A 64,607-nucleotide genomic window follows, 5' to 3' on the forward strand; every position below is an offset into this window, starting at 1 on the left:
GAACTACTTCTTATAATGTCATGATATCAGGACGTTGAACTATTGTGACCCACAATGTGATCAAGCTTGGAAGAAGGCCAATTTCTATTTTGTTTTTTATTTACACTTTGAAATTATTTCCTGTGTTATGCAAGACTTATAAACTGACCTTGTTGGTGATTTAATCCTGACATAAGCCAAAAGATTTAAGTGATTTAGCCCGAGTAAGTCCTGTGCATGAAAAAAAGGACAGATCCAACATGGCCAACTACTGCCCCATTTAGTCTACTTTCAATCATCAGCAAAACAATGCAAAGGCAAAGTGAAGGTGCTGTTATCAATGTTATCAAACTAAACTTACTAAATAATAGCCTGCTCACTGATGTTCAATTTGTGTTTCACTAGGTACAGTCAACTCCTGACCTCATTTCAGTTTTGGCCCATACATAGATAAAAGAACAGATCTCCACAGGGGAGGTGAGATTAACTACACTTGTCAATAGGGCAGACCTAGTTTGATATTATGAAGTCATAGCAAAATTCAAGTGAATCAGAATCAGGGTAAACTCTGTCCCTTGGAATCATATTGAGTCCAAAGGAAGACTGTGGTGGCTCTTGGATGTCAATCATCCCAGACCCACAACATTATTATGGGAGTTCCTCAGGAAAGTGTCCTAAACCCAACCATCTCCTTTAGTTTTGTCAATAACCTCCCGTTCTTCAAAACATCAGAACTGGTTTGGGCTGATAAGTGGCAAGTTACCTTCATGCTATACAAGTGTCAGGCAACGATCAACTCCAGCATGGGAGAATCTAACCATTAATTCATGACATTCAATGCCATTACCATAGTTGAATCTCTCACTACCAACATCATGGGATTACCAATGACCAGAAACTAAACTGGACCAGCCCTAAAAATATTACATCGATAAGAACAGACCAGAAGCTAGAAATGATGCTCTGAGTAATTCACCTTCACTCCCCAGTGCCTGTTCAATGGGAGCGTTCTGCGAATGGCAAACTGTAAATAACTGAGTGCCATCGGGATCATTGCTGGGACAAATTATTTACAATATATATCAATTACTTGGATGAGAAAAATGAATGTACTATCACTAAGTTTGCAGGTGACACAAAAATAGGTGAAGAAACAAATGGTGAGAATGACACAATGAAGGGTATGGCCAGGTTAAGTAATTGGGAAAAAATCTTGGCAGATGGAATATAATGTGTAAAATGTGAGGACATGCTCTTTAGTAGGAAAAACAGAGGACCTGCATTTTACCAAAGAAGAGGAATACTGCATAAATCTGCATTAGAGGGTTTAGGAATCCTTATGCAATAATCATAAAAACCTAGCATGCAAGTTCTGCAGGTAATAGGGAAAGCAAATGAGATGTCAGCCTTTATTTCAAAGAGAATGAAATGTAAAAATAGGGAAGTCTTGCTAAAACTAAATGATCCATAAGTGAAACAACATAGAATGCTATGAACAGATTTGGTCTCCTTATCTGAGTAAAGATATACTATCAATGGAGGCAGGAGAAAGTGAGGTCTGCAGATGCTTAAGATAAGAGTTGAGATTGTGTTGTTGGAAAAGCACAGCAGGTCAGAATCTGACTCCTGATGAAAGGCTCTGGCCTGAAACGTCGATTCTCCTGCTCCTCGGAGGCTACCTGACCTGCTATGCTATTCCAGCACCACACTCTCGACTGTCAATGGAGGCGGTCCAAAGAAAGTTCACTCGGTGTCGAGGAACTGTCTTATGAGATGGGCAGGAGTAGATTGGGCTGTATTCATTGGAGTTTAGAAGAGAGAGAGGTGCCTTTATTGAAGCATCCAAAATTCTTAGGGGGCTTGAATGAGTAGTTGTAAAAATGTTGTTTCCCGTTGTGGGAGACTCTAGCACAAGAGGGCATACAAGTGTAAGGGCTCACCCATTTAAAAAAAGAAATTAGGAGGGATTTCTTCTTTTGGAGGGTCAGTGAATCTGGGGGAATTCTTTCCCGCAGAGACCTGTTTATTTCTGGATCCCTAAGTATCCTTCAAGGCTGAGCTAGACAGATTGTTCATCAGTGTGTGATCATTTGCTTACAACATAGAATCACTGTAGAATACACCCTTTAACACAATAAAATTGCATTCACTGAACTACGCTAAATCTACAATAGTCTGACATTCCAGCACTTGGCCTATAACCTTGAAAGGGCTCATGCAAGTGCTTTTTAAAGGCTGTGAAGTTTCTTGCCTCAACTACCCTCCTGGGCAAGACATTCCAGATACCCATCACCCTGTGGGTGCAAATGTCTTTCCCTAAAACTGCTCAAAATCTCTTGGCTTTCGTTTCAAATTATGCCCTTTTTTAAAATTAACCCTTCAACTAAGGATAACAGCTGTTTTTTATACAACTCCAGCATAATCCCCCTCCTTTTATAATCTATACCACAACTGGTGAAGTTGTGTCAAGTATGCCATCTGAACTAGACTGTTGGACTATCCTGCCACCTTCAGGGATCTGTGGGCAAAACATCCCAGAGCTCGGTTTTTCTGAGCATCCTAATACCCTGCCATTCATAGAATGCTCAATTGTCTTATTACTTCTTCCAAAGTGCATCAACTCATACATTTTAGGGTTAAAATATTTGGACTTTGTATTATTAAAGCATATTTATTGTGAAGAGTAGAATAGAAGGAAAAAGCATTTTAGTGCCAGGTTGTTTAAGAAGGACATTCTATTTTCATTTAAATCGCGAAGGTTACTTTACTTCCGCTTTAATAAATGACTTCATGTAACTTCAATTTTATGGTGACCCATTATTTCCATTGTAATTCATGGGTTGACTGTAATGATATAAGAATTGGATAGAAAGACTCACATATATTAGGATATTTAATGTTTGGGAGGGTTTGAAAAAAATAATAAGAAAACAACATGTCAGATATAATTCCCCTCGCCCTCATGATTCCTTATTCCCTATGGGATTGCTACAAAGAATATCATAAAATTAATGGAATGTATGGTACCAAGTCTAGATTTCTCAAGTGAGCCACTGATCTGTGTTATTCTTGTCAATATGCATTACGTGAAGCTGTGATTCTCCATCAGTTCAACTATTGGCTCTGTTGGTCTGGTTTCAGAAGAAGGTCTGTCAATGCAGTTGTATTGTGTCTCTCCATGAGTGACCCTGTAGAACATATCTTTGACAGCAGATGCTTCTCCAGAATGGAGGTTTTCCAATGCAGCTGAGGTTTAGGCATGCTGCACAATCTGAAGAATTCTCCCACCTCTTCACCTTAGAAATTCAATATCTGTTCACTCTTTCCTGTTAAGATTCTCATGTCTCTGTCACCCACTTCATCATGTATATCTACCCTAGTCCTGTACCCATTTTCTCCATGGGTACAGGATGGTCAATTTGGACACTCCACCTCCTGTGCTACCCCCTTAATGAGGGTTATGTGCTCTCTTCTCCTGCAAGGACAAAAGAGAGACAGAGGGCAAGAAACTGTTAACTTCTCTGCCCCATACCAGTGGGCTATTTGCATACGAAGCAAAGAAGGCCATTCAAACTCTTACAGCCATGTACCTATGCCCTCGAAGCAGTATTCTGGCTGCTGGCATATTGTAACACCTCCAGATTAATTTACTTTACCTTGCAGGGTGACCTTCCACTGAAACATCCTCTGGAAACAAGACAAGCCATTTCCCTACCACTTTAGCAGAATCGTCAGGCTCACATTAGAACCATGGGTCAATCCCATCGCAGTTTCCAGATCTCTGTCTCTACTTTTGCTGAGCTTAGGCTTGTGTAACAGTACAAAATTATTGTTGTCATACCTTGAAGTCAAGTCCTGCCTCTATAGGTGTTTCCTCCTATTTTTAACATTGCTAATTATTTGAGGAAATCATTCTCAAACAAATTAGATGTCCGCTATGGGAAACGCTATAAACTACAGCTACTTCTGCTTGGGTGAAGTCAGGAAGGGAAAGAATGTAAAATCCTGCCTTTGTTTCTGTTGCTATCTATTTCTCTCCCTCCCTGGGACTAATTCCAATTTAGGAAAATCTTTATGTAAGTATATTCACCATGCTTACATTAAAAGATTTGCTCGAATTCCTCTAGAAATTCAAATCTGTTAGTCAAGCATGAATTGACCTTCACAGATCTGTGCTTATTCTCGGTTGAGCCCACGCCTCGCTTAACTGTTAACAAATTTCAACCTGGACTTATGGACTTTAGACCCTAGATTTTCACCAGGTGACCTAGTTAAATGCAAGATAGTATTGAGCCCATTGTAGTTTCCAAGATTTACCTACTTAGAATATTGTAATGGGCTCCAGGAATCAGAATGTTTCCTGATAGGAGTTTCTAAATTTGAAACAGGGGACAATAGGAAGTCTCAGGTTTTTAAACACATGCAGCAGTTTATAGGGCCTGTCAATATCAAGTGAATTCCAGTTGCAAACAAAGATGTTTATTCATGGAAAATGTGAGAAAAGGCTAATTGAATGGAATAGAGCTTCTATCTCAATGTAGGAGAGTGGGATCGGATTACTCGAAGAGGATGACAATAACAATTCCAATTTTCATTATTTCTAAATGTCAGTGAGTTCATGCACAAAGTTGATGCATGGCTTTTCCTCCTAGTCTTGCCAAAGCAGAAATAACCTTTAAAGTTGTCAAACATAAACTCAGCACTTTAAAGATATAATTATTAATAGGCTGAACACCAAAACCCCCATGTAGGTCAGCAATCTCCAGACTATCATTATTGATCTAAAAATAGGCAGGGCTAGGCAAAGATCCATCCAGTTAGCCTCGTTCCGCACAGAGCAAACACTGAGTGGAAACTCTCACTTGTTTACTTCAACTCTTCAGAAAGCCATGAAAACCTCAACATCAAAAGTTATAGTTATCGCCAGGTTACTTGGTACTCTGGGGGTTATTTTTTCTCTGTTGACTTTCTGCACCAATTGCTGGTTGCTTGCTACCGAGACTTGTACTCAGTCAGAAAATATCACAGGAGTGGATTTCAAACAGGTCAGTGAGTTGCAATTTCTCTGTGCTACTTTCACACTTTTTTTATATAAGAAAGAAGTGTTAAATGCAAAATGCCTTCTTTATTAAACATTCACATTCAGAATGTTCATTCTTATTTTACTCTGAACAAATCAAAACTCATACCAGGAAATCAATCATTAGTTTGTTGTTGTTTAGCTGTAAATCCTGTTCAAATTAAAGTAATTTTTTTTGCAGAAAGAGCTATTCAGTGCAAGTTTCCAATTGCGTCACTGTCTCCTAGAGACATGGCTAAGACACAGTTAATGTTGGGTGCTTCATTCTCAGATCAATGTGTTGTTTGTGCTGAGGCAGCTTTCCCAGTCATTAATTTTCTTCAGCTGTTGCATCATGTTCCCTGGTCTGTCCACTGTCCATCAACTCAAAAGAATGAGAAACTCTTAATGTTAAACAGTGGTTGCCGTGACATGTTTGTTAATGATTGAAAATAATTATCCTGCAGTTCCTGACCATCATCCCTGGCTCCAAACTCCTCCACAACAGACCTCATTCCCCGCCCCATCAAATGATGCTGGGAAACTGCTGGAAAGGGTCAGCAAATCATTAAGTATTTGTAGGAGGAACACACAATGTTCTACATCTTTCACAATGTTTCACAATGAACAAAACACAAAACTAAATAAATCAATTTGTAAAGTAGTCAATGGAGAGATAGGTGGTTAGAATGGTATTCATAACATGTTAGAAGACAAAAATGAGGGAAATTAAACAAACATCTCCATAAAACTTGGAAAATGCTGAAGAGAATTAAGCAAAGTGTAAATGGGAAAATAACTAATAAATGAGTTATTATTTAAGGAACAAGAAAAAAGCAGATTGATTCTGAGGATATAAATCGCCCCTGATAGCAGAGCATTTTGATAAATGGACATTATCCACTAGTTCCAAAACTTATGAAAGAAGAATCAGTGGACTATTTAAGAGAAGGATTTCTGATCCAAGTTGAATTGCTTATAATTTTGACGTCTTAGGTACAAAGGAGAATTTTTTGTATAATTTGTAAAGCAAAAAAAACCTAGAATGTACCATCCATGACAAATTGTACCATCTTTTGCAATAGCTGGAAAAATACACAAGTTAATGGATAACACTCAGATTATCAGTTGAGCAAGGTTAGTTTGTATTGAGGGTTGGTGAGTGGGAATTGGATTGTGTCAAGTCAGGGTGGGGGCAGAAATGTATGTTTGTTTAAGCATGGAGAAAAATGAAAGGTTCACTTTTCTGAGTAGGAAGGCTTGTTTTAATGCTATGGTGTTATCATTTCATAATTTGACTTATCCAGATCGAATCATCTTAGTTTCTTTGATTAACTGGTGAAATTTGCAAATCATTTCAAACAGAATGCAAAGTTTTGTAGAAAATCACTCCCCAAAATATTTTAAGCAGCCATGCCTGCTCAAGTGTCAATTTGCACGACTAAATAAGTTACAACAAGCTGCAGCCCACAATTTAAAGTATGACACTCACAGCAGTTTTAGAACTTTGCCGGGATGAGAACTATTCAATGTTGCTGCCCTACACTCTTGGGATTGGAAACTGTGATGATGGCCCTATGTTCTGAATAGATTCCAAATTAGATTACCTTCAGAACTGATTTGGTCAACAGTAAAGTTACCCATTTACCTATGCGTTCTTTTTTTAGGCCAACATTCTGAGTCTGACCTGACCAGAAAAGATCCATCAGAGGAAAGCAGTATGAAATCCACACAGCACAGGAAGTAGCACCACAAGCCAGGACACATTTTAAACACATTTGTTGCCATACTTCATCCGTTCAAAATCCAAAAGCTCTTTGATGGTATCTGAGGAGGCAGGGTGATAGGCAAGGGAGTGGTGTATCAGGCGGGTGAGATGGAAAGGGCGTCCTGTGGGTGAGGTTGCCAGGGTGCCAGGTGGTTGATGGGGTAGTGAGGCTCAGGTGTGGTATTGAGGCCAGTGGAGAGATATAAACGCTATGGCATTGTCCATGTAGGACTTGGGGGGACACCTATCCTGCTGCTGGTGGGAGGAGGTTTTATTGTTGGATGTTGTGAGTTTGGGTTGTGGAGGGAGGCTGCAACGTTGAGTTGAGCAAGGTTAGTTTGTATTGAGGGTTGGTGAGTGGGAATTGGATTGTGTCAAGTCAGGGTGGGGGCTGATGTCAACTCTGGGGGTGTCAGGGGTCAGGAGGTGTGTATTTGCGGTTCAGTGGTGATTCAGGATTCAATTTAATCATTACCTAGGAGTTAGAATAACGTTTTAACCGTCTAACTTATTCTGGACAACAATTAATCTTAACTGAATTAGAAATCTCAGAGGTCTTGACTAAAAGGGGTATTTCTTTATGGAGGATGACAGATACAGGGAAATTAAGCAAATTAAGATTCAATTTAGCAGGTACTTCCTACAAGAGTCAGCTTCATCAGGTGATTCTGTGGTCCCAATGCATAACCCCAATCCATGCTTCTCTAATGACTATCGGATGACGGAATATCTGAAGCTATATTTCAAAGAGTAGATTGTCTGATTAACAGGACTGATACATAGAACATTACAGCTCAGTACAGGCTCTTCGGCCCTTGATGTTGCTTTGACCTGTGAAACCAATCTGAAGCCCATTTAACCTACACTATTCCATTATCGTCCGTATGTTTATTCAATGACCATTTAAATGCCCTTAAATGCAAATCTACTACCGTTGCAGGCAGGCTGCTCCACGCCCCTAAAGAACCTACCTCTGACATCTGTCCTATATCTGTCACCCTTTGTGATAGTCATCACCATCCAGACAGTGATGTGAAATGAGAAAAAAAAGTGGCATAATGAGTCAAGTCAGCTATTTATAGGGTCCTAAGCAATCTTAGTCCTTCTGGGGATGATTTTGTAATATTTACTATTTGCTGAAATCCAGTTAGCACACTAACCAAATACATAGGAAATAATTTTGTGAGCCCACGGATATTATTGTACTGCACTTCTGAATTGCAAGGATGGGATGGGGTCTGGATTTTCACTCTGAAGATGAGTGCGCAGAGCTTTATGGGGGAAAGTGCACCAAAGTATTGGTTCTGAAGGATGGCTGTGTGGATCAAGATAGAGATGGATCTGCCAGACCCCAGTTGCAGATAGGAGGCAGCTACAGGGGTTCCAAAGCGCCTAAACACTCTGGGTCAAAGGTCCCATCTCAGTACTTTATCCCAGTTGATTTTTAAACATTAGACCCTTTCACCCTCCCTCCACCCAGTAAACATGCATATATGCAAACCTATGCCAATTTATAACCTACCATGCCCCACCAATCCCCCAGACCCAAGGTCCCTTACAGCACGTACCAAATTAGTGATAACTCTTGGAAACTTACTTCTCCTTTGCCCTTCCAGCCTCCATATCAACTCAACTCCTATCTTCCATGGGCAAGCCTCAGGGGGCCATTCTGAGATTGAATAAAGTTCTAAATATCTATTTTAGACTTCATTGTAGGAAACACCCTCATTCATAAATGTCTCCATGATATACTTAACTCTGCTCAAGTACATAATCTCTGTAAAAGTCAATCATATTATTACCCTTCATAGAGTCCCTACAGTGTGGAAGCAGGCCATTCAGCCCATCGAGTCTACACCCTATCCTTGTAATCCTGTATTTTTCATGGCAAACCCACTTAGCCTGCACATCCCGGAGACAATGGGCATGGCCAATCCACCTAACCTGCAAACCTTCGGTTGCTGGGAGAAAACCAGAGCACCCGTTGGAGAGACACAGAGAGAATGTGCAAAGTCCAGCAATCAGCAATCATTTCACTCGGTTTCCAGGACATGAACATTTTAGCATCACCATGAGTCATGAAACACTGACTATTGGACCTTCTAGGCTCTCTCAGCTCTATTTTAGGTCTTTTACTCTTGGATTGAGACTAAAGGAGGGATTATGTGAGATAAAAGTGGCTGGCACATCCAATAGTGCTGGTGGAGGTGGAGGAAAGCTTGTAAGGTGTCCCACATGAATGGGTAGCTGATCAGTATTGTGGGCAGATTGGGTGGGTGAGAGTGGCTGAGAGAAGAATTTGCATGTGACAGGGAAAATAGTTCAGCAAAGAGCCTTAATAGGAGGTGGGTGTGGGGATATAGTACATTAATGCTATCAGAGAGAAGGTTGTAGAACGTACCCTCATGGAGCAGGAATGTTTATTGACTTTCTTCCAGCATTCTTCCAGCTGGACCATGGAAACAGCACTGATCCAAACCAACCTTGAACCAGACTGTCACAGGCTGGTGGTGTGAATTGCTCTCTCTGTCCTGTCGGAAAGAGAATGGCCCTCCTCTACAATAGTCCCTTCGGATTCCTGTTGGCAAAGCTGGGTTCCAATTTTACTCTATTCACCATATTCTGGAAAATTTATATGAACCTTGCAGAGCAGCTTCAGAACAGCAACGTACATTTAAAATATTCACCAGCACAAGAATCCCGGGAGCTCCACGCAGTAGCAAGACCGTCTGCCTGTGATAAGAGGAGATGTATGTACAGTGAGGCACCGTACGGGCATGGTACATTGGTAATGGGATGAGTTTTGGAAATCACACTCGGCTTCACAAAGAGAAACCCTTCACGAAATTTTAAAAAAAGACACTTTGTCACTTTGTGGTAAAATTCAGTCCTTTGAGTCCTATGCTGTTGTCAACATTGTAGAAAATGGAATTACTTGTTCATTCTTCTTTACTTGAAACCTTAGGATAAAAAAGTGCATGCCTTCATGTAACTTGTTTTGCCAGTTATTGTGTGATGTGTATGGGTAAGGGACAAGAAATATTAGTTAAGACACAATGGAATTCAGACTGATAGCAACCTAATATTCCCTGTTTGGATTGCCTTGGTGGAACTGCATAAAATATAGTTATTCACAGACTGTGTCCAAACAGAGCAAAGCAATGACACGGTTAAATCTAAAACATCAAGTGAAAATGCCTATGTCTTGATAATTAGGTGACATGTTTACCTGTAAACCCCCAATAAATGTACTTGGAACATTGGGTACATGGAAAAAGTCCCAGTGAAAGACATCCTTTCTAATTGTTATTATGATGACTATTCCTCCTTTGGTCTTTGTAGTCTTTAGTATGGTGGTTCATCCATCTTCCTTTCCCATCAGCTGTAACCTGTCTTTCAAGAACTGCTCTGACTTTGTTCCATTCTTATATCTGACTGTAACTCAAGCATCTCAGACAATGCCATTTTGTCTTCAGCAGCCTCGCCTACGAGGCTGCTCTGAGGGTCACCCATGCCCAGCAGCATGCTGACACTATTCTGAGAATTGACTTCCAGCTTTGGAAGTTGCTACCATTCAGAAAAGAATAAAATCAGAGGGAACGTAGGTCTTCTTGAACTGCTCCAATCCATTTGGTGTAAGTACACCTACAATGCTGTTGGGAAGGATGTGCAAAAATGTTAATCTAGTGACACTGAAAGAATGGCTATATATTTCTAAATCAGAATTTGTTTGTCGTACAGAAGAACTTCCACTTCGGAAGGTTTTCACATTTAGTGACCAGGTCCTTCTAGTTGATGGAGGTTGAGGGCTTGGAAGGTACTGTCTAAAGAGCATTGATGAGTTGTTGCAGTGGAGGGAGTGAATGTTGGAGGTTCTCAATGAGCTGCCAGTCAAGCGGAGTGCTTTGACCTGGATGGTGTCAGGCTTCTTCAATGTTGTTGGAGCTGCACCAATCAAGGCAAGTTGAGAGTATTTAATACACTGCTGACTTTTGCCTCGCAGACAGTGAATAAATGGTAAGATAAGTTGGTCACCCTAGATTTCAAAGTCACTGATTTGCTCATAGAATTCCTACAAAGTGGAAACAGGCCATTCGGCCCAACAAGTCCAAACCGACCTTCCAAAGAGTAGTCCACCCACACTAATGGTAGTCCCCCTAACTAATGGACCTAACCCACATATCCCTGAATACTATGGGCAATGTAGCATGGCCAATTTACCTGATCTGCACATCTTTGGATTATGGGAGGAAACTGGAGCACCCAAAGAAAACCGATGCAGAGAATGTGCAAGGTCCATACAATCAGTCACCTGAGACTGGAATCGAGCACGGGTCCCTGACGCTGTGAGGCAGCAGTGCTAACCATTGAGCCATCGTGCCGCCCCTTTGCAGCAGACCACACAGTCATAGCACCTATATGCTGGTACAGTTCAGTTTCTAGTCAATGGTAATCACCAGGATATTGAAAGTGAGGGAATCAGCAATGGCAATGACATGAATGCCAAGGGATGATTGTTAGTTCTCTTTCACTGGAGATTGTCATTGTCTCGCACTAGTAAGGTGTGAATATTATTTATCACTTGACAACCCAAACTTGGATATTGTCTTGACATTACTGAATATGTTTGTGGATTGTTTTAGTTAGTGATGAGTTGTAAATAGTGCTGAACATTGTGTAATTATCAGGCAACATTCGTACGTTTGACCTTATGATGGATGGAAGATCATTGATAAAGCAGCTGAAGATGGTTGGGCCTAGGTCTAACCTGGAGTGAAGTCCTGAACTAAGCTGATTGACTTCTAAAAATGACAACCCTCTTCCTTTGCATAGGTGTGATTTGTCTCAGACACTTCGTCATACAGGCCCGCTCCTCCCAATTGTGGTCCATGACCCCATTACTGAACATCAAGTTGTTGTTTCCAGGCCTGTCACTGACCTTCCCTTTGCTAGATGTCACCCTTCCAAAACTTTCCATATCATATTTCCTCAGCTCCAAATAGTCTGCTTCCCCAAACCAATAAACATGATTGCCATGGCAGACATATTAGGTTGAAGCTTACTTTTCTTTAGCTGTATTGAGTTTTTTTTTGGAGGGATTCTTGCAATGAAGTCCAATGGGACTTCTCACTGTATCTTATTAACTACCGACCCTGCTCCTTTAGCATCACTGATGTCTATCGCTATCTCACCACACACCGTTCACAGAACAACTTACCACTCAGTAGATATTTGCAGAAAGACCAGTGACCCTTGCATCTGCATTATCTTTGAGAGGCTGCTGTGGCCCTTGACAAGTATTGATAATCCAGTGTTACTCCTTACCAGCAGTGTAATGTCATAGCAGGCACAAAACCACATTGCCTATACACAAAGGCACAACTAACCCCATTCTCTTACTCTAGTCGCTGTTAAATCACCAGGCTACACATTTTAATTGCCCTTAGATATATCACGTCTAAACACTCTGAGTCCCCAGTGGCCACCCATGTCTAGTCATTGTCTAATGGGGGAACATCACATACAGGCAAGCAGTCAACTAGTCCAAACATGAACTTTTGTAGTCAGCCAGAGAAAGGGAAGACAAAGGAAATGAACACAGGCTGCAGCTCACACCCACAGTGCCAGCCAAATGCTGGCACCAGATGATCTTCTGCACCTAGAGCCCATCTACCAGAACCAGGAGTCAGTCAGCCAATGAAATGGATTGTGAGCACTGTGCAAGGCATAAAGATGGGTCTTCCTCATCTTTAGTTAGTTCTGACTCAAAGAGGAGCCAGTTAATGTAGCAGGGGAACCAAGGGACCTAGGGATGAACAACAACAGTGAAGCTTCCAGAGAAAAGCCTGAAGGAGGCAAAGTGCAGATGGAAGTCAGCTGGACAAGTAGCTAAATCCTAACAGGAGCTCCACCAGAAATGGCTGACAGATGTGTATCAACACAAAGCAGAGAGCTGATTGCTAGGTAGTGGGTAGGGTTATTTTTGTTCACTTTGAAGCTGCATTAAGGGCAAATATGGGTACTTGCTCCCTTATAAAACAAAACTCATTCATTTTCTACTTAAATTGAGGGTCAGAGTACTTTTTTAATTAATGGTTTGGCAGAGGAGCTTAGTTGCATGTGGTGCACAACCTGCAGTAAGTGGGAAATCTTAGATGCTCCTGGCATTCTGGATGCCCATGGCAAGAGATGCCACTGGTTTGAGCACCGGAATTTCGAGGTTGAGCATTAGCTGGAGGTACAGCAGTGTCTGTGCAAGGCTGAGAGTCATGTGGGTAGCACTTTACTTGACATGAATATCCTGCTGCTTAAGCAAATGCAATCAGAGAGGGAATGGAAGAAGGGATGCAGGCAGGTAGTACAAAAAACACCAGCATTCACTCAAGAACAGCTTTTCTGTTTTGGAAAACAGCATGAGTGACAGTTCCTCTGGGGAGTGCAGTCAGAGCTTAGATGCATGACAGGAAGAATAGGCAGAGTGTAAGTTGGTAGGAGACGCGGCAGTGAAGGGCACAGACAGGCATTTCCACAGTAATTCCAGGATGGTGTGCTTCCTCTCTTGGGCCAGGGTCAAGGATGTCACTGAATGGTTGCAAGACATTCTGTAGTAGGAAGGTGCAAAGTAAGAGTTTGCGGTTATAATAACATCAACAATGTACAAAGTTAAAAATCACACAACACCAGGTTATAGTCCAACAGGTTTAATTGGAAGCACACTAGCTCACCTGATGAAGGAGCGTCGCTCCGAATGCTAGTGTGCTTCCAATTAAACCTGTTGGACTTTAACCTGGTGTTGTGTGATTTTTAACTTTGTACACCCCAGTCCAACACCGGCATCTCCAAATCATCAACAATGTAAGTAGAAAGAGGATGATGCCCTGTAACAAGAATTCAGGGAGCTAAGTAGCAGATTGAAAAACAGGCCCTCAAACATTAGAACCTGGAGCTACATGCTGTACTGACAGAGCAGAGCTCAGGGAGGTTGGATGGTATTTATTTTAATACAGGGAGTTTTGAAGTAAGGCCAACAAGCTGAGGATGCTGATTACCAGGGGGAAGTATGGCTTCACTACCATCATGAAGGCATTTTTTAAAAAAACTTGATATTTTTATTAAATTATGGAGACATGGTTAAGGGCAGCCGAGGGCCTGCAGCTCAATATTCTGGGGTATAGAAGCTTCAGGTAAGCCATGGAGAAGTGTAAAAAGGGAGGCAGTGTTGGAGTATTGATCAAATACAACAATAAAGAGGAATGTTATCATAAAAGGCTTCTAAGTTGAGGCCATATTGTCTGGATTTAAAATTAAAAAAGGAGCAATCACATTATTGAGATTGTGCTACAGGCCTCCAAATGGCCAGGAGGAGATAAAAGGCAGACATGTCAGCAAATTTCAGAAAAAGTATAAAAATAATAGTGTTATAATAGTCAACTTCTCCAATATTAACTGGAATAAACAAAGTATGAAAGGCTTAGAGGAGGTGTGGCTTGTAAAATGTATCCAGAAGACTTTTTAAAACTAGGATGCAGGAAAAATGTCCCACAAGAGATTGGGCAATGCTGGAGCTAATTTTAGGAGTGAAACCGGACAAGGTGTAAGAGTGTCAGTGGAATGTATTTCAGTGATTGTAACTGCAAACTCAGTGAAATTTAACCCAGTCATGGAAAAGGACAAAAGTGGAACAGGAATAAACCTATTCACTTAGGGCAAGGTTGATATTAATATGATAAGACATGATCTGACCAAAGTGAGAAAACCAAAAAGGAAAATCTACATTGGAGTATGGGGGATCTTTCAAAAAGGAAATAGTGAAATTGCAGGGCCAACATATTCCTGTGAAGGTAATTAGAGTCATAGTCATAGAGATGTACAGCACGGAAACAGACCTTTTGGTCCAACTCGTCCATGCCGAACAGACATCCCAGCCTAATCTAGTTCCATTTGCCAGCACTTCACCCATATTCCTCCAAACCTTTCCTATTCACATACCCAACAATAATTCCAGAGAACTTGAATATCAAGGAATGTACGGGATGGGATAACGAGCCCTGAATGTGTTTGCAAAATGCAGTGTTAGTGAAAAAAACAAGATTGGAATGTGAAGTGGCGGGCATAAATAAACGGTGGTGGAATAAAACATTGGGAAATCCAAAGGCTCCAAACCAATGACTGAATTTTCAGCTCCCTGACTATTGATATTTGACTACCTTGATGGCTGGTATGACCCTACAGGTCATACTGATGTCCATTCCCTTGGGAGCAGTGAGACAGATCCACTGACAATGAATGTCCCAAGTTGATGCCTGGCCGTAGCCAAGCCCCTAACTGATGGTTCCAGGAATCCCTCAGTGAAAGCAGCACCCTCCTTCAATTGGACAGAAGACTAGAAGCACCCTATTTCCAATATGACCATTTGGTTCAATACACGTGCAGTGTGTTTGCAGTAGGTGCAACACTGACATCTCAGCATGCAGTATATTAAGATGATTTCTCCCGTGCCTCCCAAATAAATCCCTACTGGTAAGCCTGAAAGAGTGCCAGTGCAGAAGAGCTCATCAACATGACAGGACTGTTACCCATTGGCTGTGGCTGTAGTGTGAACATGCCGATTGGCAAGGCATACTGTGAGCATCCAGATAAACACTGAATGAATGAGCACTCAGAAAGTAAGCCCTCAGATACACTGAAATATAACAGAAGAGTGTAGATCCTGGGAATCTGAAATGAAAAGCTCAGCAGATCTGGCAGCATCTGTGAAGAGGAAACAGAGTTAACATTTCAGGCCCAGTGACCCACCTGCAGCCTTGAGATGCTCCCCTGAGTCAGTCCATCAGCTGGGTGCCTGCCCCTGAACTTAAAGTGGCCTTGCAACACTAATGCAATGAAAGGTGCGGGTGCGTTCCAAAATGTAAATGGATTGAAGATGTGCCAGAATAATGTTGCGAGATGTTGGTAGATAGAGGATGCCAGTATTTGTGGATGTGGCGCACATATTATCTCTGCGCAGGGGTCATGCCCTGAGGTGCTGGTGTCAGGTGTAGATGATGGAGTGACAGAGGACCAAGTGGTGAGCTGCAGTTGCAAGGTACCTGCTCTGACTCTCAGCTCAGGAATTTGCAGCTTCTGGTGTGTATCAGGTGTGTGGGAAATGGGAGACTGCATATTAATGAGGTAAGATTAGGGAGTAATAAGGGTGCAAATGTGTGATGATCCAAGCAAATAGGCCTCTCACCACTCGTTCACCAGATTCTCAACTCAATGTACAGATCTTGGTTGAAAAGTATAACTTTTCATCTCAATGTTGAGAAGGGCTTCATTCTATGTCTGGCTCAGTGGTTATATATGCTACCTCACAACACTAGGAACCCAGGCTTGATTCCAACCTTGGGAGACTGTCTGTGTGGAGTTTGCACATTCTCCCCATGTATGATGGGTTTCCTCCCACTGTCCAAAGATGTGCAGGTTAGGTGGATTCGCTGTGCTAAATTGCCCATAGTGTACAGGAATATAAAGATTAGATGGATTAGGTGGATTAACTATAGGAAATGCAGGGATAGGGTCAAGGGATGGATATGGATGGGATGCCCTTCAAAGGGTTGGTGTGGGCCAAATAACCTGTTTCTACACTGTAAGGCTTCTATGATTCAATGTTTCTCCTGTGTTTCTTGCTATTGTTCAGAGGCTGGAATGATATTGCATTTAGATTCTCTTAGATTTCCATGAACTGAGATATAGTTTCTCTTCATAGATAGAAGAAGAATCTCTTTATTTTCTTGACCTTTTTAATGGTACTCCTTTCCTTGTCAATATAGAAAAGAGCACCTTAAGGATGTATATGTTCAGGACAAAGAGCGAGAGATTATAAATGTCAATGATTGAGGATGAAGAGTGTTAAGGAAGCTATATCTGATAAATTCACTTGTATAAATGATTGGGGTTCTGCTAGATCTGAAGATCCAAGTAAAACAGAAATTACCAAAAGAGTACATTGACTTCATTTTTTTAGGAAGCTCGTGTTGCCATCCTCACCAAGCAAGTTATGTCATACTTAAACACAAAATCTCATAAATTCTGGAGACCTTTTTTAACCATCAGTACATCAAGTCTATTCAATGGATTACCTCCCCAACTTTCTAGGGATTTGAGAACAACAACGCAACTTTGCAGTTATCTCAGATGCTGATCACAAAAATAATTTACTGATTCAGTTAATGCTAAACCATGGTGATACACTGAGTGTTTTTACTAACTCTGTTACTAATTTAAACACTCTCTATTAACTATTTGCTCAAATTGCCAATGATCTTAATTACAAGAATTATATCTATTGGCATAATCAATGTTTAAGCTTAATTTATACCTTTAGTCAACAAATCATTGTTACTGTATGACTTGTTATCTTGAAGGACGTGGGTAAGTTCATATCCAATTGAAACTGGATGACATAAGGCAGCTTGGTGAGTATGTATAGGCTTTGTTAATTCTTTGAATTCTGTTGTGTGTTAAATGAAAACATCCTGTAGTGAAGAGTTATAGCAGAGGGGGTGAAGCATTCAACTAAAAGCATTCATCTGAATCCTGGACATAATTTGTTGTAAGCGGGAGATGATGTGATTCAGGTATGATGCCAAATTCATATCCACCCCCTCTTTCAGTTTGCAGTAAAAGGTTCTGTGCCACCATTTAGAGATGACTGTGTGTGCAAGAATGGGAAGGGGAAGTGCATCTTAATATTCTGATCAATATTTATCTCTTGATCATCCTTGCCAAGCACTGCCCAAACATATGTCTTGTTACTGTATCTAGAATCCTGTTTAGTACAAAAGGGGCAATGTGTTTCTCTGGAACTCCATTGGTCCAGTTCATGGGATTTTGATTAGATTAGATTACTTACAGTAGTGGAAACAGGCCCTTCGGACCAACAAGCCCACATCGACCTGCAACCCACCCAGACCCGTTCCCCTACGTTTACCCCGCCCCGCCACCTAACACTACATGACCAATTCACCTAACCTGCATATTTTTGGACTGTGGGAGGAAACCCACTAGACACGGAGAGAATGTGCAAACTCCACACAGTCAGTTCCCAGAGCGGGAATTGAACCCGGGTCTCTGGCGCTGTGAGGCAGCAGTGCTAATCACTGTGCCACCGTGCTGCCCATGATGCAATATATCTTGCAAGGTGATATAATGATTACAAAAATGTTGATGATCAGACATTTCCTTTTTGATTAAGGGCTAAACTAGACCAGGATTGAAGAGTTGTATAACTGAGGGCAGAAATAAATTAGCTATAAAACCCAGACTCTCACATTTAATCTTTGCCACCACCAGGAGCTTCTGTTATCTCTTATTAAGTACTTCACTCAGTCAACTCAGAATATATCATCTACTTAGCCTTCTGGAATACCTAAGCCTTTGCTAGCATTTCCTGTTAATTTAGCAGATGACATAACAGAGTATGTCATACTCGATGGGATTTTCCCCTTCCAAGAATCTTTCCCCTTCCTGGAAGAGAAAGCTTTTGGGCAGATTGAGGCCAGTGGGACATCTACCCCCTTCCTGCCCTCTCAAGGATTAAGTTCTGGGCTAGAGGACCCATGACTGATCTGCCAACAATTAAGGCCCCTATGTGTCAATTAATGATCACTTTAGAGTCTCAATTCACCACTGGCTGAATAATTTTATTGCCAGCAAGGGAGAAAATAGTCTATCTTGCTGACAGATTTATTGAGTGGCCTGCTTGCTGAGTTGGTGAAGTGGCCTCAATTTACCCAATCTGGGTGTTTGGGGGCATGAATGCACATAGCAAATGGCTGCATTAGCCACTCCCCTACCCTTGCCTCCAATCCCCTTGTGGCTAATAAAAGCTTATGAAATTGAGTTTACTTGTCTGACATTGCATGTTTAGTGTTATACTGAAGTGTATGTGGGGGAGTTAATGTGTGGAAAAAGTGAGTAACAAGGAGAAATTGGCAATACCTGTGTTTTGCTTGGCATTGTTTGAGCCTTTCCATAGCCTATATCTATATTTTCTGGTTGAATAACATCCTGCAATATCTGTATATACTATTTGCAAGTCTGGGCTTCTCTGGTTAAGCTCTTCCATTGTCTGTTCTGAACACTTTTTACTGCAAACAGGAATATCTGTGACTAGTTGAATCTTGAAAAGTGCATCATACTATAGAGAAAAATGCAGCCATTTTGTATAACTTAATAGAGGGCGAAAGGGAGCTGGGTTTTGCGCTGTCTGTAAACGTCAATGTCCTGGATTGTTTGAGGGCCAAGACACAAATTAAAACAGTCTCCCCTGAGCTCTGAAGGAAGAGCATATTACTTCAGTCTAGTTGTGACAGGACAAGAAGAATGAATGAACACATTGAATATTTTGCTATCTATTTGGTATAATACAAAGCTGCTGGCCTTATTTTGACAGAAATGAATACGTCTTCTGGATGATAGACACTACATTAACTCTAGTCAGCTATCTATTATTAAGCAGCTAGATCTTGTAAACTTATATGAGGACAGGACAATGTATTTTTAAAGCTGAAAATGTGTTGCTGGAAAAGTGCAGCAGGTCAGGCAGCATCCAAGGAACAGGAAAATCGACGTTTCGGGCATGAGCCCTTCTTCAGGAATGAGGAAAGTGTGTCCAGCAGGCTAAGATAAAAGGTAGGGAGGAGGGACTTGGGGGAGGGGCGTTGGAATTGCGATAGGTGGAGGGAGGTCAAGGTGAGGGTGATAGGCCGGAGTGGGGTGGGGGCGGAGAGGTCAGGAAGAAGATTGCAAGTTAGGAAGGCGGTGCTGAGTTTGAGGGATTTGACTGAGACAAGGTGGGGGGAGGGGAAATGAGGAAACTGGAGAAATCTGAGTTCATCCCTTGTGGTTGGAGGGTTCCCAGGCAGAAGATGAGGCGCTCTTCCTCCAACCGTCGTGTTGCCATGGTCTGGCGATGCAGGAGTCCAAGGACCTGCATGTCCTTGGTGGAGTGGGAGGGGGAGTTAAAGTGTTGGGCTACGGGGTGGTTGGGTTGGTTGGTCCGGGTGTCCCAGAGGTGTTCTCTGAAACGTTCCGCAAGTAGGCGGCCTGTCTCACCAATATAGAGGAGGCCACATTGGGTGCAGCGGATGCAATAGATGATGTGTGTGGAGGTGCAGGTGAATTTGTGGTGGATATGGAAGTGTCCCTTGGGGCCTTGGAGGGAAGTAAGGGGTGAGGTGTGGGCGCAAGTTTTGCATTTCTTGCGGTTGCAGGGGAAGGTGCCGGGAGTGGAGGTTGGGTTGGTGGGGGGTGTGGACCTGATGAGGGAGTCAAGGAGGGAGCGGTCTTTTCGGAACGCTGATTGGGGAGGGGAGGGAAATATATCCCTGGTGGTGGGGTCCGTTTGGAGGTGGCGGAAATGATGGCGGATGATACGTTGTACATGGAGGTTGGTGGGGTGGTAGGTGAGGACCAGTGGGGTTCTGTCCTGGTGGCGGTTGGAGGGGCGGGGCTCAAGGGCGGAGGAGCGGGAAGTGGAAGAGATGCGGTGGAGGGCATCGTTGACTACGTCTGGCGGGAAATTGCGGTCCTTGAAGAAGGAGGCCATCTGGGTTGTACGGTTTTGGAACTGGTCCTCCTGGGAGCAGATGCGGCGGAGACGAAGGAATTGGGAATATGGGATGACATTTTTACAAAGGGCAGGGTGGGAGGAGGTGTAGTCTAGGTAGCTGTGGGATTCGGTCGGTTTATAGTAAATGTCCGTGTCGATTCGGTCACCCAAGATAGAAATGGAAAGGTCTAGGAAGAGGAGGGAGGAGTCTGAAGGACTAGGAGGGAGGTCCAGGTGAATTTGAGGTCGGGGTGGAAGGTGTTGGTAAAGTGGATGAGCTGTTCAACCTCCTCGTGGGAGCACGAGGCAGCGCTGATACAGTCATCGATGTAGTGGAGGAAAAGGTGGGGGGTGGTGCCAGTGTAGTTGCGGAAGATGGACTGTTCCACATATCCTACAAAGAGGCAGGCATAGCTGGTGCCCATGCGGGTGCCCATGGCTACTCCTTTGGTTTGGAGGAAGTGGGAGGATTGGAAAGAGAAGTTGTTCAGGGTGAGGACCAGTTCAGTCAGTCGAAGGAGGGTGTCAGTGGAAGGGTACTGGTTGGTACGGCGGGAAAGGAAGAAGCGGAGGGCTTTAAGTCCTTCGTGATGGAGGATGGAGGTGTACAGGGACTGGACTGGTGAAGTTAAGGCGTTGGGGACCGGGGAAGCGTAAATCATGGAGGAGGTGGAGGGCATGGGTGGTGTCCCGAACGTAGGTGGGGAGTTCTTGGACTAAGGGGGACAGGACCGTGTCGAGGTATGCAGAGATGAGTTCGGCGGGGCAGGAGCAGGCTGAGACAATGGGTCGGCCGGGGCAGTCAAGTTTGTGGATTTTGGGCAGGAGGTAGAATTGGGCGGTGCGGGGTTGTGGGACTATGAGGTTGGAGGCGGTGGATGGGAGATCCCCTGAGGTGATGAGGTTCTGGATGGTCTGGGAGATGATGGTTTGGTGGTGGGAGGTGGGATCATGGTCAAGGGGGCAGTAGGAGGAGGTGTCCGCAAGCTGGCGTTTAGCCTCAGCGGTGTAAAGGTCGGTGCGCCAAACTACTACTGCGCCTCCCTTGTCTGACCAAACTACTACCGCGCCATTTTTAAAATTTTTAAATGAATGATTTGGTTGACAGTCTGAGATTGTGGCATTTCAGCATCTAAACAAGAAGTTCTTTGCCCATGTATTTTGATAATATAGTATATTTAATGTTAAGCTTTCGAACAAACCACAATAGTATGGATTCATAGTATTCAAAATAGAGGAACAAGCTGCAGCCTAATGTTTATTTTGATTAAATATTGTGCCATTGTAATAAATTGCATGAATTACTTAATGACATTGTTGATTTTCACAATGGCTTTTTATTGTGTCGCAATCAATTTTAATCATTTTTTTTTCCAGAGAGTTCAAATTGCGCTCAAACAGAATCCAACTCCAATACTAAAACAAGTCAGTGATGTGCCGCATAATCGAAGTGAGCATGATGGACCACCTAAAGGACACATTCAAAGACGGAGCATTGCTGAAACTATGAAAAAAATCAAACATTTTCCTGGATCCTACAACTTATTCAACAAAGTAAGAACTAATTAGTACTGTAAAAAGTTGTTATATCCTAGTGTATTTTATTGTAAATGTGTTGCAAGTAACTAAAATGTACATAAGAACAATATTTCAGAAATATTTTCCCTCTACTTTATACAGTGATAAACATACCTGTGATACTAAAACACATTGTGGAGAAGCCGAAAACCCACACATCACTGTTTCTGGGAATACAAAATTAAAAATCATACAACACCAGATTATAGTCCAACAGGTTTCATTGGAAGCACTAGCTTTCAGAGCATCGCTCCTTCATCAGGTGGTTGTGGAGGACACAATTGTAAGACACAGAATTTATAACAAATTTCTGGAAGTAGTTACATTATAGGACTGGAGGTGATGAAATGCATGCATTTTTCTCAAGCACATCATTGTGCCAAAGTAAAAGCATTTTCTAAATATTGCGAAGAGTAACTTGAAATGGAATTCATAAAATGATAAAGCAAATTGTGGAAAAAAAACAGATCCTGAAGGTTTCAGCAGTGCATTCCTGCTATACACTAGATTATACAATGTGAGACCGTGAATAGAAGCCAAACAGCTAAAGGTAAGTAAAGTTAAGGTAAAGCCACCACCGTCCCAAAATGAAGGAAATTTGAATATGCAACAGTATTGGAGGAATATAGAATTTTTAGAAGGCAACAGAGCTGGAGGGAGACACAGAAATGTTGTAATGAGATGAAAAAAGGAATGAAAATAATTTGAGACATTGCTAGGACAAGTGCTATTGCAATTCAGAAAGCATAGAGATGTTGGGAGAATGATATGAGGTAGTATCTTGTGTTTGAAAGTGATTGTCGAACTGGCTTTACACCATATTTAAATAATATATACCTACTAGACATATGCAACTACTCAAAACAAAATTCAATTTTAATTATGTATTACCGTCACTGCAGACTTTCAATTGTAGAACTATAAATATGACTTAGTTTATTGAAATATGAGACCATACTCAAACTGGAATTGGGAAAAAAAATCTAAAATGGAAAAATTTAAATATCACCAAAAATGATAGTTGAACATTTTAGTAAAATCCTTATAATTATTACTGTTATAGCTTTCACACAGAGATTGGATAATTATCAGAAAAGAAAGTTGCATCTGGCAAAGGGCAAGTGAGTGGGACTAACTAAACTGTGCTTTTAGAGACTTGGTATTGATACTGTTGTACAGGGTGGTAAGAGTTTGAAAAGGGCAGAGATTAAGCACTGTGCAATATGATTATGTCATTTAAATTCTGAGGAACCAAGCCTAACATTAAATTTGCTCTCCAAGACTTACTAACAATGTTTATCATACCAATATAATTTATACCCAATTGCTGTCAAGCAATAAATGTCATGTAGTTTAAGGCAAGGGGCTCTTCTTTTTAGATACCACGTAGGTTTTCCCTATCACAATACACTAGTCAGTCATGTCCTTTAAATCCTGACCTAAAAGGAGAATGGTGACAGTAAAACTACCAGACGTATCTTTCACCAAGATGAGTGTGCTGAAGATAAGATCATGCAACATGGTGAGCAGCAGTATGAATTCCAGAAAGCTTTGAAGAAATCTCCAAGCATAGCCCGAAGAAGACAGCTTGTATGACAGACAACAGTTAAAAGAGCTGAACTCTGCAGAAGATAAACCTGTGCAAGTTTCTACAAGCAGAATCTACAGTTATTGTAAAAAGCATTTCAGTCCTTTTTTTTGAGCCCAGCTGATGAGTCAGTTTGCTCAATTGGCTGGGTGGCTAGTTTGTGATGCAAAGTGACAGTGTGGGTTAATTTCTGCGTGAATTGAGGTTACCATGAAGGTCTGTCCTTCTCAACCTCTCCACTTGCTTGAGGCTTAATGAGCCTCAGGTTATACACCACCAGTCATCTATCTCTCTCTAATGTGAGAGCAGTCTTATTGTCTGGTGGGTCTAGGATAACTTTATCCAGTACTGAACAAGTCAGATCCCAGAATGAAACCCAGGCTTGATAGGCCATATGTTTATCTTTTGCAGCTGGTTAATGTGAAGGTTAGTCACTGAAACATAGTCACATGAGACTGCAGATGTTCCTTCGTAATAAGACATCAGTTTATTACACAAAAGAAGGAAATAGCAAACAAAATTTTATACATATCGAAGACAATTAGAAAATTCTGAACACAAGCATCAATACAATATCTCAATCTATTTCCCTTTAAGTTTTTACTTACCAGTCCTTCTGTTATAATACGCATTTCAACGCAAATTTGTTGTAATGGAGTTGTCGAATTGTGGACTCTGTTTCTAAAGTATGAACTTTTAAAACGTGTGTTGGCTGTAACGTGATTACATCGCCAACACTTTAAGCACTGTTTCTTAAGCATGATTTTTCTATAATATGTGGCAACACAAGAATGCAACCATCACGTTATAGAAGAACTGACTGTAAGTGATACCTTCCAGTTTGTTCTCTTGGTATTGTGGAAAGAAGTTCACTATTCCTTTCCATGCTGGCTAGCATAAACCATTTTTCAATTTGGATAATCCAAATGTTCTCAGTTCTAGTTTTTAGGGTTTGGTTTTTAGGGTTGGGTTCAAGATGAAAGAGCTGAGGAGAAGGTAAAGTCAATGAGCTTGGACTTTTTGTGGAAAGTTATGACACTGTGTTCAAAGAACATTGTTACATTACTAAGAGACTGTCATCTAGGTTCTAATGATCTTCTATATTCAAATTATTTGACTAACTCTGCCCACAATGTGCAATTTACACCCTTTGGGAAGCAACTCCATGATATTATCATAGGGTTGCTCGAGGATCTTACAGAAAATTAACAACATGGAGACTTCCATGTAAATTTCCTGGCTGGGAAGCTCCACAAAACTAAAACCCTTTGGCTATGGTGAATGGTACCCCTGAGCTAAAACCATGATTCATCTGAACTGATGAATCCTTGAAAATTCTGTTTTGAAGTCAAGACTAATCCCAATGACCTTGTTATGTTTACTCTGACATAAACACAATAGTATTTTGTGTTATTCATTAACACTGGGGTTCACCCAGGCATTTGACTGCAATCACATGCGTTCTGTCAATTGATGCAACTGTGTCAGTACTCCAAAGGAGATTTGATCACTTTTTAAAAAAAAATCTTCACAGAGGGAGCTGCATCCATCTGCCTCTAGTCTAAAATCCAAATCACAACATATAATGTATGCTGTACACCTTTCCTCACACAAAGTAAGAGATATTTGGATGCAAATGTGAACTAGAAGTTCCAGGGATATGGAGCACTAGCCTCACTTGCCAGTTACAGACCACATCAGGTGGTGATAAACTGTAAGACCCATTCCAGGTTGAGGTTCTGCCAGGTATCAAATGGATGTTGACATCTCTGTGAGTAAAGTTGACATCTTTGATGGGCAAGGGAAGAAAGTTTAAAAAGTCACCACAGTTACTAGATGGATAAATAAGTGAAATACATATAGTTAGACTATTGCACATGTGCTTCACAATCAAGAATTCTCACTCCTGTGCGTGCATGTGTGATTTGATCTCAACTTTTTCAAACAGCTGTAGGAATTAAACAATTTAATATCAAGGAACAACTGGTCCAGGAACAGTCAGTTATCCTGTAGCCATTCAACATCATGCCAAAACTGGATATGGCCCCAGTCATGGAGAACAGATCAAAGAAATTTTGGTTAAGGGATAACCAGGAGAAGATTTCCAAAGAAATGTCCTACTAGTCCTGAAACATTAACTCTGTTTCTCTCTTCATGATTGCTGCCGGACCTGCTGAGTTTCTCCAGAACTCTGTGCTTTTATTTCAGATTTCCAGTATCTGCAATATTTTGCTTTTATTTGAAGATTTCATTGAGCTTTCTCTAGACTCTGTCAGAACCCAAACAGGAGACAATATCCACTGAAATTTGCTATGAGAGTGGAAGAGGATTATTTCATGCTGACAACAAAATGCAACCCTTTTACTGGACAGGGTTAATAGAAATATTTTCCACTCTTATGAGACTGAAAACGGCTCAGAAGGCAAGAGTCAACACAGCTTACAAGAGCTAACAACTGAATGTTCCAATTGATATAATTCAGAGTGCACTACAACTTAGTGAAGAGATCATTGTGACTGATTTAAGTTTGAAGATAGATGCTGAGAAGACGTAAGTTCAAACAGAACACTTCCATTTCTTTATCTCCCGAGGAAGAACCAGCAATGCCAGTAATGGAGGTCATGACAAGGAAAAAACAATGCTCAAGTAGTATGAGTAAAAGAGTGAATATTCTGGTTGTACCAATGATACAATCACAAAGGTAAAATGAAAATCTCCAACAGAATTAACAGTTTAAATAGTCTACATAGTTCAGCACCAATTTTCTGGCAAAATGAGAATGAAAATCTGCTTTTTAGATTGACGTTACGGTGCATATCACTATATGGAGTCCACAACTGAGATGGGGTGACCAAGGTCCACAGATTCAGGGTACAGTCAAAAACAAATTCAGAAAGTGCTGGAGAAACACAATAGCAAATGGAGAGAGAAAACAGAAATTACATTTCAAGTCCAGTGACCTTTCTTCAGGAAAAAGCCTTCCATTCTGATCAAGGATCACTGGACATGTAACATTAGTTCTGTTTTCTCTTTAAAGGTGCTGCCAGAGCTGTTGTGTCTCTCCAGCACTCTCTAGTTTTGTTTCAAATTTCCAGCATCCACAGTTCTTTATATTTATGTCTAAAACAAATTGCATGGTCCAGGTATTCAGAGTTTTGTAGAAAGAAAAACATTTGTTCCAACAGGACAGCCAACTTCTGCAACAGAAATGATTGAGATTAATAGTCTTCCAGATGTTACAATGGAGTCATTCCCTGTTTTAGAAGGTATTACATCCTCAGTGAAGTCATCCTCAGGACATCCAAGAAATAAAATGCCATTCAGATTAAAGGGATTAACAGCCCTCACACTATCAAGAAAATAGTCAAAGTCAACAACCTTCAACTCAAAAACCTATCAATCTTTCTACACCAAAGGCAGCACATTCTGGTAGTAAAGTCTTCAAATCATCTGATTTTGTGGAGTCAACAATTAAGAGGGAGGTGGAGCGGTGATAAATGCAATTATCTGCACAAACACATAAATATTGATAATGAGAAAAAAACTTGGAGAGAGATTTTATAAAAGAGTTTGAAAGGGTTAATATACTGAGTTATGTATTATCTCAAAATAATGATATTATATTGACTGAGGTGGGTGGAGAGATTTTGATCTTGAAGGAGTCACACCTAACATCAACATAATAATGGTAAAAACAAGGACTGCAGATGCTGGAAACCAGAGTCTAGATTAGAGTGGTGCTGGAAAAGCACAGCAGGTCAGGCAGCATCCGAGGAGCAGGAGGCTCGGATGCTGCCTGACCTGCTGTGCTTTTCCAGCACCACTCTAATCTAGACTCAATATAATAATGTCTATCATAGCAATTAAATGCATACATGATTGCTTTCATGCAATAAGCCACATCTTGTTTCAAACAAGAATTACTTCTCATCAAAATATCAAGCAGATTTCTGTAACCACATTAAACCACACCTATCAATCCCTTTCGACCGCAACCTAAAAGGAGAACAGAAACAGCAAATCTACTGGCTGTATCTTTCCCCAACATGACTGCGGTAAGGATTCGATAAAGTGTGGCCCTGGAAAAGGCACAGCAGATCCTGACAAAGGGTTATTCTCGAAATGTTGACAGTCTTGCTCTTCAGATGCAGCCTGACCTGCTGTGTCTTTTCCAGTGCCACACTTTATTGAATCTGACTCTTCAGCATCTGCAATCCTCCCTATCTCCCTGTGGTAAAGAGTCATCATACAGCAGACATAAATAATTGAAAGGCCTGCTTCCTTCCGGTACTGATTCTATTACTATTTAAAAGATCCACTCCAGAAATCTTGACAACCAAAGAATAGAGTTTTATGATTAAATTCAACTGTGTATTCATTTAGCTTTCCAATTCTACTCAGACACATTGGATGGAATTTGACCAAAAGTTGGGTGGTCCTGCTGCTTGGACTAAAAACAGGTCCCAGGCCCCCACAGTTGAATGGGGTCATGGGGTGATATTTGACTGGTCAGCAATCACGGCCTGTCACGGGCTGATGGCTTAGCAGCAATAGGATAACCAGTAACAGAGATGACAACTTCTAAGATGGCAGGGTGAATGAGAGGACACCTTCAGGCTGCGAAACCCTTGTAGGCAAGGCATTTTTAAATATACTGTTCTGGTGACCCCATGATCATGTGGGGTGCCTGGAAGAGGTGGTGCTGCAGTTGCTGGGGTAACTGTTACCACTATGGGCCGGTGGAGGTGACAGGCTCTCCATGCACCATGGGGCACCAGAAAGAAGGCTACTCCCATCATTGGAATCAGCCAGGGAAAATCTGGTTGGTTTGGGAATTGGCCTTTAATTGATCACTTAAATTGGACACTTCCACCCAACAGATGATTGTACCACAGTGGCTTTCACCTCTGAGAACAACCAGAGGTTCTGGGGAAGATTGTAGACATCCTTCCGAAAACCTCCAGCTGTCTTAATACAAGGTCTAATCTCCTTTACAGACCTTCTGCAGAGAGAGCAGGTAAATAGCCTGTTACCATTTGGCTTAAATTTCACAGAATCCTGTTCTTCAGTTGATTGTAGAAAATATATAGGAGATAGGTTTATTAGTTTTAACCTAGCCCTCATTCTGCATGGGTTCATGAAACAAATTAGTAATTGGATTCACTTGAGAGATGGTGTAATTGTAAAAGTTTCTACTCCTGCAGTGTTTGTCCAGAGTTGGGGCTTAAGTCATACTGTTGTGAAAAAGACAGGAAAATTAGATTTTTTCTCAGCCTGTGGCATACTTGACCTTTACAATGCTTGATAACTTTACTGAGTTGCCAAAATATGAAACTTTAAAAATAGTTTTCCTATTCAATAGTAAATGTAATTTAATCATTGAAACTTTTCATTTCAATTCAAGAGATGACCGTGTGAAAAATGTTTTTTGTTATTTTAAATAAAGTTACATTTGTTTCTCCTCAGGTATCTGGGAAGACGTTTCACTATGAAGGTTTCTTCTGGAGTTGTACAATGGATGTGCGGCATGTTGAGGACAGTTTTTCAACATACGTGTTTTGTGAGTGAGCTGACCATTTTAGTATACATTGGACATAAACAGTGTCTTACAGATTGCAAAGTGCGGAACATTTGAAATACAGAACCTTCAAGAGGTAGTAATATGAACAATAAGCTATGCATGGCTGCTTCCTTGTGAAGTTATAAATTCATTCACCCTCCTCTGTAGGCTCAAATTTTCTAAAGCAATTTTCCCTCGTTTTTATAATACCAGAATTGTTTATTCACTCCTTTAAAGAATTCACTCTAGTATTTATTAACACAATAACTGGCTGAACTTAAAAATAATTAATTAGCTGTAATTTACTTTGCAACATCCAGGGAGCACAAATTCAACACATAAAAGCAAAGGATTTATTTCATGAATTGTGGTTGCGATCTTTTTCCATTCCAAATATTGTCACCCAACTTAGAATTTTTTTAACATTGATCAATCATTTCCTTTTAATGCCAGTTAAGAATTATTATAATTTGTTTATGAATGTGTTGGCCATTCTCTACTAAAACGCAGGCATTTACAATCTAATATCATCCATAATTCCTCTAGTTACTTAATTTTAAATCACTGTTATAATGTAGCTTTCTTTTTTCAAGAAAATTGATATCCATTGGGAATTTTGAATTATTTCTTAACAGATATCAGTAGAGTACACTTAAACCATCCATTTGACAATAAGCTGCTCATTCTAGATGAGTAGGTGGGCCTGTGAAAATAGTATCTAGTGGATGTCATTTAAATGCAGCAAGTGTTCGAGCACTCCTATTACCTGCAGTAATTTCTGGGCATTTTCAATGCAAATTTCGTGGAGCTTTGACCTTATGGAACTGTGTTTGACCAATTTCATCTTTTCAGAAATGATTATTGTTTGTTCTAATTATGTATTTGTAACTCCACATCATTGATTTAAATTTATTATAATTTTTACTGAACACAAATTATAATTTGACTTTGCAAAGTGTTCTAAATGTGAGATTTTTCCAACTGAACAGAAGTGATATGTGTGTGAATTGTTAGCATGGCTTTCTCATTTTACAGATGGTGCTGAGATATGGAAGGCTTGCAAAATCAGAAATAGCACAACAAGACTGATCTGATTGTAAGCTCAGAACTACACTCCCACAACAACAGAACCTTACACAACAAGGTATATTTTATTGCATGGTATCAATAGTTGCAATTATCAGTAACTAGTTAGGCATAATTACAAATACTTGGAGTCAGATATGTCTTGGCTGCCTCCATTAGTACCTCATGTAAGACAAATTGATCTTCACCCAACCACCTTGGTACGTCATCAGATTAGGTGGAGTTAACACAAACCCAACATTAACTCTTTCTGAACTGTTACTTCATATAACTCTGCCTCACAAAATGTAGGAAACAAATAACCAGATAGTCTGCTTCAGAACCATTAGTTGAGGAATAAATTTCAACCAGAATATTAGAACATCTCTTTTGCTGAGGGGAAGGAGGGGTCTCAGTGAAAGATGCAACCTGTATAGTCGCACCTTCTAAATTGCAGCACTCCCTTGGTCCTCCAGTGAAACACGTTAGCCTGGAGTGTATACTCAGTTCCTCAGCTCAAATCTTCTGACCTGAATGTCAAAATATGAACATCGAATCAAGGAATTCATGGTGAGCAATTTGCTCTGCTACAAAATGAGGCAGAAATTGTATGTGAAAGCAAAAAAAAAATAATTTGAATGGGAAACTTCAATCAAAGAAATTGTAGGCATTTTACAGCCTCAGTGAAAAGGAAAACTGTTTATGGGAAGAGAAAGAGAAGGGAAGGTATCAAGAGAAGACAAGGAACGACTAGAGAAGGACTGAAGTCAAAGAGAACAAGCATACTAGTGGAAAATTGATTCCTTGATATCTATTTTTACATCATTGTATCAATTCAAAATTATACTCAGTATCTTCCTTGTTCTAACTCTTTAAAGCAAACTTTTGAAAGCAAACTGATTGAGTTCATTGGAATATTTTGCCATCAAATTCCCATCCACGAGACCATGTCCACGGGATCATTTTCAGAAATTAGAGAAATACGTGTTATCCTGACTTCATTCAATCTAAAATCAGTGAAGGCTGATCTGTTTACTGTTTGAGAAAGAGTAGGAAAGAGGCATGAATGAAATTTCAAAATAAAATTAATATTAAATTCTCAGACTGAATCAGAAACATGTTGACATTTATTCTTCAACTAATATTTCTGAAGCAGATTATCTGGTTATTTGATTTCCTATGTTTTGTGAGGCAGTGTTGTATAAGGTAATGGTTCTGAAAGAGTTAATGTTGGATTTGCAGTAACTTCACCTAACCTGATGCTGTAGCAAGGTCTTTGGGTGAAGAATCAATTAGTCTTGCATGAGGTACCAGTGGAGGCAGCCATGACATACCTAGCTCCTGGTATTTGCATTTGTGCCTAACTAGCTAATGTTCATTGTATTTATTGATATTATGCAATGAAATATACCTTGTTATGTCAGTGCCTGTTATTGTTCAAAATCTACTGTGATATATACTCTACCATGGATAATTAAACAAGCCTTTGGACTTATCATGAAAAGGAGATTCATAACAGCAAATTATCCCAACCACAGCCACCAGTGTTTGAATCCTAGAGGCCAATATGACAGACTGTTTCCCAACATTGCAACAGTAACTATATCTCACCAGACCTTAATTAGATGTGAAGTAGTTTGGAAATCCTTGATCATAATATCCTTGGAACTCACCTCCTGAAGAGGTAGTGGACACAGAGTGCCTTATACTTCCATGGCAAAAGAAATCTGATCTTCCATCTTATTTCTAATATAATTTGTATTTAAACAGATGTTTATAAATGTACTATCTTTCATGGAGATCAAACCTGGGTATATTGGGGCTCTGTTTTATGTACATCCCCCAAGTAACATTGTCCAAGCCCGTCAGTTGGCTTGCTACTGTCTGTAGAGAAGGAATCAACATAACATGCTTGATTCTCTTTAATGTAAGTTAGTTTGTTTGCATCATTTGAATAGCATAGAAACAAATAATGCAGCAACCATTAAATTGAATAAACAAACACTGCTTAAAGGATTGAACCAGGGGTCTATTGAGGACATTCTGTCCTTATTGGATTGGCATCACAGACCCTTAACATTCATCTTCCACCAACTTTCTTTTCATTGTGAATGTAGCTACACAATATGATAATCAGATAACCTTTTTTCTTGTGTTGTTGGTTGACGGATAGATATTGGCCAACCACCAGCAGTGACTCCACTGTTTTTCTTTGACATAGTGTCTCAGATCTAATACACCACCTGTCCAGACATCTGGGCCTCAGTTTAACATCTCATTTGAAATACGGCATCTCTAACAGTGCAGTGCCATCACAGTACTGAACTGATGTTTCTATGTGCTCAAGATCTCAAGTGGGGCATTTAGCATAGGACTTTGTGGTTTAGAGACAAGAGTGCTACCAACAAAGCCATGGTTAACAGCCTGAACTTTGCACTGAATTAACATTCCATGCATGAAAGTGAGGGATACGAAATTAATAGTTAATGCACATATTGAAAATATATACTGCAGATTTGGTGTTAGCAACCTTTAGTGCTGGCACAAGTGCTGGACCTTGGTTCAGGAGATCAGTAAATAGAATCAGATTGGTGAACATGAGGATTGTAGGGGAAAGAAATCGTTATGAGAGTGTTCCACAGGCCCCCTTTCAGTAACCATAGTGTAGGATTAAAAATACAAGAAGAAATACTGAGTGATTGTGATAAAGATCAGCAATATCAGGATGACTATTTCTCTACATGTGAAGTGGGAAAAGCAAATTGGCCGTAGTAGCCTGATGCAGTTCATAGACTTCTTTCGATTTAGTTTCTTAGAGCAGTACTAGAATACAGGTTATATTAAATTTGGTATTGTGTAATATGATAGGGTTATTTCGAGACATCTATGTAAAGACACCCTTAGGTAACAAAGACTACAGTATGATTGAATTTTGGAACCAATTTGAAGGAGAAAAGGTTAGTCTAAGATTACTGTTTTCAACTTATTAAGGGCATGAAAGCTGAGGTAGCTGAAGTGAACTGGCATATGAGGTTCAGGATAAATCAGTACAGAAACAGTGTCAGACATTTAAAGGAATATTTCAATATATTTGAAATAAATGTATTCCCAATATAAAGAAAAATTATAAAGGGAGGATGCACCAACCATGGTTAAGTAAAGATGTTAGGAAGAGCAGTAAAGAAGTGAGAATCAAACTTGAGGATATAGCATATAACTACACAAAACTGCAGCAGCTTCAGATGTTTGTTCCGAATATAAAGAATGGCAGAAGTAAACTAAAAGGTTAATCAGGATGAAGAAATTATAGTATAAGAGGATGCTGGTTACAAATTAAAATGGAGAGCAAGAGTTTCAAATGTAATAAAAAAAAGTAAAATGAGTGTTGATCCTCTACAGAGTGAGAAAAAGAAATTAATAGTAGGTAATAAGGAAATGGTGGATGAAATGAAAAAGTATTTTGCTTTTGTCTTCATTATGGAGGATCCCAAAAAAATCCCATTGATGGCACTAAATCATGAAGTGGAACAGAGACAAGAGCTTAGTTAAATTACAAATACCAGGAAAGTGATGCTAAACAAGTTATTTGAGCTACACACCATCAAGCATCTAGGACTATACCTTAAAAGGGATGGCAAATGAGATAGTAGATGTGCTGGTGTAAATTTTTAAAAACTCCTTTGATTCAGGAAAGGTTCTGTCAGACTGGCAGTGGCATATATAACCCATCTATTCAAGAAGGGGAAAAGGCAGAGAATAAAGTAAAGGCCTGTTGAGTCACCAAAATGCTTGTCATAAGGTAGGTATTATGATCAATCATTAAAGAGGTTATATTGTGAAGGGGAAATTGTGTTTAATTGATTTATTAGACATTTTGAAGGAGCAACATGCACTGTGGATAAATCAATGTTAGTAGAGGTATTTCCAGAATTTCCAGAAGGCACTTAATAACGTGGCACCTCAAATGACAAAAGTAAAAGCTCATGCTATAGTGTAGCATATTAGTATTCATCGAAGATTGGCTAATGTTTAGAAAACAGAAATTATGCATAAAAGGGTACTTTGCCTGATTGACAAAATATAAGTAGAGTCATTTAGAGGTCTGTGCTGTGCCTCACCTTTTCATAATTACCATCAATGACTTCGATGAGGGAGTGAAAGTATAGTTGTTAATTTACAGAAGACACAGTAATAGGTTGAAAAGTATGTTGTGAAGAAGATGTAAGATATTGCAGAAGGATACAATAGTTTTTGTAAACTGGCAATAATCTGACAGATGGAGTGTAAAGTAGCAATTTTTAAAGTTGCCCACTTTAGCAGGAAGAATGAATATAAATGGAGAACTACTTCAGGTTTCTGAGCTGCAGGGAGACTTAAGTTTTCTGATGCTAGAATCACAAAATGTTAATATGCAGATACAACACATAATCAATAGAGCTAAAGGAATGGTCCCCTTTATTCTGAGAGGAATTGGAAAAAAATAACAGCAAGGATGTTATGCTTCAGGTATATAGGTCATTGGTGAGACCACATCTCAAAAGTGGTGCAGTTTTGGTCTTCTTGTTTAAGGAAGAATGTAAATGCATTGGAGCTGTTTCTGAGGAGGTTGACTGGACTGGACTGATAGGGGAACATTTAGGTTGTCTGATGAAGGTAGGTTGGCAGGTTGTGGTTTTTTTCACTGAGATAGTAGAAGGCACACATAGTCATCTTCCAAGAATCATTAGATTTGAGAGAAACCCCAGAAATTTGGAAAACTGCCAAGGTAGCACCTTCATTCAGAAAGAAATGGAGACTAAAGCAAGTAACTATAGGCCTGTCAACATAACATTTGTCATTGAGAAAATTTTAGAGTCTGTTGTAAAGGATGCAACAGCAGAATATTTAGAAATACAAAGTATAATCGAACTGAGTGAGTATGGTTTCATAAAAGGGACATAATGTCTGCAGACAGAACCAGTAGATGTAACATGCTTGAATTTCTATTTCCAATTTGAATCTGAATTTCAATGACTACTAGAAGTCAAAGAGTTGGCTTAAGGGGGAACTTTCAGGATTACAATCTGTAACCAATAGAAGTGAAATTACCAAGTTTATAGATGACTCAAAAATAGATAGGAAGGCAAATGGTGAAGACGATAGAGAGTCTGTAGAGTGGTTTAGATAGGCTACTTGGGGGGGGGGGGGGGGGTGGGGGGGGGGGAAGACTTGACAGATGGAATATACCGTGGAAAAATGTGATGTTATACTTTTGACAGGAAGAATAGAGGAACTGGATATTATTTGAATCAAGAAAGATTGCAGTAAGCTACAGAACAGCAGGATTTGGCAATTCTCATTCACAAATCACAAAAAACTGGCATCAGTGATCAGTGGGTAATAGAAAAGGCAAATAAATTGTTAACCTTTATTTCAAAGGAAATGGAATATAAAAATAGGGAAGTCCTATTAAAACTGTAGAAGGCATAATCAGACCTCAGCCTGAATTCTGTGAACAAAAAGACATACTGGCTTCAGAGGCACTCCAGATAAGATTCACTCGGTTGTTTCTAGCAATGGAGAGATTTTCTTATCAGGAAAGGTTGAGTCAGTTGGCTTGCACTCATTAGCATTTAGAAGAATGAGAGGAGACATTTTTGGAAGGGTCAATGCAGAGAAGTTGTTTTCCTTCATGAACGCATTGAAGACGAGATGGCCTAATCTCCGAGTAAGTAGATGCCCATTCACAACAGAGATGAGGAGAAATCTTTCTCTCTTGGAAGGTAGTCTATCTGTGGAATTCTTTACCACAGAAAACTGTTGACCCTACTTTTGATAATTATATTCTGAATTAGATTTTTGATCATTAAGGAAATCAATAGTAAAAGGGAAAAGGCAGCAATATGGAGATGAGGATTACCAGATCAACCTTGATCTATTGAATGATGGAGCAGACTCAATGGGCCGAATGGCCGACTTCTGTCCCAACTTTCTCACTTTCTTGGTCTTAAGGTATCTACAGGAGTTTAGAAGTGTAAAACATGACTTGACTGAAGTATGTAAGAATTTGAATGGTCTTGGCAAAATGAATGTGGAAAGGATATTTCATTTTGTGGGTAAGTGTAAAACAAATGGACACTGTTTTAAAATTAGGTATCATCATTTTAGGACCAAGATAAAGAGAATATTTTTCTGTGAGCGTTATGTGACTTTTAGCTCTCTGCTTCAGAATATGGCAGAAGTGGGGCCATCGAATATGTTTATGATGGAGACAGAAAGATTCTTGTTGGGCTGGGTAATCGAAGGTTATTGGGGTTGATGGGAGTGTAAAATTTGAAATACAAACAGGTTAATTACGATCTTTTTGAATGGCAGAGTGTGCTTTAATGGATGACTGGTCTACTTCTGTTCCTATTTCATAAATTCATATCAAATATAATGTATTGGTGTAGCTCATGTCTTTCATCTTCTGTACTATTTAGTTGAACAAGCTCCTTCAAAAAGCTGTATTGAAGCTTACCATCTCCCATTTCCAACAAGACTGAACCTCAACAGCTCAGCTTATGATTCTGCTGCTGGTAAGCATTGTATTAGTTAATACATTGTAGCCAAAATGGGTTTGCTTCTGTCTATTGATATCAATGTAGAACTGCACAATTGTCTCAGAAATGTGCAATTTTTTAGATTAGATTACTTACAGCGTGGAAACAGGCCCTTTGGCCCAACAAGTCCACACCGACCCGCCGAAGCGCAACCCACCCATTCCCCGACATTTACCCCTTTTACCTAACACTACCGGCAATTTAGCATGGCCAATACACCTGACCTGCACATCTTTGGACTGTGGGAGGAAACCGGAGCACCCGGAGGAAACCCAAGCAGAAAACGGGGAGAATGTGCAAACTCCACACAGTCAGTCGCCTGAGTCAGGAATTGAACCCGGGTCTCTGGCGCTGTGAGGCAGCAGTGCTAACCACTGTGTCACCGTGCTGCCCTAATTTTGGTTGGATAAACATTCAATATTCTAGGTAAAGTGAATTTACAAAAGCAGTATGAAATGTATCTTGTGGGACATTAGGTAAGTACCCTGTTGCACCAATATGTAAAAAAAAGACAATCAGTTTGGATATATAAAACCCAATTTGCTCAGGCCATTGCAGGATTCCACCTAATGTATTTTTAAGCTGCTTGAGAAAATTGGCTGCCCTGCAAATCTGTTCAATTGATCTCCTCTTTCCAAGACTATCTTATGGGTAGGGTCAACTGTGGTGGGGCAACATTACAACATTTTAAGATTAGTAGTGGGATTGAATTGGATTATGTTTTGGTGCCAACACATTTTGACATACTTTGCTGCTGTCTTACACCTTGAGTTCCTGTGCAAAAAGTTCCAATTTACACAGCAGAACTGATGGAAAACTGTTTAACCTTGTCTGCCTGAGATTCAAAACAAAAGATGACCAGTCCTCATTAGAGTTGTGGTCTATCTGGTGATGCCACATTAGAATTCTACAATGAAGAATACTTTCAGTGGCAAAGGGACCAACTCTTATACTTGGAAAGAATCTGATATAAACATCAGCATCAAGAAAAAAGAAATGGCCCAGGATGTTGCCATAATGACATATACCAATATTGACAGTATAATGCTGGAGATTGGCTGTAGATTCACACATCTTGGTTATACAAACTCTAGCATTCTACTACTGAAATTAACACACACATTGCAAAAGCTGTAGCCGCTGTGCTCAAGTTAAGTAAGAGAGTGAAAACACAGTGATCTGACCTGGAACACCAACCTGAATTTATGAATTCTACACCCTCAGTGCTCCTCCACAGTAGTGAGATCTGAACAATGTACATCAGGACAGTTTTAATGTTTGCTGTTTCTGACGTACTCTTGGCATCGCTTGTTAGGACATGGTCAGGGACTCAGAGGTTCTGAAGTTTGTTTATCACATTTGGCTGTTTGACCCAATCCACGTGGTTACATATTCAATATGATCCTGACTGATCCTTTATCTCAATGCTATAATTCTGCTTTATCTCCATATTCCTTTGATGCTTTTAATATGCAAAAAATTACCAGTATCATGAAGTATCAGACATAACAGGAATTAAAAAACAGATTCAAGAATCTTTGCAAATCAATATACAAGTGATGCACAAAACAGACACCATTACTGATAGAAATTATTCAATCATCTCAACCCTTATCAAACTTCTATCCTTTTCTACAAATGTCTTTGGCCAATGTTCCAGTCACCTCTTCTAACTCATCCATTAAAGCCCAGAAAATGCTGGAAGCCCTCAGCAGATCAGGAAATGTTTGCAGAGAAAGAAGCATAAATTCATAGAGATGTACAGCATGGAAGCAGACCCTTTAATCCAACCCCTCCATGCTGACCAGATATCTTAAATTAATTTAGTCCAACTTGCCAGCACTTGGCCCAAAGTCCTCTAAACCATTCCTATTCATATATCAATCCAGATATGTTGTAGTTGTACCAGCCTCCACCACTTCCTCTGGCAGCTCAATCCATATACTCACCACCCTCTGTGTGAAAAAACTGCCCTTTAGGTCCCTTTTAAATCTTTCCCCTCTCACCTTAAACATATGCCCTCTAGATTTGGACTTCCCTACCCTGGGGAAAAGGCCTTGACTATTCACCTTATCCATGCCCCTCATAATTTTATAAAGCTCTATAAGGTCACTTCTCAGCCTCCGACATTCCAGGGAAAATAGCTCCAGCCTATTCAGCTTCTCCCTTTAGCTCAAGCTCTCCAACCCTGGCAGCATCCTTGTAAATCTTTCCAAACCCTTTCAAGTTTAACAAAATATTTTCTATAGCAGGGAGACCAGAATTGAATACAGTCTTCCATAAATGGCCTAACCTTGTCCTGTATAGCCTCAACATGACCTCCCAATTCCTGTACTCAATGCATTGATCTGTTACAACAAGGGGTAAACACTCCTGATTAATTTAAAGCAGCAACACAGAAAAGATTTATCCTGTGCAGTAATATGTGAAAATTCAAGAGGCCAAGAACTATTTAAAGTAAAAATTAATAACTTTATATCTTAAAATATAACAGAGAATAATTAACTGACAACTATTTACAACTCCTTCCTCTAAACTACCCTTTACCTTCCCTTCTATAATACTAGTCCAATAAAACTCATGATTAAGATTTACAAAACTAAACTTCCTATCTCAAAACCAGGTAGCTTCCGGTTCTTCTCTGTATTCCTGTCTTCTTTCCTTCTTCTTGGGGATTCTGCTTCACAGGTTACTGATCACTAAAGGTACCTTTAAGAGAACTATTCTCTGGGCAGTTTGGAGATGCCGTTGGCTTGGCAGTTTTCCTCCCAACTGGTCAATTTTCCCTGGTCTTGTACCCACAAAGCATTGGATTAAGTCATTGGCTTTTAAGATTGTCAATATACCAATTTCAAACTGGATTGGAATTTGGTAATTTTTTGGGTATAATTTAAACTGATTGGCCTAATTTGAACCTGTTTTTGTCTCCAGGCAATCAGTTACCCTAGCTACCCCAACAGCTGGACCACATGTTTCATTGTATCTTATTGAGAACACTTGGTGTTGTCACTGCTAGCTTTTATCTCTCTTAATGTTACGGTACACCCACCTCTTCATAACAGATCAATAAAGGCAAGCATGCCAAATGCTTTCTTCATTATCCTGTCTACCTGAGACTTCACTTTTAGCAAGCAGAGGCAATGTTTTAGTTAGTAACCTTTCTTCATAACAAGAAAATACCTGCTGGATGTTACATGCCCACACCGAGGACACGCATAAGCGAGACATGTAGATGACCGAAATTGACAACTGGAAGACAGTTGCGTACAGCTGTGACTTCTGAAGGCTGACTTTTTCTAAGGACATTAGAAGAGGTGAGAAGAAACAGAAAGCTCGGCTGACCAAATAAGCCCAGAGAAAACAAATGGCCAGTGGATTACGTACCTATTCAGTGCACTGACTTCTGCAGTAAATGCAGCAGGAACTGCCATGTGATTTTGAGCTTCCTGGGTCACACTAAATAATGCTTAACTCAGAGTTGGCCATCATGTTGGAAATCACACGAGATGGAATGCTGCCCGAGTCTACTAGTCTGCCATGATCAACAAGCCCCAATACATCTTCAAATAATTCAACCAGATTAATGAGCCAAGATCTCAGTATCCAAACGTTATGTCAGGTTTCCCAGCTAATTTATGTTCTTTTCAAATGATTCTATGTCTAAGGCAAAACAGACTTATCTTTCTCTAATAGTTAAAAATGACTCAACATCAGGTTATAGTCCAACAAGTTTATTTGGAAGCACTTATAGTGCTTGATAGTGTCTGTGTGACATTACTCTGAAACTCTACAATATAATATGCATATAAACAAAAGGCATTGCATTTTCTGAGTCAGAATCAATGTTCCTCTTTTCTCAGAAGCTGATGGAGTGATTTTGTTCAGACATTTGTACTTCACAGAAGGTCTGATTTCAAGCATTTTTTGTGTCTTTTCAATTGCTGTAACTTTTTAATTTATGGAGTTCACCTTTAATCTAAATGTTTCACTCATTGGGTGGAACTTAATGTCCTCTCCTGAAGTAAGGTCACATTTCAGGACATCTGAAAACATATGTGCAAGCTTATTGGATCAGAAGGAAAAGACTCTAAAACTGGTAAATGAGACATACTTATTTGACTCATCTTGCATGCTTAAAAATGAAGATGCAATACAACTAGTACATAACAATTCATAATTTTCCTTTTGGAGGGTGAGGACTGCTCTGTTTTCTCTAGTGTCGCAGGCTGATTGACAGATGAAGAGCATGAAAAGCAAACTCAATTGAATCTGAGGTTGAGGATGTGCCCTTTGTTTAAACTTTTTGTTCAAAGACAACCAATGCCTGCCTGAATCAACTGGCAATGTGAAGTGTGAAAGGGGGAGAGAGGGCATTGAAAGCAACTGCCTTTTTTCCAAGTCCCTACACTCTCTAAGCAGTACCCCTCTGCCCACAGTCCCCATTCCAACTTCATTAACCTGTGGACTAAGTCACTTGCTGATCCTAGGCTTGGTGTCAGAGGCTGCCACTGCCCCTTATGGTGCAGAAAGCAGCCATGGAGCTTTCAGCTTCTCATTGGTTGACGGATCTCTGTCAACAGGATTTCTTCCCTGGGGATTCTTGATTCCAAGCAAGCCCCACAGCCAGCCATTTCAGTGCCTGACTGGAACTTCACATGGGAGGCTTTTCCTAAAAGTACACGACATGAGCCTCTTGCTGGCTGTTCAGCTGCTGGATGCGTCACCTGTACCTTAGATACAATTTTGCCCCTTATTACTTAAAGTGATACATTGTAGCATTAGTGAAATGATGCTCTCGATTGGAAAGTAGTCTGTGTTGAGTATGGGCTTGAAAGGCTCTAATTTTGTTCCATATGCACCAACCACTGCAATGATGTCATGAGGACTGGGAGGACAGGTGGTGAAAGATTCAAAGCTCAGACCTCCTATGAGAGATGGTAATAATGTATGCCATATCTTTATAACTGCAGAAATCCATTCAACTATAACCTGTTTACTACAAGGATTCTTCTACTTAGACCAGTTGGAGGTTATTCTCATCCATGCTAGACAGTGTGGGCTGTGGAAATAAGTATATCTGGAAGCTGTTGTTGGCCACACATACACCATTATGTTTAGAAATCTCAGTTGCATTAACAACTGAAAATATATTTTGTGTACAGCGACTACCTGTAACTGTTGACAAACATTCAACAAATCCATTTTCACATAATGCCTTGTATTTTTGTTGTGAACAGATCCTTTATTGTTCTATTGCTGACTGCAATTAATACTTGCACAGTTGCATGGTTTTAATAGCTTGATTGCAGCTTACTTTTGAGATTGATGGTGTTTCTTCATATCTAATGAGCTCTCACTCTTAAGATTCCTGCAATAACTAGAAATGCAAGTACAGACAGCTGAAAGGCTGTGAACAACTGGAGTTGTGAAATATATATCTCTGTCATGCACTTCCAGCTTAGATATATGACGTTGTAATTATCTTTAACTGGATTTTTCAACAGAATTGCTGTAAATATGTAACATCAGGGGCACCAAATAATTTGCTCAGAAATCTCTTAAAAATGAATATGAACAATACCTAGGCAACTGGACATCATTATCACACGAGATGGAAAGCTACCACAAGTCTACCATTATCATCAAGGCCCAATACATCTTCAAAGAATTCAACCAAGTTAATGCGCCAAGATCTCAACATCCAAAAGTTATGTTAGGTTTTCCAGCTAATTTATGTTCTTTTCAAATGATTCTATGTCTAATGCAAAATAGACCTGTCTTTGTCTGATAGTGTCTGTGTAACATTACGCTGAAATTCTACAATATAATATGCATCTAAACAAAAGGCATTGCACTTTCTGCATCAGAATCAATGTTCCTCTTTTCTCAGAAGCTGATAGAGTGATTTTGTTTCGATGCTGGCATCTATCCTGAACCTGAATAACTTTCAAAACTCCATTATAAATGTATTCTATGACAATCTACAGCAGTAGTGAGGCACACCAAATCCATAACAAAATTGTTAGTACATTGTTGCTAAACCTTCTTAAGAACCCTATCATTCCACCAAAAGACATTTTACTGGTTCTGCTCCAGTCACCCTGTTGCGTGTCGCCACAATTATAAAGCATGTGGTCAAAGTTGGGATTGTTTTTTTGTGTGATTTCTACATTAATATGTTTCTACTTAATAAATGTAACCATCATGATTTACTTCTTGGAAGTTAACTAGGTCAAGTACCGATGTGGAGATTTTACTGACGTGGTCACAGAATCATAGAATTCCTACAGTGTGGAGGGATTCAGGCCATTCAGCCAATTGAGTCCTCACCGACCCTCTGAAGAGCATCCCACCCAGACCCAATGCCACTGTCCTATCCCTGAAACCCTGCATTTCCCATGGCTAATCCACCCAGCCTGCACATCCCTGGACACCTAACTGGCACATATTTAGAGTGCTAGGTCAAAATTTTATAGCCCCAAAATGGAATTGACCCACTCCTGTTCCTTCATGCTACTTGCTAACTGTAATTAATGCAGTCCAGTACTAAATACGTTATTGTATGACTGCCTGGCTCAGCAAGGGGCCAAAGCTCAACCAAGACCACTACCTCTTAAAGCTACTTAAAGCCAGACAGAACCAACCAAGGGGCAACTGTGTTCTGGCTTCAGATTTTTCTAAAGTGGGAGATGATGGAGCTCTATATCTGACCTGTAAGAAGAGTGACTATGGCACTATAGGGCAGATAGCATACTCCATGCTTCTCTGATGCAGAACTGGAGGCCTTGGTGCATGAATTGGGCAAGAGGAGAGACTTCTTATATCCACGATAGGTAAGGAGACCCTCCAAGGAAACATTGTGAAGGCAGTGGGACCAAACAGCTACCACTAACAATATGAACACTGCAATGTTTAAACCACAAATGTCAGGTAATGACCATCTCCAAAGTATCTATTTCCCATTGACATTCAGTGACATTATACTTGTGTATTTCCCACCATCTATATCATGGGGCAAACATTGATTGGAAACCTAACTGTGGGAAAAAATATTTTGACAAACAGATCAGAGGTTGGGCATCCTATTGCAAATTCTGATGCACATTTAAATTGTTCACGTTAAAGAGGACAGAACTTTCATTTTCATTCCAACAGACAGGGAACAGAAAATGAAAGTCTTTTCAGTTTGAGCCAGAATTGAACATGGATTGTAAAATTCAGTGACGAACATATTGCTGTGTGTAACCACAGAAAATCTTGCTTATTTTTTCTTGCTTAGTCATGCTTATCATGGTGAGATATCAAACCTTTGCACAATATCTTCAACAACAGAAATATAAGCAGTGATGAACAATTAGCACTGTTGTTTATGCATTTGCCCAGAGACCTCCTATGAGATCTTGTCTGAAAACTGACTGTGGAGGTGATAGCCTAATGGAGTTATTGTTAGATTATTAAACCAAAGACTCACCTCGGTTCAAATCCCAACATGGAATGACCATGAAATGATTGTTGAGGGAGTAACCCATGTGGTTTACTCATATTTTTTAGGGAAGGAAATGGCCATCCTTATTTTGTCTCACATAGATAGTGTTACCTAGGTAACTGTAGACCCATAGTAATGTGTTTGACTCTAACTGCCCTCTGCACAATAAGGGATGAGCAATAAATGATGGCCTAGCCAATGACGTCCTAAGCCTGAATTTTAAAAAGTACTGTGAGTGGCACAGTGGCTCAGTGGTTAGCACTGGTGCCTCACAGTACCAGGGACCCAGGTTCAATCCCTGCCTCGGGTGACTGTCTGTGCAGAGTTTGCACATTCTCCCCATACCTGCGTCAGTTTCCTCCCACATTCCAAAGATGTGCAGGCCAGGTGAATTGACCATGTTAAGTTGCCTATAGTGTTAGGTGCACTAGTCAGGGGTAAATATAGGGTAGAGGAACAGGTCTGAGTGGGTTACTCTTTGGAGGGTTGGTGTGGACTTGTTGGACTGAAGGGCCTGCTTCTGTACTGTAGGGAATCTAATCTAAATAAAGAATCACTGTACTCAATAGGGAATTTAGGATAGGTTTGAACACAGTAAGTTATTATGTGCATCTTTAATCAATCAGTTTAGGGAATTATTAATCGGCAGTGCAGTGTCATTTAGAATTGAATTCAAAGTCAAATTAGGTACAAAAATAGAGGAAATGAAGGATTCTCCTCGGAAAAATATGAGATGGAAACAAGAATGCACTTGTTTAATAATGCAGATCTAAACAAAATCAAATTCCACACTTACTTTTCAGTACCAAAAGAGTTGTGTGGCATTAAGGAAATTTTAAAACAGAGTTTACTTACATGGGAATGGACAGGTTGGTATGTTTAGTGGGTGTCAATATCACATGAGTACAGCAAATTCATGCAGTTTCTTGTAATTCAAGTGTATATCTCAGTAAGATATTAAAGGTCAGCTTCTAGAAGAGAAGACGTCTCAGACAGCAATGTTCTAACTTCTTCATGCAAATAACATTGAACGTCAATACCTCACAGTTATCAGCAAAACCAGGCCCATTGTTATGGTGGGATGATACAGGAGCACATTGTGATCTTAATTTAGTTACATTACATGGTTAATAGAACTTAAGTCACTATATTGCTTAACGCGTAACTTGTAGCCTCTATTCATTCTGTTTGACATCTATGATGTTAGATTTAATTCTTGATTTGTTTTTATAGGTTTCCGTCATTCATGGAGTGTGCTGATTGTGTTTTCTGTATTCAGTATTGGAATTGGATTTGGACTCATTGTTTATGAAGCTTTCAAAGGGCGTGATACCTTATACCTTCTAGGCGGCGGGTTTTTTGTTTTGGCTGGTATGTGGAATTTTGAATCTATGCATTAAACTGTAAGCAGGAAAAGAGAATCCAGTTAATGAAATAGCAGTTCAGTTTGGAAAGAAAGGCAACCTATTTGAGTGGAGTAACTTAATCAATTGGCCTCTGGTTTGGGAGAGACTGTAACCTGTCCATGAAAGTTTACAGCTGAAAATGTGTTGCTGGAAAAGCGCAGCAGGTCAGGCAGCATCCAGGGAACAGGAGAATCGACGTTTCGGGCATAAGCCCTTCTTCAGGAATGAGGAAAGTGTGTCCAGCAGGCTAAGATAAAAGGTAGGGAGGAGGGACTTGGGGGAGGGGCGTCGGAAATGTGATAGGTGGAAAGAGGTCAAGGTGAGGGTGATAGGTCAGACTGGGGTGGGGGCGGAGAGTTCGGGAAGAAGATTGCAGGTTAGGAAGGCGGTGCTGAATTCGATGGATTAGACTGAGACAAGGTGGGGGGAGGGGAAATGAGGAAACTGGTGAAATCAGAGTTCATCCCTTGTGGTTGGAGGGTTCCTAGGCGGAAGATGAGGCGCTTTCATTTCCCCTCCCCCCACCTTGTCTCAGTCTAATCCATCGAATTCAGTCTCATTTCCCCTCCCCCCACCTTGTCTCAGTCTAATCCATCGAATTCAGCACCGCCTTCCTAACCTGCAATCTTCTTCCCGACCTCTCCGCCCCCACCCCAGTCTGACCTATCACCCTCACCTTGACCTCTTTCCACCTATCACATTTCCGATGCCCCTCCCCCAAGTCCCTCCTCCCTACCTTTTATCTTAGCCTGCTGGACAAACTTTCCTCATTCCTGAAGAAGGGCTTATGCCCGAAATGTCGATTCTCCTGTTCCCTGGATGCTGCCTGACCTGCTGCGCTTTTCCAGCAACACATTTTCAGCTCTGATCTCCAGCATCTGCAGACCTCACTTTCTCCATGAAAGTTTACATACTTTAACCGTGGTTAAATTTCATAGAACCCTAGAATTGTTGCAGTGCCCGAAGGTGGAATAGAACCCAGGTCCCTGGCACTGTGAGGCAATATTTGATGTTGATGGTAAGATGTAATTTGAAAATTCATAGATTGGAAGCTTTTTTTGTTCACAAATACTGTGGGTGGGTGATTGGGTCCTTTCAAAATAACATGGGTGCAGGTAGTAGCACATTTGTCAAGGGTGATTCGAAAAGATGCATTGTGGAGAAAATGCCATCAGCATCATCTGAGGTGTCAAAAAATGTGGATATGTCACACAGGTCACCAGTTACTCCTTGAAATGAGCTAAAGGCATAAAAGTTCTGGGCAGCTGTGACCTTGATGACCATCATGGCATCACCATAGGTTACCAGCCTGGACTGACTTAACAGTACAGCTCCAAACGACCAGAGGCCAGCCCCAACACAGATGACACCACAGCACTCGGATTTACCTGTCTGTGAACTCCCAGAGAATTTGTATTTGGCTGTCAAGGCTGATTGTGGCCCAATCCCCAAACTGCAAGGACATGCATCCTTGGACCTGCATTTGACCAAGTGTCTGATGGACGCTGGTATTGCCTGGACTAGTACAGGATTAGTCCCCTCTGACTGACGATAATGGTAGCCTCTGACTGACTGTCTTCGCCCTTCATCCACCCACAGCACTTCCCCATTAAATTTCACACATCACAAATTGCTTAAGGCACATGGAGTGTGTTTGTGACTTACAGTACTGGCACTTGCTGCAGCTCTGATGACATGCTGTGACATAGAGCAACATGCTTAGAGGCTGAATTATAGAATGTCTTTAAGATGGAAAGATAGATATGTTCTTAGAGTCATACAGTCATAGAGATGTACAGCAGAGAAACAGATCCTTCGGTCCAGTTCAATGTCAACCAGATAGATTCTTGATCATTAGGGGAATGAGGGTTAGAGAGACATAGAGTCATACAGCTGTCCAATATGGAAACAGACCCTGAGGTCCAACTCATCCATGCTGACCAGATATCTCAAATTAATCTAGTCCAGTTTTCCAGCATTTGGCTCATATCCCTCTAAACCCTTCCAATTCATGTACCCATCCAGATGACTTTTAAATGTTGCTCTGGCAGCTTATTCCATACACGCAACACCCTCTGCATTAAAAGGTTGCCCCTTAGATCTCTTTTAAGTCTTTCCCCTATCACCTAAAACCTATGCCCTCTTATGATATTCATCCTATACATGCGCCTCATAATCTTATACACCCGCCCCCCAGCCTCCAACACTCCAGGGAAAATAGCCCCAGCCTATTATAGTTCAAACCCTTCAACTCTGGCAGCATCCTTATAAATCTTTTCTGACCCCTTTCAAGTTTTTCAATCTCTTTCCTTGCCCAGTAAGGAGATCAAAAGTTATAGGGAGATGGCAGGTGAATGGGGTTGAGGAACATTTCAGCCATAATCAAGTGCTAGAGTAGATTCAATGGGGTGAATGGTCTAATTCTGCTCCTGTTTCTTATGGTCTTATTCCCACACCGTTTCCTTTTGATGTATTGACTGATGTGTGATTGCAAACTGAAGACCTTGTGCACTAATGAATTGATTTGACCCAGGCAGAGGCTGAAGACAGGGCCTGCAAGTGAGCACTAGGAAAGCAAACAGAGAGCCACACCATGCTTGTGTCCATGTCAGTGGGAAAGTTTCCTGTGTAGATGCATGAGATGGGTAGCTTTTCCTTGCATTAACTGATCTGGCAGAAGCAGGCAAGTTGTAGGTGTCCATCAGCTCCAAAGTGAAGTGCTGAAAGGCTGAAGTGGTTATGGCTTGATGTGGTGAGATTGGTGGTTTGCTGATGCCGACTTGAATGGGCGAACAGATCAGGAGAATTGTGGTCATGGAGTATGCAGGACTTTATTGTGAAGAAGAAGTAGTATGATTGCTAGGGCAGGCATTCAGGAGCAGCAGCTGCCAGTTTGCTACTCTATGATAGACTGAATGGCCTCTTTCTGCACATTAATAATTCTGAGCTTCTGTGGGTCTTGTGCACCCAGGAAGGGAATATTCTATCCACTGTTCCGATTAAGATAAGAGGAGCACACTAACTTGCTCTCGTTCCATTGCTCTACAGGTCACAACATAAATTTAATTATTTTACTGAGTTCCTGTTATGGCTAATCATATTCTTACTCGATAGTGAACTTGGAATAAACTGTTGCATCAACCACATTTCTTTAATACCCACAAAGTTATCAACTTATTCTCAAACAAACCTTTTCAGTAGAAGTGCTGAATTGGTTAACACGCAGTAAGATTTTTTTACCTGAAGCAACTTCAGCTATTCAAGATCAACAATTATTTGTAATCACATGGTTTCTAAGAAATTTCTTGCCAAAGAGAAATCCATTATCCTCTTATGACCCTGTTAACAAATGTATGTCACAAACAGTCTTGCCATCAAAGTTACGTATTCAACTTAATAAAATTAAATCACACATGCAGAATCACATAGTCAAGAGATTTTTCAAAAGTGCATGCAAATGTGTAGATAGGAGCACTGGATTTCTTTAAAAATATGAGAAAATAATTACTGCTGCCCCAGTAAAATCTGCTAGCTTTCCACGAGACCATAAGACATATGTGAAAAATTAGGCCATTCGGCCCATCGAGTAATCTCTGCCATTCAATCATGGCTGATATGTTTCTCCACCTCATTTTCCTGCCTTTTACCTGGAATCTTTAATCCCCTTGCTAATCAAGAACCTATAAACCTCTGTCTTAAATACACTCAATGACTTGTCTTCCACAGCCTTTTGTGGCAATGAGTTCCACAGATTCACAGATTCAGCCATTCACCATCCACTCAAGCATTACCATCAAACCAGAGGATCAAACCTAGTTCATTGGAGAGCGCAGGAAGGCAAGCCAGAAACAGCATCAGGCAAACCTAAAAATGAGGTGTCAACCCGGTGAAGTCCCAAACGGGATGACTTGCATTTTCCAAATAGTATAAACAGCAAGTGACAGACATAAGTGATCTCACAACCAACAGATCAGACCTAATATCTGCAGTCCTGTCACATCCAGTCATGAATGGTAGTGGAGAATTGAACAACTCCCTGGATCAGAAGGTTCCCCAAATATTCCCATCTTCAATGGATGGAAAAGCCCAACATTTCAGTGGAAAAGATAAGGCTGAAACACTTGCAGCGATCTTCAGTCATAAGTGGATGATCCATCATGGCTTCCTTCAGTGGTGCCCAGTATTAACAGTTTCAACCGATTTGATTGACTCTGTGTGATATCAAGAAAAGGTTGAAAGCACTGGATACCACAAAGACTATGGGCCCCTGACAACATTTTGGCAACAATACTGAAGACTTGCATTCCAGAAATTTCTGCTCCCCTACCAAGTTGTTCCAATCCAGTTACAACTTTGGCACCTAGCCGGCAATGTGGAAAATTGTTCCAAGTAAGTCCTGTACATAAAAAGCAGATCAAATTCAACTCAACCAATTACTACCCCATCAGGCTACGCTCGGTCATCAGTAAATTCATGGAAAGTAACATCAACAGTGCTATCAAATAGCAGCTGCTCAGCAATAACCTGCTCAGTGATGCCTAATTTGGGTTCAGTTAGGGCCACTCCGCTCCGGATCTCATTACAGGCTTGGTTCAGACATGGACAAAAGAGCTGAATTCCAGAGGTTAGGTGATAATGACAGCCCTTGACATCAAGGTTGCATTCGATCGGGTGTGGCATCATTGAACCTCATAAAACTGGAATGAATGAACTGGCCAATATCTCTGCTGTTTGGGGTCATTCCTGGCACATATGAAGATTATAGTGGTTGCTGGATGTCAGTTATCTCAGCTCTAGGATATCTCTGCAGGAATTCCTCAAGATAGTTTCGTTGGCTCAATCAACTTGAGCTGCTTCATCAATGATCTTCCTCCATCATAAGATCAGGAACAGAGATGTTTGCCAATGATTGCACAATGTTCAGCAGCATTTGTGACTCCTCAGACACTGAAGCAGTCCATGTTCAAATGCAACAAAATTTGGACAATATCCAGGCTTAGGCTGACATGTGGCAAGTAGCATTCATGTCGCACAAATGTCAGGCAATGATCATCCCCGATAAGAGACAATCTTGTCACTGCCTCTTGACATTCAAAGGTGATACCATGACTGATTTCCCCAGAATCAAGATCATTGGGCTTACCATTGATCAGAAACTCAACTCGATTCACCGCATATACACAATGGCTCCAAAAGAGGGTCAGAGGCAACTAATATTGTGGTGAGCAACTCACCTCCTGACTCCCTAAAGCCTGATCCTCCCTAAAGTCCCTAGTGTGATGAAATGCTCCCCACTTGCCTGGGTGGGTGCAGCTCCAACACACTTAAGAAGCTTGACACCATCCATGACAAAGCAGCCCCCTTGATTGGCATGACATCGACATGCATCTCTCCCTCCACTATTGATGCTCAGCCGCAACAGTGTACAAGATACCACTGCAGAAATTCATGAGCTCCAAATCCTGGAGTATCCTTCCTAAAGGCATTGTGGGTCACCTACAGTATGTGAACTGCAGTGGTTCAAAATGGCAGTTCACCACCGCCATCTCAAGGGCAACTATGGACATGCTATAAATGCAAGTCAACCATGGATGCCTACGTCCCAAGACTGAAGTAAAACAAAAAGGCTGTAAAAGGGTCTGATCAAGCCACATTTGGAATATCATGGGCAGCTTTGTGCCCCTTATCTAGAAAAAGATGTTACGATGTTGAGGTGGTCCAGAGGAAGTTTACAAGAATGATCCTGGGACGAAGGTCATATGAGGAACAGTTGACGACTCTGGGTCTGTACTCAGTGGAGTTTAGAAGAATGAGGGGAGGATCTCATTGATACCTGCACAATACTGAGAAGCCTGGGTAAGATGTTTCCACGAATAAGGGAGACCAGGACCTAAGGGCAGAGCCTCAGAGTGAAGGGAAAGCCTTTTAGGACTTAAATAGAGAGGAATTTCTTCCACCATAGGGCGTTAAATCTGGAACTCATTGCCACAGAAGGCTGTGGAAGACAAGTCAACAAGTGTATTTAAAATGAGGTAGACAGATTCTGGATTAGTAAGGGGATCAAATGCTATGGGGAATAGGCAGGAGAGTGAGGTTGAGAAACGTATTAGCCATGATCTAATGGCAAAGGGACTCAGTGGGTCAGGTCATGTAATTCTGTTCATGTGTGGAAAACTAGCAGATTTTATTGTGATGGTAGTCATGCCAAAACATTTGGTTTACATTATTTTCTCATAGTTTTAAATAAATCCAGTGCCTGTATCTTCACATCAGCACATCAAAAAATCTCACGTCATACTCTTGATAAATCTGTTGACAAAGTGATTCTGCATGTGTGACCTATTTTAATTATGTTGAAAAAGCACTTTGATGGCAAGATGTTTGTGATATTTTATTGATAAATAAAACTACATTTATTTCTGGTCACTTCAGTCTTCAGTGCAACTTACCTTAATCAGTTAGCCCTAGTGGGTGGCCAGTTCAGACCAGGGATTAAAGGCTATTGATGTAATAGGATCCAACATTGAGTATGTTATGAAACTTCAATCTGTCTGAGATGGGAAACTCGTTAAACACCAAAAGTACTGACAGTACATGTACTTCAGAGATGTTAATTGACTCGGTCCTTATTAGGTCTTTCCCCTTTATATTGGATCAGCATTCCATGTATTGTAATATTTGAGATGATCCTGTCAGAAAATGAAGGAAAAGTGATAGGAGATATGCTAAAAATGTTTGTTGAATAGTGGATTTAGAAACTATTCAAATGCCACTTTCTATCCAGTAAGCAAAAATTATAATTCATAGAATCCCTACAGAGTGGAAATTGGCCCTTCGGCTCAACAAATCTACACCAACTCCCCGAAGAATAACCCACCCAGCCCCATTCCCCCTACCCTATATTTGCCCCAACTATTGCACCTAACCTATATATCTCTGGATGCTACGGGCAATTTAGCACCACTAATTCACCTAACCTGCATATCTTTGGACTGTGAGAGGAAACCAGAGCACCTGAAGAAAACCCACACTGACACAGGGAGATTGTGCAAACTCCACAAAGGCAGACCCCTAAAGCTGCAATTGAACCCGGGTCCCTGGCGCTGTGAGGCAGCAACGCTAACTACTGAGCCAGGTTGAATTTCAGTGTTGAAAAGCATCAGAAAGTCAATAAAATATATTTTCCAGGAGCCCAATTTTATATCTTACATAATTATAACATTTTATGTTCTGGAAACAACCTGAAGATCTCCCTTCTTGCAGAAAGTGGAGTATCTTGATAATTATGCCATTAATCCTTTAAAGTAAACCCTCTTTCAAATGAAATGATCTACTTGTTTGAGAATGCTACCTTTCCAATTTATTAGTTACGATGTAAAATGGTGAATCTCATTAGTGTGTTGTTGTGGTATCTTTTATGATGAAGGCTTCTCATGTAGTAATTATGGTGGAGTTGGATTGCAGGATTACGTGCCTGATATTTGTTAAGAGGTTAATGGAAGAGCAGCAATTCTCTTTTTGACAAGGAACTTCTTGGAAATCACGTGGCTTCAGATTACTGTTCATTTTGAATACTTGAACTTGCTTCAAGAAAAACACTGTGTGTTAACCGATTCAGCATTTTTATTAAAGAAGTTTTGTTTCAGAATAAATCAATAGTTTTATGTATATTAAAGAAATGTGGTTAATGGAACATTTTATTCTAAATTCAAGAAGGAGTATGATTAGCTTATCAGGAACTCAACAAAATAATTAAATTTATGTTATGACTTGTAGAGCTTTGGAACGAGAGCAAGTTAGTGTGTTCTTCCTATTTTAAGCAGAACAATGGATTGACTATAACCCTCCTGGGTGCTGAGACCACAGAAACACAGAATTATTACAGTGCAGAAGGAAATCATTTAGCCCATCGAACTTGCTTTGGAAGGATGTTGTGAAATTTGAAAGAGTTCAGAAAAGATTGATAAGGATGTTGTCAAGGTTGGAGGATTTGAGCTACAGGGAGAGGTTGAATAGGCTAGGGCTGTTTGCCCTGGAGTGTCGGAAACTGAGGCGTGACCTTATGGACATTTATAAAATCATGACGGGCACGGATAGGATAAATAGGCAAAGTCTTTTCCCTGGGATGGGGGAGCCAAGAACTAGAGGGAATAGGTTTAGGGTGAGAGCAGAAACATATAAAAGGGACTGAAGGTGCAACTTTTTCACAGAGAGTGGTGTGTGTATAGAATGAGTTGCCAGAGGAAGTGGTGGAGGCTGCTACAATTGCATTATTAAAAAGGCATCTGAATAGGTATATGAATAGGAAGGGTTTGGAGGGATATGGGCCAAGTCCTGGCAAATGGGACTAGATTAGGTTGGGATATCTGGTGAGCATGGACGAGTTGGACCGAAGGGTCTGTTTCCATGCTGTACATCTCTGTGGCTCTATGACTCTATAACAGCTTATAAAACAGTAATTACTGCTCCTGGAATTTGAAATATTACCTCCAACACCTAAAATACCTCAAAAAAGGAGCATTCTTTAAGCCCCATTTTTTCCCATCCTCCATCTTGGATTACCCATCTTCTAGCCCTCTTGAAATGAACACTAATATTCCATCTGCCTTCCTAACCGCCAACTGAACCTGCACGTTAACTGCAAGAGAATCATGAACCAGGATACCTTAGTCATTTTGCGCTTTGGATTTCTGAAATTTTTCCTTAATTAGAACATAGTATTCTTCCTCCCAAAGTGCATAACCTCACACTTTCCCACATTGAACTCTATCTGCCATGTTTTTGTGCACTTTTCTAGTCTGTCATTCTGCAGCCTTCCGGCCACCTCAACTCTATCTTTTTCTCCACCTTTCTTCGTGTCACCTGCAAACTTAGCAACAATGCTCTCAGTTCCTTTATCAAGTTCGTTAATGTATAATGTAAATCGTTGTGGCCCCAACGTTGACCCCTGCAGAACTCCACTAGTCACTGGCTGCCATTCCTGCGAAAGACCCTTTTATCCCATTCTCTACTTTCTGCCAGTCAGCCAATCCGCTATCCAGGCCAGTACCTTGCCCGAAACACCATGGGCTCTTATATTATTTTGCAGCCTCCTGTGTGGCAATTTGTCAAAAGTCTTTCACAAATCCAATTTTACCATGCAAGAACTCTGCAATTTCTTCCTTAATAATGGATTATAAAATCTTACCAATGACCAAGGTCAGGCTTACTGGCTTTTAGTTTCTTCTCTTCTGCCTCCCTCCCTTCTTAAACAGGGTCATTACATTAATTATTTTTCAGGCCTTTAGGATCCTCCTTGACTTCAATAATTCCTGAAAGATCAGCACATAATCTTCTCAGCTATCTCCTTTAGAACCCTGGGTGTAGTCCAACTGACCTTCAAAGCTTTCAGCTTTCCCAGCACCTTCTCCTTAGTGATGGCCACTACACACACCTCTGCCCCTGACCCTCGTGGCATTCTACTGGTGCCTTTCATTATGAAGACTGGAGCAAACTACCTATTCAGCTCCTCTGCCATTTCTTTGTTCCCGATCACTTCTTCTGCAGTCTCATTTTCTATTGATCCAATGTCCACTCTTGCCTCTCTCATAACTTCTATATAGTGAAAAAACACTCTTGCAATATTCTTTTATATTACAAAGCTAGCATACCCACGTTTTTCATTGTCTCCCTCATATTAATGCTGTTATGTTGGCTTCTGCAGCTTTTTAAAGGATCCCCAATTCTTTGACTTCCCACTGGTTTTCACCATGTTATATGTTTTGTTTGCTTTTATGCTATCCTTGACTCCCCTCGTCAGCCACGGTTGCCTCGTCCTCCCCTCAGTATGTTTCTTCTTCCTTGGGATCACTTTCTGCTGTGCCTCCCAAATTGCTCCCAGAGATCCCTGCCATTGCTGCTCCACCTTTTTACCTGTTAGATTCCTCTTCCGATCAACTCTGGCCAGCTCCTCCCTTATGCCTTTGTGATTACTTTTACTCAATTGAAATACCAATACCAATTCCAGCTTCTTCTTCTCAAACTGCAAGCTGAATTCTACCATATTATGGTTACAGCCCCCTATTGGTTCCTTCATGCTAAGTTCCCTAACCAAGTCTACTTCTTTAAGCATCACAAATTCCAGAATTTCCTGTTGCCTAATGGGGCACAAGTTGCTTCAAATGAACCATCTCACAGACATTCCACAAATCCCCTTTTTTTGGGATCCACTGCCGACCTGATTTTCCCAGTCCACGTGTATATTGAAACTCTGCCGTGGTTATTGTAATTGGGCCTTTCTTACAGGCCTTTTCTGTCTCCTGATTTATTTGCTGCCCCACATCCTGACTACTGCTCAGGTGCAATGGAAAAGCTCCCATTGCAGTCACTTTTCCTTCACTCTACACTCTAATTCTACACCTTTTGACTCTACATCACTTCTTACTATTTCATTTCTTACCAGCAAGGCAACCCCACCCATTTGGCCATTTGCCTCCTTTTGATAGGATGTGTATCCTTGGATAGTTAGTTCCTAGTTGGGAAACCAGTTTCACTTGATACTTCAAAATTAATCTTTGCATGGTCAATAGCTGTTCAAAATTGTGATAAATGAAACAGAAACATTTATGTTGTGTACCATACTGATTGCCATTTTTTGTGCTTCCAGGTATTTTGTCCACGTTTTCCATTATTATGTACAGCTTTTGGATTCAAGCTCTCGTTGCTGTGGTGGACCAGATCGCTGAGCCACCTAAATCATGCCCACATCCAAATCTTAAAGTTCAATTTGGTTGGTCTTTCATGGCAGCTCCAGTAGGGATAGTCTTTTCTTTACTTGCAGGTTTACTTTTCATTCATTTTGGGTGTGTTGCTCAAAATAAAAAGAAGAACATAGGGTATTCTTTGCCACTTGATAAAATTGGTAATGAGGATCTCTGATTGTTTCAATCACACCTCATATTTTCAAGCTGTGATTTCTCCTTCCCTGAATATTCTTCACATTTCTCCAGTGGTAATGTTGGGTCATCTGCCACCCTTCTGTTATTCAGCACCAATGTAATTCTTTATGTTTGAGTTTAGATATAGAATGATAATGGGCTGTGCTCCTGTGCTCACCTGACATCTGCACAAATGTCATTTTGCACAGTGAATACTGGACAGCAACCAGATGTGCCAACCTTGACTCTTTTCCCCTGCACTGATCCAGAAGCACCAAGGTAAACCATAATGTTTTTACAGACATCATTTTATTCAATGTTGACTGTCATCTTATTTGGTATGTTTCAGTCTTGTGCATTTCTCCATTTGAGTCACGGGGGCTAGCTTTCCCACTAAATATTAACTCCTTAAACAATGAAAATGAGATTTAATATAACATATAATCAATATTTTATTTAATTAATTGAAGAAAGAATATCAACACTTTGTGGTCTCCATTTTCAATTGTGCACTCTCAGTAGACAAGGTCATGTAGCAGAAAGGCAAGAACAGAAAATGCACTTCATACTCTTCAGTAACACAGCTTTAATACGTCTCTGATATCAGTCACTTGATTATCCTGTACAATTCATAATTGTATTTCAGAAACAGAAGTGAATTTGTTCAAGATTGTAATGTAACCCTGAAGTACTGATAATGTTTCATAAACTAGTGTAAGCTTGCTTTTGTAAATGTAAAGATAAGTTCACTAATTCTGTCATCCAAATGGGAAGCCTCATTTTAAAGGAGGTGAGATTCTGCTCAGGAGTACTGTAGCCTTATGTCCAACCACATTTTGTTTCTCAATGCCTCTCCAATAAGAGTGTGGGCAATATCATAAAAGGTAATCTTGACCACTTGCATGCTAAATGGGTCTGAAGAATAGTTTGAAATTTCTACTTTTTAACAAGTTATGAATCCATATATTTCAGTTAGTACATCCATGTAGAGTCACAGAGTCATAGAGATGTACAGTACGGAAACAGAACTGTTGGCCCAACCTGTCCAGGCCAACCAGATATTCTAAATTAATCTAGTCCCATTTGCCAACACTTGGCTCATATCTCTCTAAACCATTCTTATTCATATATCCATTCAGATGCCTTTCAAATGTTGTAATTGTGCCAACCTTCACCACCTTCCCTTGCAGTTCATCCACTGCATGAAAAATTTGCTCCTTAAGTCCCTTTTAAATCTTTCCTCTCTCACCGTAAACCTAGGCCCTTTAGTTTTAGACCCTCCTACCCTGGGGAAAAGATGTTGGCTATTCACTCTACACATGTCCATCATGATTTTCTAAGCCTCTATAAGGTCACCCCCTCAACCTCCAACACTCCAGGGAAAATAGCTCCAGCCTATTCAACCTCTCCCTATAGCTCAAACCCTCCAAACCTGGCAACATCCTTGTAAATCTTTTCTGAGCCCATTCAAGTTTCATTAAATCTTTCCTAAAGCAGGGAGACCAAAAATGATGGTCAGAGCAATTTCTTGAGAGCAAAATATCTTCAAAATATTTTGCCATCCAAGTTTCACTTAAATCTTTATGCTTGTTCCTAATTTATTCAATCTACAAAAACCATGTAGTATGTCATGATTTTCTTCATATCAATATATAAGTAATGAATTTAATTAGGGTGTTGTTTAGATTTAGTCCTACATCCATTTAATTAATTAGTTGGGACTATCACAGCCATTTTAGAGGGATAAACAAGGTGACATTAATTTGCACCAACAGTGCCAAATGAATGCAGGTTTGCTCGCTGAGCTGGAAGGTTCATTTCCAGACATTTTAGCTTTATTAACCATTTAACCTTGCTTTACCTAATCTGGAGTACTCGAAGTTTTCATTTGATTTCCCAAATAATAAAAGACAGCTTTTGTGGTATTTTGCACTTTATAGAAAAACCAATTCCTCAAAAAATAGAATAGCTTGGTGCTAGGTGAATAGGGGCCAATTATTCTCCAACAACAATGCTTTGCTAGTGCATTTGATTTACTCTTTTTCTTACCATCAAATATTTCACAAAGTGCAATCATTGAAATGTAATATTGGTTTCTGCTAGCCAGTTTAAAGCTTCCATTTGTTTGTTCTGTTTTTATTTGTGGCATTCCTTGCAGCAGTTTCTTAGTTGTGTATTGGCCATCTACATTAATCTGATTAAACACTGTCCAAGTCCTTGTCAGTTCTGAAAAACTTCAATTAATTAATTGGACAGTGAATGAGAGAAATATATAAAATGTAAGTAGGAACATGACACTATTTTGGTGCCATCTGATAAGAGAATTACATTTGGGATTGGGTGAAGGGATAACAGTCTGCAACACAGTAACACATTTACGTGATTTGAAATTGAAAAGTTTGGCAAGATTTTCCAAACCAATGGATGCAATGAAAACCATTAGCAGCCAATTCATTACCACTAACTTTGGCACTGTTGGCACAGATCTATGTCACCTCTCTTGATAAAATTTGACCATCTTAGCCAGTGAACCTATAGGGGTAGCTTTATGGGAAACTGAAGAGCCAAACCAATAAAGTAAAAGATGACCTGCTGAATGTGCTTCTAGAGGCTGGAGGGGCACTCATGCTTATCCCGGCCCACAGTGAAATGTAAAATTACTTACCTGCTTTTGCATCTTCTGATCCTCGCTTTTCTTCATGTTGTGTTCACCTGTCGGGAAAACTATAATGGCTTCTGCATTTAGACAATCAGTCAGGTCCCAATATCCCTGCTTGAATATAGACTGAACCTACCAGATTTGGGTGGGTGTCATTTTTGCCTGTATGGTAAGATGCTTAAAATTCAGAATGGCAATCTCCTGGCAGGTAAATAATCTAGGCAAAATGGGAATCAAAACCTCTCTGTTTGACACTCTTAGACAGTTGAAATTAGTACAGGAGCTTATTTTCACCTGAATTTGCTTTTGTGTTTACTTTTTGTACAAGGTGATCTTTGCCTCCACTCTTGCTTGAAGGAGCAGAAAATTGTTTGCAGTTATAGTGTCTGTATAAGTGATTGGAGCATTATTATAATTATATCAACTAAGTTAAGGTAGTAGACCAGACAAACAAATAAAAATTTTATATATTAAAAGAAAATCAATACCTATATAAATCCTAGTTCTTTCTTTTTTGACTATCCCGCCTACTCCTTTAATCTGCATTGAATCTGTCTGGTCAAAGTCAGTCTCACCTTGAGTGTACTGCCTAGCGCACTGAATCAGGGGTTGTTGCAAGACAACTATTGGCCCATTAATGAGGTGACTACAATTTCCATTGCTGACAGAAAAACATAACGTGGGACTGAATGGTAAATTAGCTTTATCCTGTTAGGGCTTGGTTCCATGGAGTCGTGGGCTGGAGACTACAGTTACCTGTCATGTTTAAAGATCTCTGCTGTAATCTGGAATTGTCAATGAGGATGGGTGGCAAGGAAAATTGTGAAATGGATTAGTAAAAGAATTAGTAAAACTTGAAAAGGGCTGGAGTTGGCTTGTAACTCAGAGCAAGAATGGCCAGATACAAATTTGCTCTGATGTAGTATGCAGAATAGTTGTGAGAAAGTGGGAGAAGTGAACAGTTGAGAGGGCAAGAGAAGCAGGGTCTTATTCCCGTTGGAATTAACTGGGAAGCAAAGAAGTTGGAAGAACTTTGAAGGTTACAAGTTGATTTTGTTAATAATGTAACCTGTAATATATTAAAGGATAGCCGCTTACCACAAACAAAGCAGATCTCAACAAATGGACAACTGAGAACAGAGGCAGAAGAAAAGTAGACACAATACGACATTTAATTCTTTCTAAATGGATTTGTTGAGTGGAATTCATCAACATTTAAAAATGTAACTTATTTTAATCAAAAGCTCATTTTGACATCATTTTATCTTAGTTTTCAAAATAAAGAGTTAATGTTTGAGATATTAATTTTGCATTTCCAAAAGTCAAGCAGATATGGTTTTGGTGCAAGAGTATCATCATGGAATTCACAAGCTCACATTACTTCATGATAAGTTGTGGGGTGAAATTCAATAAAAGTTTCAATTTATGGTCAAGAATTAAAATAATGACTGCATCCAATAGCTGTGATTCTGTTGTGAAAATGTTAATGGTTCACTAATATCCTTCAGGGAAGACAAACCTGCCAGGAATTCCCAACAAATAAATTATTTCCAAGAGTACCAGTAAAATTAAAAAAAAAAGGTATTAACAACATTTCCATTTCCAATGAACTCACACAGACAGTAATTTGTGGAGGAGAGGTCATTTTATATCATGTTTCCACTATAAGTGAAAAGTTCCTGTATCTTAATGTTGTTGTGAATTTATGAATTAATTTGTTTAACAAAATTTTTTGAAATTTAATTTAAAGGTTTACTTTTCAGTTTCAAATAGTTTAGGACATTTCTTTCACATCAAGTCATACAAATTGTGAATTTACACTTTTGCATTTTTTTTTCATTTACTACCTGTTTGTTAATAATCACAAATATATACAGATTGCTGTTTAAGGTTTAATTTCACAATAAAGACTGGAAATGTACAGTAGTGCATTGTCTTTTTTTTAATTGAAGTAACTTTTGATGTATCACCGCATATATTTTGCCACAGCACATTGCAAAAAGGAACATCATACAGAAAAATATGACAAGAGAATCTGTGAGATCTATGCTCCAGTGTATGAAATAATCACTGGGCATAATGGGGATTTTTTTTTCAACCTAATCATCTCGATGCTTTGCTCAATAGATTGACGTAGAGTTCAGAGTGCCCAGTTTGCAATTTTTACTTTTTTGGTTATTCATTAAACAAGTTTTCTGGTCAGACATGTTCATTCATGCCAAAACCATTTTCTACACTTTTGCAGATATGGTTCAAGTTAAATTGACTGTTTAGGTTGGATCAGATCATGCTCCTGGTATTGGCATCACTTCCGGGACAAGAATCTAGAAGCTGCCCAGTTATAGGGTGGATTGCAATGTTGGGCAATAATCCCACCTTGGGAATTGGAGATGTTACAATAGATAAAAGAACATGAGTGTACAAAATGGAGGTACTCTTGGAGAAGATGAAAAGTCATGTCTGACTACAGCTGTCTGACTAATGGGGGATAAGCTTGTTGTCACTGATTATATTCCAAGACATGTTCTATGGGGAAATAGTGAATTAATGGGAAATGTTACAAGACTAATCATCCAGATGGTTAGGTTACTACCCTGGAATTATGGATGGATTCTCATCACAAGGCCCAGTGAAATTTCTCACCATACCTTACCAAACTGGCTTCTTTAACTATTTTCCCTCCTTCATGGCATCCGTCCTGTCCAATTCTAGCCCATTCTTTCCACACAAGTTCCTGGAATGACAGGCCACTCAGTGGATAGCTGCTGAAAGACTGACACTCCTGCCACCTGCACTATGTTTAAAGTTATAATATAAGTTAAAATATAAAGTTATATTTAAAGAACTGGCATTCTGACACTGCTCAGTCATAGAGAAAATGTGAACATATGAGAGAAAGGGAAGATGGTGTGATGATTCTCCAACAGGGGCCTGAAGTCCTGGTGGATGAAGTGGTCAAAGGAGAAGAGTCTTCTTTTCTGACGACTGGCCAAAGAAGCCTTACGTCCAGGCTCTGGCAACCTGGCTGTGAAGTCAGCACACGGGTTAGTGCTCTCTCAATAGTGTGGTGGATTATTCAGCAGGTGTTGTGAGGACGTCAATGAGGTAAATGCACTCTTCTCTCTTCAACTTCATACTCACTGTATCTCTGCTGCTGCACACATCTTCCACTCTCACTTGTTCCTTGAATGTCTGACACCATTAACCTGTATGCCCTTGGTGCTAGCTCCTCACATCTTTCAACCACCTGCACCAAGGCTAATAGCAGTGCCATCCACTTTCATCTCATTCAGTTCCTCCTTTTCTCTCAATCCAGCCATGTCAAATTAGGGCAAAAAGGGCCTGTACTGAGTGGGGGGAGAGAATGCTCCAATTATCAGACTCCTCCATTCCTATGAGGAGAGAATCCTGGCTCTTACAGGAGAAGACTGGGACCAGTCCTATGGGGATACAGTTGGACTTACTTGGTTGGTAAATGCTTTACCAACCAAGTAAGTCCAACTGTTCATTTCCACTTTGGCTCTGACATTAACCACATTATCAATGTCATTGATTGCACACCACTTTTAGCGACTGGCCACCACACCTCTCTCTTGCAGGTACTGCCGAGGGGTCCACCACCATTGCTTGTTACCCCAAAAATCTACCTCTCGACTTCTGAGGATGAGATTGCTGAGCCTTCAAAGGAAGCATTGGCAAAGCTGCCTCCTCCACCTCCGCTAGCTCAGATAGTGATGCCTCAACCTGCTGGCAGCCGTGACAGAATCCCAGAATCACCTGTTCCTCTATCAGCATTCTACTATCTTACCAAATGACCCATAAAGACTGAACCATATATTAACTTTTAGAATTTTTATTTACTCTCTTCTCATTTCAATCTGTGCATGTGTTGTGTTATCATTTACTCTCCTGTTTAGTAACTAATAAAGTCATTAGTTTGTTTACTCAAGAAGGCCTGGTAAATTAACTCCTTTTAAATCATGAATTAATTCTGTCTGGGAGAAAGGTATCCACAAGGGACAGTTTCCTTTGAAAATTAGTTAACCATCTCAGGGAGGCTGTGAGTGAATAGAGAAATGGAGCCAGTTCATTTCTCCTCACCCAGGACTTTGACCATCTGGACCATAGGTTACGATACTTCATATCTTTTCATTATACCATTTCAGATGTCACTGTTTGTATAATTTTTCTAAGTTATTAAGGTATCATATTTAAACTTGTCCCAGTTAACAAAGCAATAAAACTATCTGAAAACTAATTATGAATGGTCAACTGCCTATCTTGCGTATGTGGTCTCAAATCTCAAAATTTACAGTGTCAACCTGGTGAAGCTAGCACACAGGATTAATTGCCTGTCAAACAGGGCTGCACAATCCCACAACCAACACATCAGGCCTAAACTCTACAGTCCTGCCGCATCCAGTTATGAATGGTGGTGGACAATCAAACAAATAACAGAACCCGCTCCAACCATTACCATCCTCAATGATGGACAAACTCAGAGCACCAGTGCAAAAGACACAGCTGATGTGTTTGCATCATTCTTTAGCAGAAGTGTCATGTGGATAATCCAGCTTGATCTTCACCTGACTCCATCACCATCCCTTAATCTCACTGTCATTTCCTGAATGGCGCAAGATCCATTCAAAGGATAGATCAGTGATGTGCTTCCTCAGCTCATCTGTTGTTGAAACCCTCAATCCATACCTTTGTAATGTTTTGTGTTAACTGGGAAGAGTACGCTATCCTGACTTTATGTTCCAATTTGGGACTAAAAATGAATTATTCTTGGATAGTTCCATAAGTTAAAATTCATTTTCTTATGCTGCTTATCACATTTTACTCCAAGGAAAGATTTCTTAGCCTTCAGATCTCAATACATGCTTCTCTCTTGAATGAATTCCCACCACAGACTAAAACTATAAGTCAGAATCGCGAATGTTCTTCCCTAAACCCTCTGGGTAATTCCCTAAAACTTTGGATAACGTCTTCCTGCTTGGAATTATGCATATTGCAGTTGTATTAAAAAAATCTAAATTCATTGACAAATCCATGTGTTGAACATAGAATCCCAAGAACCCAAACTCCCAGTAAATTTTATTTAAAAAACCTCATAGTTTTGTCACACAATTCACCTTTTCAAAGATCTACTGGCCACAATAAAACTTCCTCAAATTCTGAGCTTCCTGATCAAACATTCCCCATCTTAAACCAAGGGATCAATATGACAGAGGTGGGGTCTGGGAATGGTTGTCTTGTTGTCCAGAAGTTAGGCCAGGATTTTCCTCCTGACTAAGTGGAAGAGGGAGGCTAATGTGACATTGAGACGAGGTGGTTCAGATGAGGTGATGGAGGTTACAGATTAGCT

General features: G+C 40.2%; 1 protein-coding gene across 2 annotated transcripts; it reads left to right on the forward strand.

The window, feature by feature from the left end:
- The first annotated feature begins 4,432 nt into the window (after window positions 1-4,432).
- Window positions 4,433-58,876, forward strand: LOC122550658 (transmembrane protein 182-like). 2 transcript variants are annotated; one of them, XM_043691740.2, is made up of 6 exons: window positions 4,456-5,024; window positions 21,778-21,954; window positions 29,033-29,126; window positions 36,653-36,748; window positions 45,492-45,629; window positions 56,310-58,876. In XM_043691740.2, the coding sequence occupies exons 1-6, from the start codon at window positions 4,869-4,871 to the stop codon at window positions 56,579-56,581; spliced, it is 933 nt and encodes a 310-aa protein (XP_043547675.1). In that variant the 5' UTR covers window positions 4,456-4,868; the 3' UTR covers window positions 56,582-58,876. The 2 variants fall into 2 exon arrangements, with proteins under 2 accessions (XP_043547676.1, XP_043547675.1); XM_043691741.2 differs by lacking the exon at window positions 45,492-45,629 and having other exon boundaries at window positions 4,433-5,024.
- The last annotated feature ends 5,731 nt before the right edge of the window (window positions 58,877-64,607 follow it).

This window comes from Chiloscyllium plagiosum, unplaced genomic scaffold, assembly GCF_037043375.1.
Source record: "Chiloscyllium plagiosum isolate Xiang-an unplaced genomic scaffold, Cpla_swu_hap1 HiC_scaffold_6, whole genome shotgun sequence".
In the NCBI taxonomy this organism is placed as follows: domain Eukaryota; kingdom Metazoa; phylum Chordata; class Chondrichthyes; order Orectolobiformes; family Hemiscylliidae; genus Chiloscyllium; species Chiloscyllium plagiosum.

What these genes read in the sequence shown, in the direction of transcription:
- LOC122550658 (XM_043691740.2), top strand. Translation starts at nt 4,869, where the DNA reads ATGAAAACCTCAACATCAAAAGTTATAGTTATCGCCAGGTTACTTGGT. An exon ending in CAGGAGTGGATTTCAAACAG is followed by an intron (nt 5,025 to 21,777) that starts GTCAGTGAGTTG and finishes TTTTTTTTCCAG; the next exon opens with AGAGTTCAAATTGCGCTCAA. An exon ending in CGGGTTTTTTGTTTTGGCTG is followed by an intron (nt 45,630 to 56,309) that starts GTATGTGGAATT and finishes TTGTGCTTCCAG; the next exon opens with GTATTTTGTCCACGTTTTCC.